Source organism: Callithrix jacchus, chromosome 3 (assembly GCF_049354715.1).
Source record: "Callithrix jacchus isolate 240 chromosome 3, calJac240_pri, whole genome shotgun sequence".
Lineage (NCBI taxonomy): Eukaryota > Metazoa > Chordata > Mammalia > Primates > Cebidae > Callithrix > Callithrix jacchus.
The window spans coordinates 7,029,903-7,101,991 of NC_133504.1; the positions used below are offsets into that span (position 1 = coordinate 7,029,903).

The 72,089-nt window shown below is 43.8% G+C and overlaps 1 long non-coding RNA gene across 11 annotated transcripts; it reads left to right on the top strand.

Moving 5' to 3' along the window:
• Positions 1–12,550: 12,550 nt before the first annotated feature.
• On the top strand, positions 12,551–47,646 carry LOC144581700 (uncharacterized). 11 transcript variants are annotated; one of them, XR_013532773.1, is made up of 8 exons: positions 12,551–12,678; positions 14,236–14,459; positions 27,124–27,232; positions 31,402–31,549; positions 34,440–34,564; positions 34,754–34,912; positions 36,258–36,409; positions 36,618–47,646. It is a non-coding gene; the product is annotated as an uncharacterized LOC144581700 (long non-coding RNA). The 11 variants fall into 11 exon arrangements; XR_013532770.1 differs by having other exon boundaries at positions 36,258–47,646; XR_013532768.1 differs by lacking the exon at positions 34,754–34,912 and adding an exon at positions 30,688–30,787 and having other exon boundaries at positions 14,236–14,457; positions 36,258–47,646.
• The last annotated feature ends 24,443 nt before the right edge of the window (positions 47,647–72,089 follow it).

The following is a 72,089-nucleotide window of genomic DNA, read 5'->3' on the forward strand; positions in this document are numbered from 1 at the left end:
ACTTCCAGTCACCAGGAAGTCCTGTCCACTGTCAGTTGTGCAGAGTGTGTGTGTGTGTGTGTGTGTGTGTGTGTGTGTATGTGTCCGTATATGTGTGTATGTGTGTCTATGCGTGTGTGTATGTGTGCCTATGTGTGTATATGCGTGCATGTGTATATGCGTGCATGTGTATATGTGTGTGTATGTATGTATGTGTGTCCATATGTGTGTATGTGTGTGTGTCCATATGTGTGTATGTGTGTGTGTGTGTATGTGTGCGCATGTGTGTGTGTATGCTTTACCCACATGTAGCATGAACCAGACTTATATAAAAAACAACAGAAAGGCCTTTTTGCAGCACTACTTGGAAACCCAGATCCTTCTTGATAAGCCTTCTTTGCTGTTTTGCCCCTTCAGAGGCCACTGCTGCCTAAGCTGGGTGGCGGGAGTCCCCCACTGCACCTGGGGGCAGCTCACCCTGGAGGACACAGCACGGGGTGGGGGGTCCCTATTCTCAGTTATCTCCAGGCACAAATATGCAGCTACCTTTCTTTTTTAGAGAAGTGATTCCCTTTCAAATATATTTTTTTCTTCCTTCAAATATGATAACCTTTTTTTTTTTTTTTTTTTGAGACAGGGTCTCACTCTGTGACCCAGGCTGGAGTGTAGTGGCAGGATCATGGCTCACTGTGGCCTTGGCCTCCCAGGCTCGAGTGATCCTCCCATCTCAGCCCCCTGAGTAGCTGGGGCTGTAAGTGAGCACAATTACTCTCAGTTCATTTTTGTATTTTTTTGTAGAGATGGGGTTTTGCCATGTTGTCCAGGCTGGTCTTGAACTCCTGAACTCAGGCGATCTACCCACCTCGACCTCACAAAATGAGGGGTTACAGGTTTGAGCCCGGCTGGCACTCTCAGAATTGACCCTTGTGTTCCTTTCACCCATCACTGTAGCTGATACCCTGGAGAAGCCACTGACTATCCTCTAATTGTCCTCAGAGTTGGTTTCTCTGTTTTTTGTTTTTGTTTTAGTTTTTTCTTTTTTTTGAGATGAAGTCTCACTCTGTCACCCAGGCTGGAGTGCAGTAGCCTGATCTCAGCTCACTGCAACCTACGCCTCCCAGGTTCAAGGGATTCTCCTGCCTCAGCCTCCCGAGTGGCTGGGATTACAGGAACACGCCACCATGCCAGCTAATTTTTTGTATTTTTAGTAGAGATGGGGTTTCACCATGATAGCCAGGATGGTCTTGATCTCCTGACCTCGTGATCTGCCCTCCTCGGCCTCCCAAAGTGCTGGGGTTACAGGCGTGAGCCACCGCGCCCGGCTCTAATCAGAGCTCTTATCCAGGGAAACTTCCCAAACAACAAATTTAATGACAATATGTGTCCTGCTCATTCCCGCTTCCCTTGTTACTGTTACTGCATAAGAAGTCACCGCTTAATGGTGGCTTAAAATGGTCACCTTATTTATGCTCTCAGAGTCTTTGGGTTTGGAATTCAGACAGCAGGAGTGGCTTGTCTTAGCTGGATGATATCTGGGGCCTTGACAGCTGGGTTGGCACAGCAGTTGGGGTGTGTTATCATCTAAAGACTCCTTCCCTCATGTGTCTGGCCCTGGCCTGGAGCACTGGAGGATGAGGTCGGCTGACTGCGGCGTCCATCCGGGTCCTCCCCGGCACTGTGGTTTCCTTCCCAGCCTGGCAGCCTCGGGTGCTGGGACTTCTCATGGAAGCCCGGGGCTCTGAGAGCAAACACCCCAGCAAGACAGAAGCTCAGCCACCTTTGATGAGCTGGAGGCTGGGCAGCATCCAGTCTACTGCCTTCCACTGGTGTGAGTGGGTCCCACACCTGCCTTGACTCCCAGTCTACTCCCTTCCACTGGTGTGAGTGGGTCCCACACCTGCCTTGACTCCCAGTCTACTCCCTTCCACTGGTGTGAGTGGGTCCTACACCTGCCTTGACTCCCAGTCTACTGCCTTCCACTGGTGTGAGTGGATCCCACACCTGCCTTGACTCCCAGTCTATTCCCTTCCACCGGTTGTGAATGGGTCCCACACCTGCCTTGACTCAGGGAGGAAAAGGAAGAGAATTAGACTCTACATCTTGACGGGATAGTGGCAAAGTTCTAGAAGCACATGAGTAGGAGATAGTGTGACATTTTCATCTTTGGAAAATGCCGTCTGCCGCACCTGAATTTATTTTCAGGGGCATAGGGGATTTCCACGGCAAAATTTGAAGTCACATATGGTCAGCGCTTTGTACTGTGTAAACAAAGTGCTCCCGGCACCCGGAGAGGGGTGCAGTCTTTTCTCACTGGGATTAAATCTGGCTGCATTTTAGGTAATCCTGGAAAACTGAGCAACAAAAGCAAAAGACCGAGAAAGCTGCTTTTATCAGTGTCTCCTCCCACCCCAGCCTCCAGAAGCGTCCCTGCGTTTCTGTTTTCTTTGTGTCACTCTAAATAAGGTAAGCTCTCCTTTGCTCTTCTGGGGTGTTTCGGCATAAACGCAGTTTGCTATCTTGGGTTCTCGTGAATGTACTCTTACATCTGTCTTTACACACTTCATCTTGACCGCTTCTTGCTGCGTTGATTTTCCCATGTCTTTATGCAAAATGTGGACAGAATAAACCCACTTTGGCTCCCTTTCTCCCTGGTTGCATCCTCCACTCATTCGACCTATCTCTTTGCTCCATAAAATGATGCTCAATCAAGTGTCACGCTTTTATCTTTAGGTGTATGTGTCATTCCTGTGTCAAAGAGCCTACCCTGTGGGTGCTGTCCAGCCATCTTGAACATTTTGCGAGGCAAATTTATTTATTTATTTATTTATTTATTTTGAGACAGGGTCTCACTCTGTCGCCCAGGCTGGAGTGCAGTGGCATGATCGTGGCTCACTGCAGCCTCGAACTTCTGGGCTCAAGTGATCTTCCCACTTCAGCCTCCCAAGTGGCTGGGACTTCAGGCGGGCACCACCATGCCCAGCTAAATTTTTACATTTTTTTCTAGAGATCAGGTCTCACTGTGCTGCCCAGGGTGGCCTTGGACTTCTGGGCTCAAGTAATCCTCTTGCTTTGGCCTCTTAAAGTGCTGGGCTTATAATTGTGGGCCACCGTGCCCGACCTGGCAAATTTATTGAAAATTGGGGCAATATTGAATCATGTTTGTATCCTACTGACTACCAAGAAGGCAAGATACCATGGTCGGCTCAACACAACTCCTACCTAGAAATACAGTTGTGTGTTATTCAAACCGGGAGTTGGGAAGGAAAGCTGATTGCAAAATACCTTCTGAGAATGTGAATTGGGCAGTTGCTCTGGGGAATAGAAAGACAAAGAAGCAGTGCCCCCCTCCCCAGAGGAGCTTCCCATCAGCTGGGGCTGCCAAAGCATGAACACATAGGAAGGGAAATAACCACAGCGCAGCAGGCAGGATGACACCCCCAAAATGTCCACATCCTGACCCCCGAACCTGTGGATGTCGCCTTACATGACAAGAGGGATTTTGCAGATGAGATTAAGTTAAGGATCCGAGATGGGAAGATGATCCTAGATTACCCAGCTGGGCCCAGTGTCGCCGAGAGGGTCCTGATAAGTGGAAAAGGAAGTCGAGACAGTTGGAGCTGCGTGATGTGAAAAAGACTTGACCGGACATGGCTGTCTTTGAAAGATGAGAGGGGCCTTGAGCCAAAGAATGAGAGCATCTCTAGAAGTGGGCCAAGGTGGGGGGGAGCACAGCCCTGCCAACACCCTGATTTTAGGCCAGTGAGACCTAACTTGGACTTCTGACCTTCAGACTGTAGGGTGACACCATTGGGTTGTTTTAAGCCATTAAGTTCATGGACATTTGCGATAGTGGCATTTGGAAACTAACACAAACAGCAAAGTTAAATGAGACAAGAATCCAGAAAAAAGTGTCAGGGGTCAGTAAGCCAGAAATTGCCACATACAAGAGTTTCTACTGCAAGCCCATATGTGCATCCGCCTCCTCTCCCACAAAAACTCTCATTTCTGGAAAATGAACGCTGAAAAATAATTAGCTCATGGGAAAAGTAGAGGTGGGCAGATCATTCAAAACTTATGGAACTTATAACCAGAGCTTTGTGATCCACCCGCCTCGGCCTCCCAAAGTGCTGGGATTACAGGCTTGAGCCACCGCGCCCGGCCCCTCTTTCAACTTTTATTTTAGAACTAGCGGGTACATGGGCAAGTTTATTACAAAGCTGTAATTGCATGATGCTGAGGTTTGAAGTAGGAATGAATCTGTCACCCAGGTAGTGAGCATAGTATCCAATAGACAGTTGTTTTTAACCCTTCACCCTCTCTCCTTCTCCCACCTCTTACATTCCCCAGTGACTAATGTTCCCATTTTTTGACCATGAGTACCCAATATTTAGCTCCTACTTAGAAGCGAAAACATGCAGTATCTGGTTTTCTGTTTCTGAGTTAATTTGCTTAGAATAATGGCCTCCAGGTGCATCCATGTTGCTGCGAAGGTTGTGATAGCATTCTTTTTTATGGCTGTGTAGTATTCCATGGTGTACATGTGCTACATTTTCTTTATAACATTTCTTTCTGAGAGTGACCTGTTTTACTGAAATAAAAAATACGTTCTGAAGATAGCCTGTTTGCCAAGCATTTCTTTTTAAACACGAGGGGATATGTCTTTGCAGATTCTTTATCTTCCCTTAAAACTTCCCCAAATTGAAAAAAAAAGCACAACTTAAAGTTATAAAGCCAGGTCCCACTTGCACTAATGGAAAGCACTTCTGCCAGTAGTCCAAAATTTTTCTTAAAGTTTTCACACAGTGCTCTGCAGACCTGGAACCAACCCAAATGCCCATCGATAATAGACTAGACAGGGAAAATGTGGCACATATACACCATGGAATATTATGCAGCCATCAAAAATGATGAGTTTGTGTCCTTTTTAGGGACATGGATGAACCTGGAAACCATCATTCTCAGCAAACTGACACAAGAACAGAAAATCAAACACCACATGTTCTCACTCATAGGTGGGTGTTGAACAATAAAAACACATGGACACAGGGAGGGGAGCATCACACACTGGGGCCTGTTGGGGGGACTAAGGGAGGGATAGTGGAAGGCAGGGAGGTTAGGAAGGGATAACATTGTGAGAAATGCCAGATATAGGTGACCGGGGGATGGAGGCAGCAAACCACATTGCCATGTGTGTACCTATGCAACAATCCTGCATGATCTGCACATGTACCCCAGAACCTAAAGTATAAATAAAATATATATATATATAAAAGTTTTCATACAGTGCTAAAGTTTTCTATTTAATTCTGAAAGCCCTACTGCTCATGGCATCACAATATTAATGTGCTTGGAAAAGTTGATGAACAGCAAACTGTAATTGGTAGACACCACTACAGGGCTGTGAGCTCAAATGAGGGTGGGAGCAGGTCGAGGAGGCCTCTTGCTGGAGGTGGGCTTGAGCTGAGCCTGGAAAATAAGTCTGACTGGAGCTCATAGCATCACTTTCCAGGTGGAAGGAAGATAGTATGGCAGCCTGGTCCGACATGGGGTGTCCCTGGCGGGCTATGTTTGGCCCAGACACCCCAGTTGGGGTGGTCCTACTGGCCAGAGTAGCCGTCCTTCACACCCGCAGTGGCTGTTCTCATGGTCCTGGGCTTGGGCCTTGAGAAGCCCCTCTCCAGAAGGCTGGGCCAGCCTTAGGCTCACACCTAGAGACACTGCAGCTTCCTCTCCTGGCCTTTAAGCCACTTGGCCCCTACGCCCCCCTTCAAAACAGCCTCCTGAGCTATTGAGGGACTGTCGCTCGTGGAGGAAATAAAAATATAGGAACTACAGCAGAGCACTCCAGAGAATCTGTGCTTTCTCAAGTTTTCTAGCCACTGTGCTTTAAGTGATTACAATGCTTCTGGCTATTACAGGACATTGAGAGGGAAAGGCCTCATCGACATACCAGCTGCAGGTTAGGTGGGCCTTCGGTGTACACACACCCTGGCACACAGAGATCCGGGCCTCCCGTGGATGAATGCGTGCCATGAATTTAGGCCTGTTTCTCACCTTCAGGGCTCTCTATTCCTCCTCCTGCATCCAACTGGCCGTCTTGTGTAGGTAACTCTTTGCTCTCACCTCACCCTTTCCCCCTGCTTCTTCCTCCTGTGCTTCCCTGTTTCTCTCTGAGTCTTTCCCCCTTCTGCTTCCAGCGCCTCCTCCGCATTCGAGGAGATCCCTTTCTCCAGCTGCCGCTGCAGATCCCCAAGTGTGGTCCCCACACTCCCTCGCTGTACACGCTGGCAGAAAGTGCTTCTGTGTCCCCCGTCCTCATCCTCCACCGCAACTGTCCTGCTTCGTGTTTTCCTCCTGGACTCAGGTTGGCCTGGGGCCCTGATCCAAAAGGAGCATGTTCTTCACAGCATCAGACTTCCTGCCGCGGCTGCTGCTCCTCGAAAGCAAGCCCGGTGACTGCTGGTGTCCAGGTCTAGCCCCTGCCCGGTAGAGCAGCCTTGGGGTGGAGAAGCAAGTCCTCAAGAGGGCTGCAAGGAGAGCTACAGAGACGGTCAGGGAAACTGAGGTCACACAACTGGGAATAAGAAGGTGGGATGCTGGGGGCTTGTCAATGTGGCTTTTCCACAGAGGATGGGAAGCCCCTGCATTTCTGCTTAAGAAAGTGTCTTCAGCATTCACAGAAATCTCCCTAAAAGGAAAGCGCAGCTGGAAGGGGAACTAGGAAGGAAATCCAGGCTGGTGCTTACTCCATCCCCATCACAAAGAGGCTCCGAGAGAGACTTGGGAACGATACGCAGAGGCAACTTTTTCACTCACTCATTCAGGAAATAATGAAAAATGAGTTACAGGCAATGGATTAGTAAGTGATCAGATTGACTATGTAAGTGAATTACATTCCAGTTACACAGGAAGGAGCTCCATCAAGGGCAATCATGTGTCCTTCGGGAGGTTTTAGAAAGAGGAGGGGGCTTGTTAAAGGCCTGGGGAGAAATGCCAAATGTGGGTGAAGGGGAGAAGAAAAGCAAAGCACACTGCCATGTGTGTACCTATGCAACTGTCTTGCATGCTCTGCTCATGTACCCCAAAACCTATAATCCAATAAAAAATTAAAAAATAAAATAAAATAAAAAAAAAAAGGCAAGAGGAGTACAGAATGGTTGAGGTGACTTTCTCTGTGTCCCACTTTCAGCTCTGCTCTTCCAAGCAGGCTTGTGGGAGTGAATATTTGCTTACGCTGGGTTCAGCAAGTCCTGCGCTACCACGCCCAACCTGCTTCCAGGGTATCAGGTTTTAAGCTGGTGTGGCAAGAATGATATTGGCCTTTGTGTTCTAAAGGAGAGGCATGAAGCGTAGTGGACCTTGATCTTCACCTAATGCCACCATCTCCCTAATCCCCTGAACTCCAGTCATCCCACTGGATCAGCCACCCTATCAGGCAGTGTTTTTCCATGGACCATGTGCTCAAGGACAAAGCTCTAAAAGCAAACTTGAAAGCTTTTACGGTGCAGGACAGTGTTGGGGGGTGGGCAGGGGAGAGAAAAGAAAAGGACTTAACATTTGTTTTAGGAACTGCTGCCAAAAGATAAGATTGTCTGTGCAACCATATGACTTCTGACACAGAGGCAGGGAGGATTGTGAAACTTGGAAAGAATTTCAGCCAGCAAATAAACACACATTCCCTTTAGCCAGGAGGTGGGATGGGGAGACAGCTGGGAAGGGACTGAGTCGATGAAGAGGCCTAGAGTCATAGTTTTTGAAGCGTTACTTATCTAGGGCTGGGCGTCAGAGTTCATTTAGTCTGTATGCAGTGATTACTTGCAGTCTACATGCGGAAAACCAGTTTATCAAATGAGGCGCAGGACCACCAAGGGAGGGTTCTTAATAGACCCAGACAACTGCCCTGGCCTCACCCTGCCTGCTGGGACACAGAGCCTTGCCATCCGGGACTGGGCTTTGGGAGGCACTGAGGCCAGTTGGAGAATTAGAAAGGGAGTCAGCCGTGAGTACGTGTCCTAGCTGTTACCAAGAAATGATCTAAAAAGATGAAAATAAAGCTGCACGTCGGGAGTCGGAAGCGATTTTACTGAAGGGCAGTCTGGAGACGCATCGGTTTCCAGGTGCTCACATGTACTTCCTCTCCCTGGGGGGGGCCCTGGAGCCTCCCACTGTCTGCCCTGGGTCCCAGCTGCGTCTAGACCTTGCCAGGCACACCTCTGCCAGGTGAGGCAGACTCCAGGGGAGGAGGCCTTTGCTTTGTTAATTTTGCAGAAGAGCGGGGACTTTGATGACAATTTCTTTGATCTAATGACAAGCTCTTTCCTCTACCATGAGTGTCCCAAAGGGCAAATTCTAAAACCAAGGCCATTTGATAAAGCCTGGGGAGTTTACCGCGAGGCAGATGGACACAGCAGCAGAACACAGGAGCATGTGTGTGGGGCTCCAGTCCGGCACGGGTGGCACTTTTCTCAGCAGAGAGCAGCAACACTGGCTTTGCTGGGGCAGCTCTCCCAGGAAGATCCTATAAGAGATGGTCTGAGGTGTCTGAACACTGTGAATGTCATGGACAAAGCTCAGCGTAGGACGCCGTGGGACTTCAGGTTATTAAGATGTAAATGTTGGCCAAAAGCTTGTGTGTGAATTTTATTTTTAAGTTGTGACTTCCTTCCTCTCTGCCTGGGCCAAGCACAAGCTGGAGGAGGGAGAGTCCCTATCACTCAGGTTTCTGGGTGTGTTCTTGAGTTAAGAGAAATCTGACACCACTGAGAAGCAACTGACACAGGCTTTCCCCCAGAGGCAGGGTGTCAGGCACTGGCCCGACCAATCCCACTGGGAGCTTAAGACTCCAGAACACGGGAGAAGGTCATTTCTGAAGGTCATTTCTGCAACAGCGTTAGCTGTTCCGCAGCTGAAAGGGGAACTAAAGTGGAAGACAGGGAAGCAACATTGTGAAAATGCCTGTGGCAGCCATGAGAGTTACACAACAGCGTCCACGATCTCCTAAGAAATTACCACTGGGGGCCGGGCGCAGTGGCTCACGCCTGTAATCCCAGCACTTTGGGAGGCCCAGGTGGGTGGATCATCTTCAGCTCAGGAGTTTGAGACCAGCCTGACCAACATGGAGAAAACTTGTCTCTACTAAAAATACACAATTAGCCAGGTGTGGTGGCCCATGCCTATATTCCCAGCTACTCAGGAGGCTGAGGCAGGAGAATCACTTGAACCCGGGAGGCGGAGATTGCAGTGAGCTGAGATTGCGCCATTGCACTCCAGCCTGGGAAACAAGAGCAAAACTCTGTTTAAAAAAAAAAAAACCCTATAAAATTATCACTGGGGATGCATGTTTTCAAACTCTTGTTGGATGCCCTGTATGTACCTGTTGTGAAGTGGAGAAATCACACCAGCACGAGAACTGCTTTCCTGACCACCTGCTGAAAATGTAATGGACATGAAATACCAAAATCAGCATTAAATTCCCCACCAAGAGGACCTCTCTTGGTGTCAGCGGCTTCCCAATAGCGGGTTTTCACAAAATCGTGTTTAAAAACATTTTTTCTGTAGGCGTTATTCACCTAGAATGAAAAACTTGGCTAGAATAGCTTATTTTACTATCTTAGATACTCTCTGTGTTGGTAATCTCTCTCCCCTCCATTTCTGAGCTCTGTTTGGCGTAAATGTGTACTGATCTGATCACTGAGCTTTTTCGCAGAACTAGGCTAAGAGGACAAAATGTTGTGTTAGAAAAAGTTTTCAGCCAGCAATTTCCCAATAGTACATGATTTCCCTTTTTTGTCTTCCTTTTCTTCTTCAGAGGAAAGCAGGGTGCGTTCTGGAGTGAGAACATGAATGTAAGTTGTAGGCAGGAAATACTGTTTCATGACACCAAGTTTATTTAAAAGAAAGAGACTTTAGAAAATGGTCATCTATTGACTGGGCACAGTGGCTTATGCTTGTAATCTCAGCACTCTGGGAAGACAAGGCAGGTGGATCACGAGGTCAGGAGTTTGAGACCAGCCTGGCCAACGTGGTGAAACCTTGTCTCTACTAAAAATACAAAAAATTAGTCGGGTGTGGTGGTGGGCACCTGTAATCCCAGCCACTCCGGAGGCTGAGGCAGGAGAATCACTCGAACCTGGAAGGTGGAGGTTGCAGTGAGTCAAGACTGCACCACTGCACTCCAGCCTGGGTGACACAGCCAGACTGTGTCTCAGAAAAAAATAAAATAAAAAAGAAAATGGTCAGGTATTTATAGTCTACCTCTTACGTTTTGTTCAATGTCACTAACTTCTTAATGCTTTCTGGTTACTTAAAATGTTGCTCACAAATCCTAATGTAAGTCCATGAAATTGACCTCAGTGGTTACGCTTTTTCTAAAACCCTGGGGATTTTGTTTTAAAAGGTTAATGTGTTTTTTCAATTAGTCGGAAGATAATTATAGACCCTCCCCTGGGTGCAAGTGATGTAAAGGGTCTTCGGGGAAACCAGTTAAAGACCAGGCTCTGGCCCTGACCTCTGTATTGACAACCTCCTGAGGAGGTTGGCTTTGCCTATGCTGAAAGCAGCTTACTACATGGGGTCCCACAGGTTTGGGTGGGGACAGTAAGAGGGCCCACTGTGGGCCCAGAAACATTCGGCTAGGACCTCACATTCAAACTTATACTGAGTTCTGGGGAAAAAAATGAAAGTGGCTCAAGCCTCTCTTAACCCCTGGGAGACACTGGCAGGGAAGAGGCCACAAAGAGCAAGACAGCTGTGACGAGTGCACAGTCACCCCAGTCCCCAGGGCTCTCCTGTTTCCACACACTGTGTCCAAACCAATCATCTGGCTCCTGGCCCGTTCTGCCCAGCCCTCTTCCTGATCTTTGATGCTTACATCTCAACTCCCAAAATAGACCAGGAAGCTGCTGATGCCACAGAAAGATCTGGCTTTGGAATAAGTAAGCCCCGGTTCAAACCCCCTACTGTACACATTTATAACATTAGACTTTATGTTCCTATCCTGTAAAATGGGAACACCAGGACCTATGATTCAGGGTGCTGGGAAGGTCTAAAGTAGGTGACATATGTCAGACACATAATGCAATGCCTGGCACATGACAGCTGATCAGTGAAGGCTACTTGTCCCTCCTGCTTGCCCTAGGAGGAGCTAGTGCCGGGATTAGCCTTAGGGGCATGTGGGTGTTGGAGACAGGGCATTGCATCCTGGCTAAGTGGCTTGCCAGATGCAAGATCATCTGTTTTCCTGTTTCTAAACAGGAGATAAGGTTATAAAGTTACTGTCCAGATTAAAATGAAAAGTGATAGAGCATACCTGTTCCATCACAGGAACTTGATAAATGTTGGTTTCCGTGTTTAAACTTCTTTGAAATATGCCATCCCCATCCCTGTGATGGCCTCACAGGCAGCCACATCTCTTGAACCCTCTCCTGGACCAGTGACCACCCCTGCCTCTTTCCCTACCTCTGCCTCATGCATCTGTCACTGCCATGGGAGGGGCCTATGAGTCACTGGGTGACTTGGCCAGGTGCAGAAGCAGACAGGAGGCTCCATGGCAAGGCTGCGGGACTGTCCCTTGCAAAACAAGCCTCCCTACACCTTCTGTCTTTATGCCTACCCTCGTTGTTTTGTCACCTGATTTTACCTGAGAAATCAATTCTGGGATAGGAACAAAGGTTTCTCCTGAGCTCTGACCATGCCTCATTTGTCAGAGTGGTTCTGAGCTATCACATCCTCCCAAATACCCCTTCCCCAGGGCTGTTCTTGGAGACAGCAGCATGATTTGAGCCCATGAAGGAACAATCATGCTCAATAAACCTAAGAGAAAATCTAAGAATAATCTAATGTTCTCAGTGCTCAGGTCTAAAGAGGAAGTGACCTCATTTCATAAGGGACAGTCATTGCTGGTTTAATAGAATAGCCTTTTGCATTATCACAGATGTAGCAGACTACGTGTGTAATCATAGATAAAATATAAAATTGTGGACAATTTTGAAGAAAAAACCAGGAGCATCTTTTGAGATTATTTCAGGGAATACAAGGGATTTATGTATCCCTTTGCATAAGATGCCCCATACAATGTATACAACCCATCAACCCATCAGGTATTTAATGAAGCACTTTCAAGTGGATAAGAGGCAGGAGACTAGAAAGATTCCAAGGGTATTCTGCACAGCGGAGTGTGAAACGCAAAGTTTTTTGTTGTTGTTGTTGTTGTTTTGCCAGAATGTACACATCTGATGCCAAACCCAAGGAGGAAAGGGGTAAATGGACAGAAGGAAGAGAGATTTGATTGTCAGATGGTTAAATGTGGCGTGACAGTACTCCCTTAAGAATTTTGAAACATTCAACATACATTCACTTTGCTTCTAAGGGACCCAAACGGAAAGCATCTGGAGATGCACACATGCAGCAGCGCTATGTGAAACGTCTGCATTTCACACGGTGCTGCCTATTTGCCTGTTGGCTCTCAACACCACCCCACTCTCTCTGCCCTTCTCTGTAGGAGCTGGAAGCCTGCAGACTACATTTCCCAGAATCCCCAGCCGGCTCATTTCCCAATAGCCTCTGCCAATGGGAGACACTGTGGGAGCTTGGAAGGAGGGTAGAAGGGAGAAGGAAGCTCATTTTATTTCTCCTTCTGTTGAGGTCTCTGGCAGTGGCAGCATAGCAGCGACAGTAGGTGACGAGTGAGTTTCTGTTCAGGTGAGTTTCAACAGCAGTGGGGGCAGGGGTGCTCTTGCAGGCTCTGCAGCAGGGCATTCCTGGGCCCGGGATCCCGCAGCGTCAGCGTCCGCGACACGCAGCCCTTGGTGGGAGTTTAGCTTCCCGGCTTCCTGAAAGATTTCCAGGAGCAGCGGGTATCACAGCAGCCTCAGCCACAGTCACCGACTCCGTGTGGGTCACACCATTTTTCCTTTTGCTCAGTCAGCCTTAGGACGGTAGTAGCTCCCTGCAGTTACCAATCTCCGTAGGATCCCAGCTTCCCGCTGTTATTCCCCAGCCCTTCAGCACATTTGCAGACCATTTCCTAGGTTAACTTTCTTCTACTTGAAATTCCTAGAGTAGTTTCTGGTCTGCTGACTGGACACTGGGCAGTATACACATTTATAAACACAAATTTTAAGGCAAATCAAATACAATCTCATTTTGTTTAATTCCTTACCCCAGTTGCATTTGGGGGCTTATAAGAGGAAAGAATAAGCAAGTCTTTCTCTCAAAAGTTTGACAACAAAGGTCAGTTCCTTGTCATATACCCTGCAGCCTCCACCAAAGAGGTCACCATGACAAATATTCTTGAACAAGAGACTTTCTTTTGAGATATCCCTGTTCATAACCATAATGACATTAATAGTAGGTGCCCTTTCAACAAATGTCTTTATATATTAGGCATTTCAAGTATGTTATTTCATTTAATTATCGGTTATAATAATTATCTACCTACCTATCTATCTATCTTTAGACAAGAGTCTTGCTCTGTCACTCAGGCTGCAGTGCAGTGGCAAGATCTCAGCTCATTGCAGACTTGAGTCCCCAGGCCCAAGTGATCCTCCCACCTCAACCTCCTGAGTAGCTGGGACTATAAGCATGTGCCACCACGCCCCGCTGAAATTTTTGTATTATTTTTTTCATAGAGATGGGGTTTCCCTATATTGCCCAGGCTGGTCTTGAACTCCTAGGCAGAAGCTAGCCACCTGTCTCAGCCTCCCAAAGTGTTGGGATTTCAGGTGTGAGTCACCACACCCAGCCTAATTGGCTTTTATTAGCAATTTGTAAACTGGGCAGCACTTAGTCAATAAAATAGACGAGCTCCATTGAGAGTGACAGAATGGTAGGATTTTGTAAGGTAGTTTGAGCAGGAACAAGGAAACAGCGGAGTATAAAAAGCATATTGGTTAATATCCACTTACCTGGTTACTTCAGGCTATCTTGGTTACTTTAGGTTACAGTCCTTGTGTACGTACATTCGGTTTATCACGCCGATTTAGGTTGACTGGACTCCTTTTGTTTTTTGGCAACCTGGCCTGTCTTGGGATTTTCCTGTTTTTTAAAGTTTCAGTTTGATTACCTGGCACTTAACATGAGTGACTCCATTTTGGGTTGGCCTGTTGGGACCCAGTGCAGGAATTCAGTCCAAAACAATGGCCTCCCCCAAATTGTATTTAACAGTGGCTATGCCCCCCGCCTCTTTAGCACACCTTTTGCCATGTGACTAAGCCATCCTTTTTATCCGGTGCCACAGTCTATTTCTTCACTCCCCAGAATTTAAGATGGTCTTGTGAATTACTCTGGCTTACAAAATGAGCCACAAGAGATATGTGAGAGGCCAGACTCAAGAGGTCTGGTGAATTCTGCCTTCAGCCATTTGGAACATTGTCTTTTAAAGTCCCTGAAGTGAGCAGGTCTGGCGCACATTGGAGGATGAGAAGCCAGAAGAAGAAGAAAGAAGATGCCCCAGCCAGCAGCCAGTACCACATTCCAGAGGTGTGAGTATGACCGTCTTTAGCCTTCTAGCCCAACTGCTTTCCCTGAGTGCAACTGCCTGAGCAAGGCAGGCAAAACTAGAAGGGGAAGCTGCCCAGTTAACACACAGAATTATGAGCGATAAGAAGTCATTGTCTTAAGCCACTAAATCTGTTATGCAGCAAGATACAGCATTCACTCAGCTTATGTCTGATGAGGACTCTCAGTTCTTTTTTGGTCGAGTTAGCTCAAATCAGTTTCTGATGCTTATGACCAAATGCCCCTATGTACTGGACTTTGAGGGCTTAAGAAGCTTGCTCAGATCACACAGCTGTAAGTAGCAGCACTTCGTCTTGAACTCACATCTGTCCCACTCACTTTCCACAGGTCCTTGTTGGCGCCCTCCCTCATCCCTTCTGGTCTAGTTTCCTTGCTCATTTTAGCATCTGGAGATGACTGACCTTTTGTAATAGGTGCTTAGAAGAGGTAATAATAGGCCGGGCGCGGTGGCTCAAGCCTGTAATCCCAGCACTTTGGGAGGCCGAGGCGGGTGGATCACGAGGTCAACAGATCGAGAACATCCTGGTCAACATGGTGAAACCCCGTCTCTACTAAAAATTACAAAAAAAATTAGCTGGACACGGTGGCGCGTGCCTGTAATCCCAGCTACTCAGGAGGCTGAGGCAGGAGAATTGCCTGAACCCAGGGGGCGGAGGTTGCGGTGAGCCGAGATTGCGCCATTGCACTCCAGCCTGGGTAACAAGAGCGAAACTCCGTCTCAAAAAAAAAAAAGAAGAGGTAATAATAATCAAGCTGTGAACTGGAATACTGAGTTTGTCATCCAATAACCAGGTTGGCAGGTCGGTAACCATAGGAGGGACTTTTCAAAGTGGAGAAACAGTGTGTTGAGCAGAAAGTGGTGAATATTTTGAGAATAATTGAAATATAATTGACATAACGATAAAAAAGTGCATGTATTTCAAGTGTATGATTTGATAAGCTTGGTTATATTATATACACCTGGGAAACCATCACCACAATTAAGATAGTGAGATAGTGAGCACAGCTATCACACACGAAAGTTTCCTTGTGCCCCTTGCTAATTCCTCCCTCTCTCCTGCCCACATCTGTCCTTTCCCAGGCAAGCCCTGATCTGATTTCTGCTACTATCATTCGTTTGCATTTCATAGGATTTTGTATAACTGACAACATATATTAAGAACTCTTTTTCTCTGGCCGAGTGCAGTGACTTATGCCTGTAATCCCAGCACTTTGTGTGGCTGAGGCGGGAGGATCACCTGAGATCAGAAGTTCGAGACCAGCCTGGCCAATATGGTGAAACCCTGTCTCTACTAAAAATAGGAAAATTTGCCCGGTGTTGTGGCAGGCACCTGTAATCCCAGCTAATCAGGAGGCTGAGAGGGGAGAATCACAGTGCACCCGGGAGACAGAGATTGCACTGAGCTGCGATCATGCCACTGTACTCCAGCCTGAGTGACAGAGCAAGACTCTGTCTCCAAGAAAAAAAATGAGAACTCTTTTTCTCTAGCTTCTCCCACTTAATGTAATTATTTTGAGATTCAGCTGTGTTGTCCTGTGTGCCAATAACTTATTTCTTTATACTGCCAAGGAGTATTCCATTGTATGTATGTAACATAGTTTGTCCATTCAACCACTGAAGGACATTAGGTCTGTTTTCTGTTTTGGGTTATTAAAAACAAAGCTTCTGTGAACATTTATGTACAAGTCTTTGTGTGGCTGTAAGCTTCCATTTCTCTTAGGTAAATATCTGGGATCATAAAATAAGTATATATCTAAATTTTGAAGAAACAATCAAACTTTTACAAAATGGTTGTATTATTTTACATTCTCACCAGGAATGTATGACGGTGTCAGTTCCCTCATATTCTTGTCAAAACTTGGTGTGTTCAGTCTTTTTAACTTTGACCATCCTAAAAACATGTAATGGATCCCATTGCGGTTTTAATTCACATTACTGTAAGAGGCATTGGAACCAGAGTGACTCCATCTTGAACAGGGGCTGGGTAAAATAAAGCTGAGACCTCTGGGCAGCATTCCCAGGAGGTTAAGGCATTCTTAGTCACAGGATGAGATAGGAGGTCAGCACAAGATACAAGTCACAAAGACCTTGCTTTTAAAACAGGAGGCTAAAACCACCAAAACCAAGATAATGATGAAAATCACTTCTGGTCCTCCTCGCTGCTCATTGTATGCTAATTATGCATTAGCATGCTAAAAGACACTCCCACCAGCACCATGACAGTTTACAAATGCCTTGGCAACATCAGGAAGTTACCCTATATGGTGTGGAAAGGGGAGGAACCTTCAGTTCCAGGAATTGCCCACCTCTTTCCTGGAAAACTCATGAATAATTCACTCATTGTTTATCATAAAATCAAGAAGTAACAATAAGCATAAGCAGCTGAGCATCCCATGCTGCTGCTCTGCCTATGGAGCAGCCATTCCTTTAGTCCTTTACTTTCTTTGTTTTTTGTTTTGATTTTTGTTTGTTTTGAGACAGTCTTGTTGTGACAACCAGGTTGGACTGCAATGGTGCAATCTTGGCTCACTGCAACCTCCGCTTCCTGTGTTCGAACGATTCTCCTGCCTCAGCCTTCTGAGTAGCTGGGACTACAGGCACATGCCACCATGCCTGGCTGATTTTATATTTTTAGTAGAGATGGGATTTCACCATATTGCCCAGGCTGGTCTTGAACTCCTGACCTCAAGTGATCTGACTGCTTTGGCTTCCCAAACTGCTAGGATTACAGGCGTGAGCCACCGCACCTTGACTACTGCTTTGCTATCTTAATAAACTTGGTTTTACTCTATGGACTTGTCCTAAATTCTTTCTTGTGCAAGGTCTAAGAACCTTCTCTTAGGGTCTTGATCAGGACCCCTTTGTGATAACAGTACCATAATGACAAATACTGTTGAGCAGATTTTCATCTAATTATTTGCAACTTGTATATCTTCTTTGGTAGAGTGTCTGTTAGAATATTTTGCCTATCTAAAAATTGTGTTTGTTTTCTTATTATTGAATTTTGAGAGTGTGTAATATGTTCTGGACACAAGCCTTTTATCAGAGATGTGGTTTGCAAATATTTTCTTTTAGTCTATGACTTTTCTCTCTTAATGTCTTTTGAAGAGCAGATGTTTTAAATTTTGATGAACTCAAATGTATCAATTTATGATTTTAATAAGTCACGCTTTTAGCATAGTATTTAGGATAACTAACTCAAGGTCACAAGAGTTTTCTTCTGCAACTTTTAGTTTTAGGTTTTGCATTTAGGTATATGATCCATTTTGAGTTATTGCAAAAGGTAAGGACTGAGTTTTTTTCTTTTGGCATATAGATTACCAATTGTGCCAACATCACTGTTGTGATGATAGGAGGATAGAAATCACTATCTTCTCCACTGACTTGCTTTTGCATCTTTGTAAAAAGTCAGTCATGCAAATGAAACTAGCCAAATTTTCCCATAGAACTGATGGAAAAAACTGTTTACAGTTTTATTTGTTTCTCTTTTTTAAATAAAGGAACACTGAAATGGACTCTCCTGGTCTTAAGGCTTGAGAAACTTACATTTGTCTTATCTGAGTTCCTTTCTCAGGAAACCAACTGTCAGGCCTCCCAGATAATATCAGGAGACTGAAGCTTTCTAGATCACTGCATCCAAACAGCATGGTGCCAGAAACCTTATCCAACTACCTGCTGCCTGTTGAGCAGCTCCTACATAAACTAACTTTATCTGGTTACAGAGACAGATTTTAGCATTGTCTCCCATATCCTGGCTGGCATCACCAGCAATAAAGTCTTTCTTCCTGGCAGTATTTCTTGTCCCAGTAACTGGCTTTCTGTGTGGTGAGCAGTCAGACCTAGGCTTAATTCCTGGCATTCACCAGCACGCAAATGTGCAGTTTTGTTTCTGAACTCTCTCTTCTGCTTCACTGATCTATTTTTCTAAATTTATGCCAAAATTTCACTGGTTTAATTACTGCTTCTTTATAATAAGTTTTGAAATAACACCATATTAGGCCTCAAATTTTGTTCTTTTTTTCTGAAAACTGTTTTGGCTACTTTAGGTCCTTGCATTTCCACAAAGTTTTAGAATCAGCTTATAAATTTCTTCAAAAACAAAAATAAAATCAAAAAACCCTACTGAGATTTTGATTGAGATTGCACTGGATATGAAGACCAATTTGGGGAGAACTGACATCTTAACAATACTGAGTCTTCCTTCCATGAACATGGTATATTTCTTTATTCATTTAGGTCTTCTTTAATTTTTCTCAAAAATGTTTTATGATTTTTAGTATATAGATCTTTAAGAGTCAGATTAATTCTCAGGTATTTAATTTTTTGATCTAATTGGAGAAGGTATTATTTCTTTCCGTTTCAATTGCCAATGGGTTATTGCTAGTATATAGAAATGCAGCTGATTTTGTCTGTAACTTTGCTAAATTTATTTATTAGTTCTACTAGCTTTTTCATGGGAATTCCACTGGCTAGTCTACATAGACAATCATGTTTTCTACAAATAAAGATAACAAACATCCTTGTCTTACTCTGGATCTCTGGGGGAAAAAAATCCAGTTTTTTATCATTATGTATGGTGTTAATTTTAGCTACTTATAGAATACCTTTTATAAGATTGAGAAAGTTTCCTTCTATTCTTTCTGTAAGGAGAGTCTTTTTTTTTCTTAACAGAAATGGATATTGCATTTTGTAAAATGTTTTTTTCTATATTCGTAAGGATGATCACATATTTTCTCTTTTTCAGTTTGTTAATATGGTGAATTACATGGATTGAATGTTAAATGTTAAACCAACTTTGAATTCCTGGCATAAACCCTACTTAGTCATGATATATTATCTTTTTTATATATTGTTGGATGTGATTTGCTAAAATTTTTGTTTAAAACAATTTGCAGCTATGTTTATGATGCATACAGGTTGGTTGCTTTCTTTCCGTGTAATGTCTTTGTTTGGTTTTGATGTCAAGGGAATATTAATCTAATAAAATAATTCGGAAACTGTTCCCTCTGCTTCAATTTTTTTGGGTAAGTTCATGTAGAATTGGTATTATTTACTCCTTAAATATTTAATAGGAATCATCATTGAAGCCATTTTGGCCCTATGTTTTATTTAGGGGAAATTAACTATAATATGTTTAATAGTTATTTCTGAATGGTATTTTCTTTTGGATTAAAGGACTGTCTTTAACATTTCTTATACTGTGAGTCCTCTGATGAAAACTTCCAGTTTTTATATGTCCCAAAATGTGATTACTTGAGTTTTGTTTTTGGAAGGTGTTCTCACTGGATATAGAATTCTGGATTGATAGGCTTGTGTTTTTTTTCTGCACCGTCTTTTCTCTTGCATATCTCTGATTTTAAAATTCTGGTGTCATCCTCATTTTCATCCCTTTGTTCATAATATCTCTTTTTAAGATGCTTTTTGGTCTTCAGAAATTGGATTATGATGTATGTTGCTAAAAGTTTTATTTGTGTTTTCTATGCTGTTTTTTTAGTTTGTTGGACGTACGATTTTAGAGTTTTTATTAAATTTAGAAAAAATGTTGGCCATTATTTGTTGGAATATTTTTCCATGGCACCCTCTCTCTCTTCTTTTTCAGCAACTCCAATTGCATATCTATTAGGTCACTTGAAATTGCCATAGCTCACTGATGCTCTGTTCATTAAAAAAAAATTTTCCCTCTGCGATTCCTTTTAGGTAGCGTCTTTTGCTATGATTTCAATTTCACTCTTTTTTCCTTCACTAATCTGCTACTAATCATATACAGTGTATTTTTATCTCAATAGTGTAGTTTCCATCCGTAGATGATTTGAGTCTTTTCTAAGTCTTCCATGTCTCTATCTGACCTTTCAAACATGTAGAATACAGCTAGAGTAACTGTTTTAATGTCTTTTTCTGTTTATTCTATTGTCTGTGTCAGTTTTGGTTTGATTTCACTTTATTGATGATTCTCTTCATTATGGCTAATGTTGGCCTCCTTTTTTTCATGATGAGTAGTTTTTAATTTGATGCCAGCCACTGTAATTTTATCTTGTTGGGTCTTGGGTATCTTTGGAATCTCATAAACATTCTTCAGTTTTGTTCTGTGATACAGTTAAGATTCTTGGCAACACTTGAATACTTAAAGTCTTGCTTTCAAGGTTTTTTAGGTGATACTACAGCAGTGCTCAGCTTAGGCATAATTATTCCCCACTACTAAGTTGAGACCCTTCTGTGTACTCTATCCGTTGCTTCATGAATCCTGGGCTTAAATGTGGCTGGTAAGAATAGGTACCATTTCTAGCTGTGTCTGAGTATCATTGTTTCTTTCATCCATTCAGGTGGTTCTTTTGGCCTTGGTGGTTTTCTGTCATGCATGCTCAAGTCCATACGTAAGGAGGTCCCTCTGCAGAACCCTGGAACTCTGTGTGCAAATCTCTCCTCTCTGGGAACCTGCTTGTGAGTTCTCACTGCTCTGGTTTTTCCAACCCTTAGCTCTGTCTCCCCAACTCAGGGAGGCCTTGGGGCTCCACCTGGGTCCCCCCCTCCCTCTATCTTAGCCTCAGGATTCTTTCACAGTAGAACATTTGGGCTACTGTATGGGTGATATTCTTGAGGCTATAAAGCCAAGTTAAGCACCACCAGACCTTATCTGCAATGCCTATAGATTTGGGCAAGTTCCTCTCTTTTTGAAATCCTAAACATATCCTGAGGTTCTTGGGCCTGCCAGAAAGTCACCTTCCTTACTCACCTGTAAGACTGGGGACTCTGTAAGCCAGGTGCCAGGCAGGTTTTCCTAGAAGGGCTTCATACACATTGGCTCCATAAAGTCAACCTTAGTTCCTCTAAAACCATCTTTTCGTATGTGATTTTATGTCTTATTCTCAAATAAGGCATTTTAGTCAAAGCCTTGATTAACCACCTTTTACAATTATGTTCTGTTACAAAAAGGACAGATTCTTATTGAACCCATATCAAATATTATATCGTCATTGATATGGTTTGGATCTGTGTCCCCCCTCAAATCTCATGTTCAGTTGTAATCTCCCAGTGTTGGAGGCGAGGCTTGGGGGAGGCGATTGGATTGTGGGGACAGCTTCTCATGAATGGTTTGGCACCGTCCCCTTGATGCTGCTCTTGTGGGTGGTCAGTGAGTTGCGGTGAGATCTGGTTGTTTAAACTGTGTAGCCCCTCTCCACTCAGTCTCTCTCTTCCTTCTGCTCTGGATATATGACGCACCTCACTCCCCTTTTGCCTTTCACCGTGACCTGAAGTTTCCTGAGGTCTCCCGAGAAGCAGAAGCTGCCGGGCTTCCTGTACAGCCTGCAGAACCGTGAGCCAGTTAAACTTCTTTTCTTTATAAATTACCCAGTCTCAGGAGTTTCTTTATGGTAATCTGAGAACACACTAATACAACCACGAGCATAAAAATACTCAGTAATAGTTTCTGAATTATGGAAGGACTAGTCAGGAAAGAAAATAAATGTTCCATTTTTGTTATAGGAATATGTCTACTAAATTGTTACATATTATAGCTAACTTAGGAGAAAAAGGGGTTCATTATGTCCAGAAAATAGAACATTAAAGAACAAACAATGTTCCAAACAAAAAGCCATACAGTTATAATCCTTCTTTAGTTGATTCAGTCCTATGTAATTAATTCTCGTTTTGCTTGATCATGGGTTAGCAGCTTCATGAAATCTGTCAGCTTCTCAACTAGAGTTCTGAAAATCCTCACTCAGTCCAGCAGCATGATATTAAAGTTATTTAGACCATATCAAGGATTGGATGGGGCCAGGGAGGTTGAAGGGTAGAAAATTACTAAGAGAAGTAATTACCAAGAAAATATCAAGGGGAGGGGAATTCTTGCTGAAGGCAGACCAGAGTGATTAGAGGTCAAGGTTGGGGGATTCTCACTAAATTGGCTTAGCAGGATTCTTGCTAAAACTGGACTAGGCAGGCTGGAGTCCAAGGATGAGTCCTGTTAAAAAGAGGGCTGAGAGGGCCCTTCTGAAGTGTGGGCACTGAGGCTGTCGTGTCAAGGACCCTCCATAGGTAGTGTTTCTGATGGCGTTTTCGCTGGCATAAATAGAGTTAATATTTTCTGCCTTTCATAGCAAATCAAAGAAGAGCAGAGCATTTAAGAGCTATCAAGATATCATGCTGGCCTTGGAACTGACAGCTTGAAACAAAAAAGTAAACAATGTTCTGCTTAATTCCCCTGATAAGCCCTTGAAAGAACTGAGCTCTAACCCTGGTAACTTTCACCTACTTCATAAGGTTGATGGAAGCACAGGCAAGAAGAGAAGGCCGTAACTGTTTGAAGATGGGCAGATTCTGACAAAGACTCCAGTCCAGAAGGGCAGGAAAGAGAGAGGACTTTCCTAAGCCTTGAGCCCAGGCACAGGCTTGGGTCCCCAGTCAGGACTCTGGCAAAACAGTCAAAGATCCTAACAAAAATGTTATACTGTCACAATTCATGTTTTAAAATGTTGGCATAGGTAGTGGTATCTATCTCTGGGTTTGTTTGTTTTTTTTTTTGAGACAGAGTCTCGCTCTATTGCCAGGCTGGAGTGCAGTGGCGCGATCCTGGCTCACTGCAACTTCCGTTTTCCAGTCTCAAGCAATTCTCCTGCCTCAGCCTTCCGAGTAGCTAGGATTACAGGCATGCACCACCATGCCCGGCTAATTTTATATTTTTAGTGGAGACAGGGTTTCTGCATGTTGGTTGGGCTGGTCTCAAACTCCTGACCTCAGGTGATCCTCCTGCCTCAGCCTCCCAAAGTGCTCAGATTACAGGTATGAGCCACTGTGCCTGGCCTGAAAGACTATTAAGAAGCTCCTAACACCATAAAAACCCTAGAAAAAAATCTAGGCAAAATCATTCAGGACATAGGCGTAATAGGCAAGGACTTTGTGACCAAAACACCAAAAGCATTGGCAACAAAAGCCAAAATAGACAAATGGGACCCAATCAAATTCCACAGCTTCTGCACGGCAAAAGAAACAGTCATTAAGGTGAATTGGCAACCAAAAAATTTTTGCAGTTTACCCATCTGACAAAGGGCTGATATCCAGAATTTACAAAGAACTCAAACAGATTTACAAGGAAAAACAAGCCCATTCAAAAATGGGTAAAGGATATGAACAGACACTTTACAAAAGAAGACATACATGAGGCCAACAAACATATGAAAAAATGCTCATCATCACTGGTCATTAGAGAAATGCAAATCAAAACCTCATTGAGATACCATCTCACGCCAGTTAGAATGGCGATCATTAAAAAATCTGGAGACAACAGATGCTGGAGAGGATGTGGAGAAATAGGAACACTTTTACACTGCTGGTGGGAGTGTAAATTAGTTCAACCATTGTGGAAGACAGTGTGGTGATTCCTCAAGGACCTAGAAATAGAAATTCCATTTGACCCAGCAATCCCATTACTGGGTATATATCCAAAGGACTATAAATCGTTCTACTATAAGGACACATGCACATGAATGTTCATTGCAGCACTGTTTACAATAGCAAAGACCTGGAATCAACCCAAATGCCCATCAACGATAGACTGGACAGGGAAAATGTGGCACATATACACCATGGAATATTTTGCAGCCATCAAAAACGATGAGTTCGTGTCCTTTGTAGGGACATGGATGAACCTGGAAACCATCATTCTCAGCAAACTGACACAAGAACAGAAAATCAAACACCACATGTTCTCACTCATAGGTGGGTGTTTAACAATGAGAACACATGGACACAGGGAGGGGAGCATCACACACTGGGGTCTGTTGGGGGAAATAGGGGAGGGACAGCAGGGCGTGGGAAGTTGGGGAGAGATAGCATGGGGAGAAATGCCAGATATAGGTGAAGGGGAGGAAGGCAGCAAATCACACTGCCACGTGTGTACCTATGCAACAATCTTGCATGTTCTTCACATGTACCCCAAAACCTAAAATGCAATAAAAAAAAAAGAAGCTCCTGCTCTAGAGTCAGCTATAAGAACTTCCACTGTTCTCAAAGGGCACCAACAGCTCTGCTATCTGGCATAATGGACTTTAGAAGTACTTTTCCCTGGTGAAGTAGGAGCTGTTCCAAATGTTACCGGCTGACTGGAAGCACTGTATCAGATTGTATCTCCTTGCGTGCACGGGGTATTGCTACCTAGAAAGCCTAGTGGGTAACATATGCCCTTTCAGATGTTGTCTGTGATTCAGGACTTGTATCTGCAGCTCATACGAAGGTTCCTGCACCTGACCCTGACTAGACTTGAAGCTAAATTGTGCTGTTCCAATACTGTCGCATCTGCCTTAAGTGACTTGTTATGCAAGGCTCCTGTCAGTGTGCCAGCAGAGCAAAGCCCCAGTACTTGGTTGAGTTTACAAAACTGGTTGTACCACGTTTCTGAGCCTGCTGGCTTCTAAATGTTTATTTTATGGCTGCATTCAGCTTGAGACTTGCTTTCATTGTAACACAGCACCTGGTAATGAAGCTAAGGAGACCTGTGGCCCTCACCTACCTCTGTTATGGGCCCACATACAAGTGTTTGTGTTTCTCAGTTTAGGGAGGTTCAGAAGCCCTGAGGCTGGAGTAAAGCATGGTTAAGGACTCTTGTTGTAGTAGAAATGTTCTTTACTCCCTTGTATGACCCTTTGTATTTCTGCATACTGGTTCTTCACCATTAATGATAAACCGCCTCCGTTCTTTTCTTAGAGGGATATTGAACACTAACTGTATGGCACTGAGCTAGGGGTGGATGAAAATGGAGCTCCCTGCAACTCCAGGAACCATTTTAAAAATGTGTCTGTCTGTGTTTATATGGTAACATTCGCCTTTTGAGTAACACTTAAGGCAAGGCTGAAATTCTTGCGGTCAACAAGACCCCCAAGGCAACAATTTCTACCTGGCCTGAGTGCAAGCTGTTTTTCTTTAGTTTCAAAAAGCATAGAAAACCTCCTCCATTCCAGCTGATTTTTGCATTGAGGCTGGTTTTTCAATTGTTTTTTCACTTTCTTTAAGCGCCACTGCCCAGTGTGGCATGAGTACTGCTTTCTTTCTGCTCCAAGTCTCACTTTTCTTTTTTTTTTTGAGATGGAGTTTTGCTCTCCTCGTCTTGTCACCCAGGCTGGAGTGCAATGGCACAATCTTGGGTCACTGCAACCTCTGCCCCATGGGTTCGAGTGATTCTCTTGCCTCAGCTTCCTGAGTAGCTGGGATTACAGGTGTGCACCACCATGCCAGCTCATTTTTGCATTTTTAGTAGAGACAGAGTTTCAGCATGTTGGTCTTGAATAGTCAGGCTGGTCTGAACTCCTGGCTTCAGGTGATCCGCCTGCCTCAGCCTCCCAAAGTGCTGGGATTACAGGTGTGAGCCACCACGCCCGGCCCCTGCCTCACATCTTTGTCCCACACATATAACTTTGGTTTTGTAAGTAAGAAAATGCTTACTCCTTGCTGTTAATTACACTGTGAGATTCCTTTTGAGAACCGCACAAATAAAGTCGATAAAACCGTAAGGAATCCTTAGACCCATTCAAATTCCAGACCCTGTGAAAACAGTATTTCCCATTGAAACTTGACATGAGCAAAGTGACGAGTGGAGAGTGAAACCTGAGGGTGGGAGGAGCGAGTTTGGATGTTAACGGCACAATGTGTAGAGGAGGCGTATCTCTCGCTGACACTCACTTGTCCATGTGACACTTCCGCCTTCCTGACGTGCACTAGTGAATACCACGAGTGTATGTCGTGGCGAGCCTACACCACGGAGTAGGTGCAGGGGCTGACCGTGCCGGGTCAGTGCAGTGAAAAGTCATGTGAAAAAAAGCTGCCATCCATTTCATCTTTTTCACTTCTCACCTTGAACTCAGCTTTGTGACCGCTCCGTGAAAACAAAACCAACACAGATACCCTGCCACAGAATTGCCATGTGTTAAAAGATTCCACAGAGGCGTTACCGGACAGCAAACAGTGTTTTCAGAAAGGGCCTTTGCTCCCTGTTGGTGGCAAAATGAACATTCCCTTAGGAGGGCAGATCCCTTTTTTCATAAGGCCAGAGGATGGGGATGGGGAAGGGGCTGATGGTCTGCTTGGGATTTATGCCAGCGGAGTGCAGTCAAGTTGTGCTTATATGGGCCTTATGCTTCCTCAGGCCGGAGCAGTACTACTGGGCGAGCCAGGCGGTTCCGTGGATCTGCTAAACCACAGGGACCCTTCTTTTATACAGGATTGAATATTTATCATTAGGTTTGATGCAGTGGAAAGACTCCTGGATTTGGAATGAGAAACTCTGGACGAGAAGACCTTATTTAGTCACTGTAGGGGAGGACTATCCCAGGTTCAGGGCTGAGGCCCGTACAAGAAAAGACAGATTAAGAAGAGAAAAGCATACATGTTCAGTTATTCTAATCTAAGTTTTATGTGACACGGGAGCCTTTGTAAGGAAATGAAGACCCCAAGAAACAGCTCAGCCTGGCTTCTTTTGTATAGCGGGTTTGATGAAGGGTGGCCAGGTGCGCGGAAAGGTGATTGGGGAAAGAGTGTGATCTGACGGTAATAAACTGGGGGAAACTGAGCAAGGCCTGTTTGTTCAGCTTCTTCTCTGTGGTCCTGTCTTCAGAAATAAGGATGTTTCCTTTCTCCAGGTCTAGGAGGGCACCGCTCACAGGAGGGTCTTATGATGACCTGCTTCATGAGAAGGTCAGAAGATCCTAGGGTTTATGACCTGATTCAGGAGGAAAGGCAATGGGAAAGGTGAGAAAGAGCTTCCTGCATGTGCCATCTCAGATTCTTCCAGCTTAAGATGTTCATTGTGTCAAGTTACCACGTTTTGGGGTAGCATATCCTGAACCCTGTCATTACTTAACCATTCTGAGCATAAAGCTGTCCTTTGTAAAGTGCAGGTAATCCCTCACACCTTTCAGGACGTTTCATCAGAGGCCTATGTAAAAGTGCCTGTGTAGGTACCTGGAGCATAGTGCACGCCCCATACATGTTTCTGCTCTCAACCTAATTTTAAAATGAATTATATAGCGGCAAGCCTTGCATGGCTCTTATTTTTTAAGTTTGACTCCACAAGGAGGTTGTAAATGCATCCTTGACGGTAAGGACCCCAGATTGCCGTTTGTTGAAAAGTCAACAGCAGCAAGTGAAAGGAATCACCGTACCTTAAATTTTTTGTCAAATGAATGTCACTGGTTTCTGAAAGTACTTAAAAAACGCTGATATTACACAACTTCCTCCTAGCTCCGGAGACGTCCTGGAGTTTGCCCTTATGACTCAACTACAAAGACCCCTCAGGATGGAGGGTGGGGCAGCTGGGCTGCAGTTGGGAACTGAGAGTGAGAGAGAAATCCCCTCTCCATTCTGTGCTCTAGGCCAGGGGCCAGGGCACACATGCTGCTCTTGTTCATTGCCTCGTCGGCCAGCAGCTGCCCCTTGCTCTTGCTTTCAATACCCTGGCACCTGGGCAGGAAAACAGAGGAAAAGAACGCACATTCTTCGGGCTTTTGTGATCCCTTCTGTGTTCATTCGCATGAACTAGAGAACTAGAGCTGGGAAAATCCCCGTGGCTGTGCATGCAAAGTCCTGCACACAGGTGACTCCTCCCTGGATACTAGCTGGAACAATAATAAACACTGTTATTTGTTCTCTGAGGTCCGCGTGGTTGAACTTGTGTCTGAGAAAGCATCTTGTCTGATGGGTTCACCCAGAAGCATCTCAGGTCACCCCAGAAAAATCCTGACATCAGGACCATCCGTGCGGCATTGCCTTGACCAACCGGTCACCCTGAGTGTGGTGGACACTGGGTTTACTCTGGTTATCGAGGCACGGTTTTCCTGTTGCTCTCGTTAGTGTAACTTCCTTCCTTCACTAAAAACGAGGTTGAGAAAGTATGTTGAGGCTTAAATATTTCAACAAGATCAAGTGCCCAAAGCCAGGAGCTTCCCAGTGTTTCTGAAGCTCTTTCCACTTTTCCAGAGTCAATCCCCTTTTCTGTTGACTGTCATCCATTAAAACATAAAACTCTGTCAATGTCACCGCGTCTGTTTTGAATCTTCCAAGCCTGGGTTTGGTAAACTATTTTCAATTCATTGACCGTTAATCGTTCATTTGTCTGCATGTTCAGTGACACCAAAGCATTTGCTGCGTTCCTTTTATGTGTAGTCACCGAATTTTACAGACGAACAAAATGAAGCTGGGAAGATGATAACTTCTCCAACGGCAGCTGCTGGGAAACAGCGCTGGGGTTTGAAAGAAGCTATGCAGGCTTTCAGTCTCATGCATTTTATTCAATACACCTAATTTCAACATCTAGCAAACTGGAAAACTGATGATAATCTACCTATAATTAGGGTTCTTTCACCTTTTTTTCTTTTTGAGTCAGAGTCTTGCTCTGTTGCCCAGGCTGGAGTGCAGTGGTGTGATCTTGGCTCACCACAACCTCCCCCTCCTGGGTTCAAGCAATTCTCCTGCCTCAGCCTCCCTAGTACTGGGACTACAGGCATGTGCTACCATGCCCAGCTACTTTTTGTATTTTTAGTAGAGACGAGGTTTTGCCATGTTGGCCAGGCTGGTCTCGAACTCCTGACCTTAGGTGATCTGCCTGCCTTGGTCTCCCAAAGTGCTGTGATTACAGGAGTGAGCCACCGCACCCGACCTGTCCTTTCACTCTTAAAAGAACCTTTCCAGCTATTCCACCCAATGGGCTGCCAGCATTACCTTCCTAAATAACTTTGTCTCTAGGTCAACATGCCATCAGTTCAGGAGGAAAAAGATAGGTTTGAGATTAGAGATTGGAACTATTGGTTCAGAGGCCAAACCTTAACTGCAGTATCGCCTATATTTTTATTCATACTTGTAGCGGAGGAAACACATTTTTTCTCTATTCTCTTACGTTCAGTGGTTGGGGGCCCTGTGAATTAAATTGACACAAAAAAGACTAACAAGAGAGAAAAGCAGAAATAATCATACACAGCACAGGAGTTCACAATGAAATGTGACTGAAGGAGGCGTTAGAATTTGGAGCTTCTATACTATCTTAGGCTGGACAAAGGAAAGTGGAATTTGGGCTTCTGAGATGGGAGGTAAGTTACGGGAAGGAGAAGGGAGAAAGTGTGTAATAAACGAGTGTTGTTTAATAACATTTGTTAGGCAGATAAGAGTCGCCTCAGGTGCTAAAAGTTGTCTCTGGAATATTTGTCTTCCTGGTATGGGAAAGGGAGACACCCTTACAAATGGAAATTTATGTCCTGTTTTTAGATGGAATAGGGGATGGCAGACAGCTAATTGCCTTCAGCTCAAAACAATTCTTATGCCAAAGCGGTGTATTTTGGAGGGCATGTTCTGGGTCTTAGTACACATTGCTTTCATTGTTATTTAGCTCTTTCCCAAGGCTATAAGCTATTTAAGGGGAGGAGAAGCGGTTTCTTTAGTTTTGTGTCTGTGGCATTCCCTCTTAAAAGCTACGGTTTATTTAGCACCCATGATATATCATGTACTTTACATACATTATCCCAGAACACTTCCAGATCATATAAAAATCTCCATTTCACAGATGAAGACATTTAGCCTCAGAGAGATTCATTGGTTTACTCAAATCATTCTGCAAATAAGCAGCGGAGGACTTAGGATTTGTTCCTAGATCTTTGTATTAGCCAGGGTTTTCCAGGGAAACAGAACCAATAGAATGTGCATTTAGGTATATAGAGAGATTTATTTTAGGGAATTGGCTCATGTGATCACGGATGCTGGCAGGTCCACTGTCTGTAGGGTGAGCCAGCAGGCTGAAGCCTCAGGGAGGAGCCGATCCTGCAGTCCAGGTCTGAAGGCTGTCTTGCTCCGAGGAGGTCAGTCTTTTGTTCTACACAGGCCTTTGTGAACCCCGAACATTTGAGACAGATCTAAGTTAATTTAGAAAGTTTATTTTGCTATAAAAATTAGCCAGGCATGATGGTGGGCGCCTGTAATCCCAGCTACTTGGGAGGCTGAGACAGGAGCATCACTTGAACCTGGGAGGCAGAGGTTGCAGTGAGCCAAGATCATGCCATTGCACTCCAGCCTGGGTGACAGAGCGAGACTCCATCTAAAAAAAAAAAAAGAAAGTTTATTTTGCAAGGTTGAGAACGCATGCCTGTGACACAGCCTCAGGAGGTCCTGGTGGCACGTGCCAGGGTGCTTAGAACGCAGCTTGGTTTTACACATTTTAGGGAGACCTGAGACATCAATCAACATATGTAAAACGAACACTGATTTGGCCTGGAAATGCAGGACACCTCGGAGCAGGGAGGGGGCTTCCAGGTCACACAGGTAGGTGAGAGACAAATGGTACATTCTTCTGAGTTTCTGATTAGCCTTTCCAAAGGAAGCAATCAGATACGCATTTATCTCAGTGAGCAGAGGGGTGACTTTGAATAGAATGGGAGGCAGGTTTGCCCTAAGCAGTTCCCAGCTTGACTTCTGTTAGCTTAGTGATTTTTGGTGTCCTTGATAGTTTCCTTTCACACCTTCAACTGATTAGATGGGGCCCACCACATAGGGGAGGGCAATCTGCTTTACTCCAAGTTCCTCAAGTTAAAGATTAATCTCACCCAAAAGACCCTCACAGAAACAGCCAGATTCATGTTAAGCCACATATCTGCACACTGAGGCCCAGCCAAGTTGACAGAAAATTAACCATCAGCATTTTCTGGCAGCAGATTTCACACTCACTTCTTTGTCACATCAAAGTTCTTCTCAACATAGGTTAGTTGGTCACCTTGAGTCAAGTTCAAGCCAGGTATGTTAACCTGAAGGAAAAGCCCCCCCACCCCCACATTTTATGTGAAATGTGTAGTCACCAATTTAAGGCCTTTGTTTACAAATACAATTTCTAAGGGATTTTCTGTCTCTGAAAACTTTCTTTTTTTTCTTTTTTTTTTGAGATGGAGTCCGCACTGTTGCCTGGCCAGCGTCTTTGGAAACTTCAAGGCCAACCTGATGTGAGTGGTTTTAAAAAGTAGAGACATTCTCAGAGGATCCTGTCCCTCAGGGACCCCTTGCTAGTTCTGGAAGACAATCTAATACCAGGAGGTAGGTGAGATGAGAAGAGAGATTCGTTTTTTTGTATTTACGTAAAGCCACTTCCTTCTTACTTTCTGAAATAAAAGGAAAATAGAAATTGATTGACTACGGGCCAGTAACTGATAGCACAGGTAATTAGGTTTTCCTAAAGTCGCAGTTATATTTTAGCCTGCTTTAAATAGCAGTTTTGCTTTCAAGGTATTTAATTTGTTTGATTAAAACCAAAAGCAAAGGCTTTAAGAAAGCTCATTTCCCAGAATGTGTTTCTGTGATTCTGGAAGCTTTTCTTGGTGGGGCTGAGATTAGAAGCAGAGTTGTAAGATCAGCGGAATGGTGGGGAGGAGCGTGGAGCTAGAGGAGACGGACTTACAAGTGGTCTGGGATGAAAAGTCTTGGGAACATGTATGTCTGGTCCGTCTTGGCGGAACTCTCTGCCCCGAGGTGTTCCGAGTTTTTATTTATTTTAATATTTGTACTTTTTTCTTGTGAAGAAATAGTCATAAAATTTGCCATTTTAACCATTTTTGGGGTACCCTACACGGGCACTAATTATATTCACAACGTTTCATAACCACTGCCACCATGTTTCAAAAATGTTTTCAATATTTTCATGATTCCAAACAGAAACTCTGTATCCACTGAACAGAAACTCTCTCTCCCCTCAGACCCTGGTGACCTCTCTTCTACTTTCTGCCTCTATGAAGTTGCCAGTTCTGGGTGCCTTGTGTGGGCAGAATCACACGGTGTTTGTCTTTTTGGATCTGGCTTCTTTCACTTAGCAGCATGTTTCCAGGGTTCGTCTGTGTTGTAGCCTGTGTCAGGACTTCATTCATTTTTATGGCTGAATCATACCCCATTGCCGGGATACAATTTATTTATGCATTTCTTTCTTCCTTTTCTTTTTTTTTTAGACAGAGTCTCGCTCTATTGCCCAGGCTGGAGTGCAGTGGTGCGATCTCAGCTCACTGCAAATTCCATCTCCCAGGTTCAAGCAATTCTCCTGCCTCTGCCTCCTGAATAGCTGGGATTATAGGCATGTGCCACCACACCCAGATAATCTTTCAATTTTTAGTAGAGATGGGGTTTCACCATGTTGGTCAGGCTAGTCTCGAACTCCTGACCTCGTGATCCACCTGCCTTAGTCTCCCAAAGTGCTGGGATTACAGTCGTCAGCCACCAAGCCTGGCCTGCATTTATTTCTTGATCTGACTTTTTATTTAAGAAAGTTGTCACTGATTTATTTTAAAAAGAGCATTTTTTTTCTGACTGGTGTTAAGTGGATATTTCTTTCTGCTGAGCAGGATGTGGAATATAGGTATTAGTGTAAGGCTGTTAACTAAAAGCACACAACATTCCTGTGAGCAGAACAAGAGCCTAATAAAAATCAGAATCTACCCTGAATTTCTAGATGAATTTACCTTGTGCGGAGGGCTTTAACTTTTCCCAAGACCCTGAGAAAAGCACACTCTCTGCGGCCTAAAGTTTGTGGGGTGAGAAAGCTTTCACCTGGTGAAATGTTTGCAGCTGATTACATTTTTGGGGCATTGGATTTTTTAAAAATAAAAAATCTAAAATGTGGCACATATACACCATGAAACACTATACAGCCATGAAAAAGAAAGAGACTGTGTCTTTGCGGCAACATGGATGAAGCTGGAGACCATTGTCCTAAGTGAAGGACCTCGCATAGAAACAGAAATCCAAACACCACATGTTCTTACATAGAGGTGGGAGCTAAACATGGAGCACACAAGGACACAAGGAAGAGAAGAGCAGACACCAGGACCTCTTTGAGGGTGGAAGGAGGGAGGAGGGTGAGGATCGAAAAACCACCTGTTAGGTACTATTTTTATTACCTGGGCAGCAGAGTAATCGGTACACCAAACTCCTGTGACATGCAAGTCACCTAAATAACCGACCTGCACATACACCCCTGAACCTAAAATAAAAGTTAAAAGAAAGAAAAAAGATCTAAAAACCTTGGTGACATATTAAATGTTATACCTATTTTGTTTTTTCTGAGATGGAGTCTTGCTCTGTTGCCCAGGCTGGAGTGTGGTGGCGCGATCTCGGCTCACTGCAACCTCTGCCTCCCAGGTTCAAGTGATTCTCCTGCCTCAGCCTCCCAAGTAGCTGGGATTGCAGGTGCTCGCCACCATGCCCAGCTAATTTTTGTGTTTTTAGTAGAGATGAGGTTTCACTGTGTTGGCCAGGATAGTCTCGATCTCTTGACCTCATGATCCCCTGGCTTGGCCTCCCAAAGTGCTGGGATTACAGGCACGAGCCACTGTGCCTGGCCAAATGTTATACTTTTTTTTTTTTTTTTTAACAAAAGAAAAAACTAAAATCTACACAAATGATTATTTACTCCTTAAAAAACATGTAGGACAGCTGGGCCTGGCGGTTCACGCCTGTAATCCCAGCACTTTGAGAGGCCAACGTGGATGGATCACCCACCTCAGAAATTAGAGACCAGTCTGGCCAACATGGCTAAATGCTGTCTCTATTAAAAATACAAAAATCAGCTGGGCGTGGTGGCGGACGCCTGTAATCCCAGCACTTTGGGAGGCTGAGGCAGGCGGATCACAAGGTCGGGAGTTCGAGACAAGCCTGGTCAATAGAGTGAAACACAGTTTCTACTAAAAATACAAAAATTAGCCGGCGTGATGGCGGATGGCTGTAGTCCCAGCTACTCCGGAGGCTGAGGCAGGAGAATCGCTTGCACCCGGGAGGTGGAGGTTGCAGTGAGCTGAGATCACACCACTGCATTCCAGCCTGGGCAAAAGAGCAAGACTCTGTATCAAAAAAAAAAAAAAAAAAAAAATAGGGTGATCTGAAGTTTTAAAACATTTGTGCAGAGAACCTACTACAGGAGAGAACATGCCTTTTCCAATTGCAGAATGTTTTAGTCCGATTTTCTGGAAGCCCCACGACAAGCCGAGATCTTTCGCTGCTTATCCTTCTGGTTTTGTTCCATCGTTTGCCCTCAACCACTTCAGCATTATGCACTACTTAATCTATATAGTAAGTCAATTAATAATTACTAATTATCACTAATAGATTAATAAGTATAACAAAAGAATTAATTCATAATAAAATAAACTTAGTTCCTGGTATTCGTTAATAATTAACAATGATGCTACAGGAAATGATTCAGTAATAAAAATGAAAATGGATTTCTTTCTGTCATATTTACTCATGGTTCTCTGAAAGGCCTCCCCCTGGATATTCCTGCTTCATCGCCGATAGGCCTTACTCTCTTGACACCCTAAGGAACCAGCCTTTTAATCCTGGAAGCATTTCTTAGAGTTGACAGTCATGCTGCAGAGACACAGACTGAATGCTCCTGAGGGACGTTTATGCTCAGCTCAGGTGGAAGTCATCACCCTCAGTCATCACGCGGTAACCCCCATGCGTCTAGGTGCTGGTTAATGACTAACTTTGTGTGCAAATTTACAGGACTATTTATAGGACGAGGTATTAATGGATCAGACAGGAGAGGGAAGTGAGCTGTAGAGAATTTAAGTTGCAGAGAAGAACTTGAACCCAAATCCTCACCCCATAAATGCTGCTGTTCCCTTCTCCTCTGAATAGTCCATTGACACTGGGGAGTGTGGCTTTGAGGAGTAGGAGGGAACAGGGCTGAATTCGCTGATGAAAGTCCTTCAGGTGTTAGGAAGCCAGAGCCTTGTCAGACCTCCATTGACGGGAAAGCTTAGACTAGTCTATCCACATGTCCAGAATGAGCACTTCCCGGTTCACAGGGCAGGCCTGACGTTGCTGGAGGTGTGTGTTCCTGATGCCAATAGCTGGGCTCTGTTGCTAGAGGTGATCATCTTGTCGTGAGCTGAATATTAAGGCCTAGGTCCATATGCGCAGGTGCGAGCCTCCTCCTTGGGTCTAAAATTTGAGGAATTAAAAAATGCTTAAAAGGAGGGTTCTAGGTGGTAGGAGCTAAGTATGGGCCCAGGGTCTTGGAGGCAATGTGGGGAACCTACACCGAAGATGAGAAAGCTGTTTTGTTTCTTTTTTTTTTTTTTGAGACAGAGACTTGCTCTGTCGCCAGGCTGGAGTGCAGTGGTGCAATCTCACCTCACTGCAACCTCTGCCCTCTGGGTTCAAGTGATTCTCCTACCTCAGTCTCCCGAGTAGATGGGACTACAGTACACTCCACTGTCACAGGCTAATTTTTGCATTTTTAGTTAGAGACAGGGTTTCACCATGTTACCCAGGCTGGTCTCAAACTTCTGACCTCAGGTGATCCGCGTGCCTGGGTCTCCCAAAGTGCTGGGATTATAGGCGTGAGGCACTGCACCTAGCTGAAAGCTGTGTCTTCTAAGGCAGAAAATTTGGAATTCTCCCTTTGCTGTCCCATAACATTAGCGACATTTCGGTTAAATGGGTCAAGGCTGATTGGCTGTGCAGCTGGGAAGGTGGGCTGGGTGAGGCAGCAAGGAGGGGAGGATATTAGAGACAGAACGAGGGAGAGGCACCTCTCCCTACAACCATGCTGAGGTCAACAGGCCTAAAGGGACAGAGCTCTGTGACAGAGTCCACCTCCCCTTCTCAGCACTGGGGCACGAGGGATCTCCCAAAGCAGATACCTTTTTGTGGTTCCCTTAATATTTCAAGGTCAAACAAGAGAGTGCACCTGTGCCTCTACGCAAAGAGAAGTTCAAGAGTGCTGCCTCTTTCATGCTCTCTCTTCTGCCCACAGAGTGTCGGAGGTTCTAGTGCTGTGGAAATTCCCCTGGCCTCCCACCATCATTTAGCCTCTGAAGTTTTCATCTCTGTTACCACGCTCTGCCTTGGAGTCTATCGAAACACCAGAACATGCGACCTGATGTGAATAGGTGCCCAAATCATAAGGTTAAAAAATAATTTTATGGAGAAATTTCTAGAAAATTGACTCCTTAAAAATTGCAAGTACGGGCTTCCTAAAAGAGATTAAACTGAAATTTACCTGTGGGGCAGACTGTTCCCGCTTGACTGGGTCCTCATCACTAACTAGACGTCAGTTGTACGTGCTTGTTGTGTAAGGAATCAGTCTCCATCACTTTTTTTATGGTACCCACAGGAGGTGGCACAAAGCGGGAAGGAATGATCCCTGGCCCCACATGGATTGAGAGTGAATTCTACTGCAACCTGCGGGCACCCAGCACCTGCCGGTTCCTGCTGCTGTGAGGCTGTATTCTTCTCTGTGCAGGTGTTTCTGAGAGTTGGAACGCTCCCGGCGGCATTGTGCAGGAAGGACAAACAGAATCACCCCCCACGCTGGAGGAGAGAATGGCGCCAGGGCGAGCTCTGGGGCCCTCGGCAGACGCATGTCCCCACTAATTCAGACGGCTGCAGAGGCCAGGAAGGCGACACACAGGACTAAAGGAGACCGTGGGCATTGGCGAATTGGAGAACGTGAGCTCCAGTTAGAGGAAGGAGCTGTGTTAAGCCATTCTGTGTTACTATGAAGGAATACCTGAGGCTCGTGTATGTACACACAAGGTGGTTTATTTTGGCTCACGATTCCGATGGTTGGAAAGTTCATGGTCAGGCGTCTGCTTCTAGTGAGGGCCTTGAGCTGCTCCCACTCAGAGTGGAAAGTGGAGGGGAGCCGTGTGAGCAGATCGCGTGGCAAGAGGAAGCAAGCGTGCTGGGAGGCGCCAGGGCGTTTTTAACAACCAGCCTCTCTTGGGAACTAATAGAGCGAGAACTCATTCATTTCCTTGAGGAGGGCAGCACGACCTGCATGAAGGATCCGCCCCCATGACCCCAACACCTCCCACCAGGCCCCACCTCCAACAACAGGGATCTCATTTCAACAGGGGATTTGGAGGGACACGCATCCCAGCTACCGCGGCTGCTGCACAGCTCCAGTGACGGCTGACGTGCAGATCCAGAGGCTGAATGTCGTTTTCAAAAGAAGACAGAAATTTTGATTTTTTCAATGTAAAGTATCTCAATGGGAATATTGCTAACAACTCAAATATGTTTTTTAAACTGGGTGACCCAAATGAAACAGATCTACATGCCCGATTTGCGACCTCTGGACTATGATGTGCAGGAGGAATTGTATGACCGGGGTCAGGAGGCAATGCTGCAGGCCCGTGGGGTGAGGGACGGGATGGGGACTTCCCTGAATGGAGTGGGAATTCTGACAGTCCTTCTAGAAAGTGGCCTGTCCCAGGACAGGAACTGAGGAATAGGGAGGCAGAGTTTGCTTCCCATGGGTGGGAGGAGCTCCTTCTTTCACTGAATCTCTGGAGGGCTGCTGGCCTGCACGGTGGGCGGGGGCGGGTGTGCTCACAGCATCCTGGTGGGGCAGGCCCCGCCCCAGGGAGGCAAGCCCAGGGGCCTGACTGGACAGCGGCACAAACAGCCCCAAGGTTCCCTGTTTTGAGCGCCCCTCCTGAAACTTCAACCCAGGCCTGGTTAAAGGTGATAGCGCAGCTTAAGCCGGGTGTGGAGGGGAATGAGGAGAGCAGAGGAGAAGGTGGGGAGCGTGCGCCCCTTTTGCAAGGCCTGAGCTGGGGGGCCCAATGGCAGCAGAACAGTGGTGATCTTGAGAGTTCCAACAGCTGGGAAGGCAGTCCTGGTCTCAGGAGCGGGGAAGAGGAGCAGACGCTGGGGAACATACCAGAAGGCGTGTGACATAGCCCAGGGGAACCCCCAGAAATAACAGAAAGGTGCTTTGAGGGGTTTAACTTCCTGTGTGGGCAGATGGGGAATGCATGCAATTGGCTGGAATTAGAGCATTGACGTCAACTTGCCCCCTTTTTTTGTAGCCACAGATGGTTGAAGCTGGCCCTCTATTTGAAGAAATGACAATAGATGTTTGTGTGGAGGTTTAGTGTTTACGAAGCGATCCACTAACACCATCTCTTGGAATCCTCACAACAGCAGTGGGGAGAAGGCCTTGCAGGCACAATCCCTGTTACAGATGTGGAATCTGGGGCTCACAGTTTGGACAACTTGCTGGAGGTCATCAGCTAGTCAGACAGAGCTGAGACACAAACGCAGGTCTCAGAACTCTACACCTGGGGTTTTCCTCTCTGCCTGGCACTTGGGGACAAGGTGAGGGGATGGGCTACCCTAGCCACTGTTATGGGTTGAATTTTGTCCTCCTAAAAGATGTGTTGAACTATCTGGATGTGACCTATGGATGTGGCCTATTTGCAAATTGAGTCTTTACAGATGTAACCGTATTAAGGTGAGAGCCCTAAGGTGGGCCTTAATCCAAAAGACTGGTGTCCTCATAAGAACAGGGAAATTTGCTAGGCATGGTGGCTCATGCCTGTAATCTTAGAATTTTGGGAGGCCAAGACAGGAGGTTTGCTTGAGGCCAGGAGTTTGAGACCAGCCTAGCAACGTAGTGAGACTGCATCTCTACAATTAGAAAAAAAATTTCTTAATTACCAGGGTGTGGTGGCTGGCATATGCCTGCGATTTCAGCTACTTAGGAGGCTGAGGCAGGAGGATTGCTGGAGCCCAGGGGTTTGGGGCTGCAGTGAGCTATGATTGTGCCATTATACTTCAGCCTGGGCCACAGAGCGAGAACCTTACTCTAAAAGAAGATGAACAAGAAGAAAGAAGGAGAAGGAAGAGGAGGAGGTGGAGGAGGAGGAGGTGGAGTAGGTGGAGGAGGAGGAGGAGGACGAGGAGGAGGAGGAGGAGGAGGAGGAGGAGGAAATTTGGACACAGGTGCACACAGGGAGGAGAAGGCCACGTGGAGACAGACACAGAGGGAATGAGACCACGTGAGACGAATCACGGTGATGCTGCTTACAGCCAAGGATCTCTGGGGCTACCGGACGCAGGAGAAGCGGAGGAAGGACCCTCCGTTCAGGGCTTTGAAGGGAGCACGGCCAGCTCACACCCTGAGTTTAGACTTCCAGCCTCCAGAACGGTGAGGGAATGCGCTGGTGTTGTTGAACCCCCCTGTGTTTGTATTTATGTCGGTGGCACAGGTAGAAATACGTATGCAAGTGCAGGTTCAGGGCAAGGCTGGGGGTACACTCAGGGCCTGGCCTTGGCATCTCCCTGGCTGGCTTCTTGCCCAGGATGACTGACAGAGAGGGGGACGGTGTGAGCAGGCAGCGCTTCTCCTCACAACCTAACCCCAGTTCTTACTCTACGGGTTCATGACAACCCATTCTTCTAGACCCTCTTGAATCTTCCTCTGCCAGTTTCCCTCACATGCACCTCATGAGCTGTGATTTCACTGGGAACTCTTACACCATTGTCTTTGTGCTTTTCAACCAAAGCTCTCAAGTCAACTCAGTTAAACCACGTCTATAGCGGTTTTCCATTTTCCTTTTCTTTCTTTTTCAATGGTTGTAATTTTATCCAATGGGTTTATGTATTTTTACGTTTTAAAATTTTTGAATTTACTTTTTTTTAAAGAGCCACTTTTTGGCTTAGAGCAAAATTGAGCAGAAAGTCCAGGAAGATCCCCCCTGCTCCCACACACAGCCCCCCACTATGGACGTCTGGCACCGAGGGGTCCAATCCGTACAAGTGAGGAGTGTGTGTTGATACGTCATCACCCAGAGCTCACGCTTTACATGAGGGCTCACTCTTCTGTGGAACCGCGTTTCTTTTCTCAGCGTGTTTTTGTATCCCTTTTCCCTCTTTAACCTTCCCAAACCCTGTACAGATGAGGACGCTGAAGGAAACAGCTGAAAAGTAGAACCAGGACTCGAAGCCAGATCTCGTAACTCTAGACCCAGTGCTGCTGGCTTCCTCTCCATAATGCAATGATGCCACACCCTTCCGAACTTGTGTTGTACACCTGCCACTAACACACACACACACACACACACACACACACACCTTTGCCAAGGTTAAGGACATGCTCATGACACAGCCTCAGGAGGTCCTGACCACATGTGCCCAAGATGGTGGACCTACAACTTGGTTTTATACATTTTAGGGAGACATAAGACATCAATCAATACATGTGAAATGTACGTTGTTTGAGTTATTATCTAAAGACCTGGAATCAATAGAAAGGGATGTCTGGTTTACAGTAAGGGGTTGTCGAGACCACGGTTTAATCATACGGATGAAGCCTCCACATAGCAGGCTTCAGAGAGGATCGGTTGCAAATGTTTCTTCTCAGACTCAAAGAGGCTGTTCTATCAGTAATTCCAAAAGGGAGGAGGGTATCATGAGGCATGTCTGGCTCCCCTTCCCCTCATGGCCTGAACTGGTTTCACAGGTTAACTTTGGAATGCCTTGGCTGAGAGGCCATCCATTCAGATGGTTGGGAGGGCTTAGAACTTTCTGTTTGGTTTACAGGGACGTGCACTCACAGTGGCCTGACTGTCCGTGTGTCTAACCTGGCATGATACACACTTGGAGTTATCTCATTCCTGCTCTGTGCACTCATTGCATGAGAGCCTCACGTGCAGGATCATATCTCCTCCTTGTTCTCCAGAGTACAATGGTTTCTTTCAATAAATATGCACAGAGCTCCAATTTTGTTCCAATTGCTGTGGCAAGCTCTGTAGATGAAGTGGAAAGAAGTAAAGAAGTAAAGACACGATTGCTGCCTGTATTAGTTTTCTAGGGTGGCAAAGCTTCACCGATGGGGCAGCTGAAATCACAGCAGTTGATTGTCTCAGTTCTGTAGGCTGGAGATCCCAGATGGGGTGGCCGGCAGGTTGCTTCCTTCTCCCAGCCATGCGTTTCTCCCAGCTGCGGTTTGCTGGTGATGTCTGGGGTTCTCGGCTTGTAGAAGCTCACCTTGGTCTCTGCCTTCATTCTCACCCAGCCTTCTCCCTGTCTTTCTCCACATTCACCCCTTTTAGAAGGACACCAAGTTTTTGGGTAAGAGGCCACTCTAATGACCTAATTTTAGCCTGATTTGCTCTATAATGACTCTGTGTCCAAAGAAGTCCACATCCTGGGAGAGAGGACTTCAAAATATGAGTTTTTAGGGGACACATTGTCCCAAGGCTTGTGGTGTAGCCAGGGGGGGTTGTGCTGCACAAGGACACGCAGGTGCACACTGCATGTGCTCACCTGGGCAGTGCACCTTGTCTGTGGCTGGTGAGCCAGAAAGGCTTCCTATGAACCGTGAGGGACTTCCGACACCAGAGGGACAAGTCAGAATTACCCAAGGGGTGGGAAAGAAGCAGGGGAAAGCATATTTGGGGCTGAAGAAAAGGCATGGGGAAAAGTCCTGAGGAAGAGAGAGTGTGGTTCCTTTCGGAAACCTCAACAACATGGCTGGACACAGCACAGAGCAAGAACGGGGACTGGCAGGGCTGAAGCTGCCAGGAGAGGAAAGCCTCCGTGTCAAAGGGAGCGCCTTTGCTGCCATAACGAGGAAAGCTGGACTTTGTCCTGAGGGCCGGGGAGAACCAAAGCACTGGAAGAACGTGATTCGTGGCAGTTTTGCAGAAGCTCACAGGCTCCTAGGAAAAACCGGCCCTGAAGGAAATCAGTAATCCCAGTCAGTGAGGCCGAATAGAAACTGGGCCCGGGGAGCACAGATGCCAGGGCGATGCCTGTCCGCAGGAGGGTTCAGCCCACGCTGGGTAGTCTGGTTCAGGCCCTTCTTCCCGCAGCAGAGAGGCCTGGCCCACTGCCCCTGGGGGTCTTCGCTGGAGGGAGCTGGGAAGCCGGTGCACGCCTAGGCTGCGTGCATTCTTGATGTCTGTGGCTTAAACATGGAGTTCATGTTCTCACTCCTTGTTGCTGCCACTGCTGCTGTTATTCTTGAGGGGAGATGAACTGAGCCACGCCGCATGCTGGGATGACCCTAAAAGCCTGCCACGAGTCTCTCTGGAATCTCCCCAGTGTGGGAGTCGGGGAAGGGCATTCAGGTAAATGTCGTGCAGCCCGTGTGTGCAGTGTTGGTGAAGTCTGCAGTGGTGCACAGTAGTGCCCTGGCCTTCGCGGTCACTCACCACTCACTCACTGAGTCACCAGAGCCACTTCCAGTCTGCAAGCCCCACTCATGGTAAGTGTCATCCACTTTGCCCAAAGCAACTGAGAACTGTTCACTTCTAAACAATAATAGCTATCCCACCCCCCTCTTTTTTTTTTTTCAGTACTAATGTTCTAACCCACACTGGGCTAGAACGTTGTCTCATGAGTAGAAATGGTGGCAGGGGTTTATGAGGAAGGGACAGGGCGACACTGGCAAAGATCCAGGGGAAGCTGGAGTGGGTTTTGTGTCTGAGGGGATGGTGTACCTCCCTACAGCTGCCAGGAGGGTCACAGCCCCTGAATGGGGAGCAGGGCAGTGTGACTAGGGAAGCAGAGGTGTACCCAGGATGTAACAATTCATTGTATGACCCTCAGAGTGAGTGCCTCCTTGCAGCTAGGGTGGGTGCAGGGCAGCTGGGGAGGGGGCTGGGGCAGGCTGCTGACCCACGGGTGGCCATGCCCATCATTCACAGCCATTTCCTCTCCTGTCATTTCCTGGAAGCATCATATCAGCCCTGAGGTTGGGGGGCAGGGATTGTTGACTCTGCTGCAAGTGAGAAAGCAGAGCTGGGCTGAGCCGCTGCCCAAGGGGGCTAGTGGTCACAGAGTTGGCCTGGCTGGGCTGACCTCTCCTTGACCTTTCCCTTTCCTCCCAGGGCTCAGGGCTATGGAGATGCAGTACCTCCTCTTTTTCCAATCCCTGGAAACAGGATTTGTTAACTAGGCAAGTGACTGTCAGTTGTACCTTAAAAATTCAAAATGGGGAGAACAGATAGGTGCAGGTGTGGCTGCACCAAAGAAGGGCTTAGAAACCACGGGCCTCCTGTGCACACAGCAGCGTGGGTGGATCTGAGCATTTCTGTGCTGAATGAAAAGGGTAAGAAACAGCAAGAGATGCGTGGTGCAACACTGGTTAGGTAAATTAAAAATACATACATAAAGCCACTGTATTTTTAAGGAATTGGCACAAATAAAAGTACATAAACACCTTCCACTGGTTACCTATGAGGAGGCGAGGGGAGTAAAAGTCCATAAAAAATAAACCACAGGAAGGGCCTTGCCCAGCCTTCAATAGAGGGCTATATGTCTTCCACCCCTGCAACCAGAGGTACCACAACTCCAAACAAATGAACAGATAAAAACCAAGACAACACCCTGAAAATACCACAGCAGCATATTGTGTGGATTGTGTACCAGCTTGGATTCATTCTCTCCGTCACATTCAGGTATACACCTATCAAATGTAGATTAGGTCTTTTCACAGAATCCCACATTTCTTGGAGGCTTTGTTCATTTCTTTTCACTCTTTTTTCTCTAATCTTGCCTTCCCGTTTTATTTCATTGAGTTGATGTTCTTTCTTCTCCTTGGTCGATTTGGCTACTGAAACTCGTGTATGCTTCGTGAAGTTCTCGTATTGTTTTCCAGCTCCATTAAGTCATTTATATTCTTCTCTAAGCTGTTTATTCTTGTTAGCATTTCGTCAAACCTTTTTTCAAGGTTTTTAGTTTCTTTGCATTGGGTTAGAACATGTTCTTTTAGCTCAGAGAAGTTTGTTATTATCCACTTTCTGAAGCCTGTTTCTGTCAATTCATCAGACTCTTTCTCCATCCAGCTTTGTTCCCTTGCTGGTGAGGAGTTGTGATCCCTTGGAGGAGGAGAGGCATTCTGGTTTTGGGTGTTTTCCTCCTTTTTGCCCTGGCTTCTTCCCATCTTTGTGGATTTATCTGCCTGTGTTCTTTGTAGTTGGTGACTTTTAGATGGGGTCCCTGAGTGAATGTCCTTTTTGTTGATGATGAAGTTATTTCCTTTCTGTTTCTTAGTTTTCCTTCTAACAGTCTGGCCCCTCTGCTGTAGGACTGCTGGAGGTCCACTCCAGGCCCTGCTTGCCTAGGGATCACTTGCAGCAGCTGCAGAACAGTCAGGGTTGCTACCAGTTTCTTCTTCTGCTGTCTTTGTCCTAGAAGGATACCCACAGATGTCAGCCTGAGTTCTCCTTTATGAGGTGACTCTTTGGATATACAGGGGTCGGGGAGCTGCTTAAGGAGACAGTCTGTCCCCTATAGGAGCTCAAGCGCTGAGCTATGAGCTCCATTGTTCTGTTCAGAGCTGCTGGGCAGATACGTTTAAGTCTGCTGCAGTGGAACTCATAATCGCCTTTTTTCCCGGGTGCTCTATCCTGGGAAGATGGGGCTTTATTTATAAGTTCCTTTCCATGGAACATATAAATGTGCTGCTGCCCTTTTTCAGAGCTGCCCTGCCCAGCAAGGAGGTAGCTTAGTCTTAGTCTGCCAGCAGAGGCATTGCTGAGCTGCCGTGGGCTCTGCCCTGCTGCTGCATGAACGTCCTTGCAGTTCTGTTTATAGGGGTATAGTTAGAACTGCTTCAGTAATGGCAGTCTGCCTCAGTAATGATGGACTGCCTCAGTAATGGTGGATTGCCTCAGTAGTGACGGATTGCCTCAGTAATGGCGGACGCCCTTCCCCCAACAGAACTGGACCGTCTCAGGTCCAGCTGAGCTTGCTGTGAAACTCTCAATCCAGAGCGTTTCAGATTGCCGGTCTTTGTAGGGGTGGGACCTGCCGAGCCAGATCACCTGACTCCCTGTTTCAGCCCCAGTTTTTTCAGTTGAATGGGCAGCTCTGTCTCCCAGGCATTCCAGGCGCCAGTTGAAATGGCCGCCTAGATTTCTGTGAGTTTTTGTGTGGAGACCCACTGCTCTGGCTGCTGTGCTGGAGACTCATGGCACTTTTCAGCCCAGGAATCTCCTGGTCTGTGGATAGTAATAACTCGTTTGGAAATGCAGTTATCACTCACCCTCTGCATTGTTCTCACTGGGAACTGCACTCCAGAGATGTTCCTATTTGCCCATCTTCCCTTATGATTTTCTTAATAACATTTTCTTTTCTCTAAGTTACTTTATTGGGAGAATACCGCAGCTAATAGTCACATTCTGCATGAGGGCATTTTGGTGAGTGACACACTGCATATATGACAGTGGTCCCATAAGATTTTTATTTTTATTTTTTGAGATAGTCTTGCTCTGTTGCCCAGGCTGAAGTGCAGTGACATGACCTCTGCTCACTACCACCTCTGCCTCCCGGGTTCAAGTGATTCTCCCACTTCAGCCTCTCAAGTAGCTGGGATTACAGGCATATGACACCATGCCTGGCTAATTTTTGTATTTTTAGTAGAGACAGAATGTCACCATGTTGGCCAGGCTGGTCTCAACAATACATTGAGGTCCTGACCTCAAGTGATCCACCTGCCTCAGCCTCCCAAAGTGCTGGGATGACAGGCATGAGCCACCACGCCAGGCCCCATAAGATTTTAATGGAGCTTAAAAATTCTTATTGCCTAGTGATGTTGGGGCTATTGTAATGTCATAGTGCAACACGTTATTCATGTGTTTGCGGTGATGTTTGTGTAAACAAACCCACTGAGCTGCAGTCATCTGAAAGTATAGCACATACAATTCTGTATAGCATATGATAGTTGATAATGATAGTGGATAATGATATACCTGGATTATGTACATAATATACTTTTTATCATTATTTTAGAGTGTGCTCCTTGTACTTATATTTTTAAAAGTTTGCTATAAAGCAGCCTCAGGCAGGTTCTTCAGGAGGTATCTAGAAGGAGGCATTGCTGTCATAGGAGATGACAGCTCCATGGGTATTACTGCTCTGAAGATCTTCCAGCTGGAAGAGACATGGAGGTGGAAGACAGAGATATTGATGATCCTGACCCTGACCCTGTGTTGTGTCTGAGTTTTTACAAAAAAGTTCAAAAAGTAAAAAATAAGAAAAAAAGAAAAATTTTAAAAGCTTATAAGATAAGAATACAAAGAAAAAACATTGTATAACATGGTTGTGTTTCAAGCTAAGTGTTATTACCAGAGAGGCAAGAAAGTTTTTAAAAATTTAAAGTATTATAAAGTAAAAAAGTCACAGTAAGGTAAGGTTAATGTATTTTTAAGAAAGAACGTTTAAAGTAGATTTACTGTAGCCCAAGTGTGCAGTGTTTATAAAGTCTGCAGTGGTGCAGAGTAATGTCCTGGCCTTCACAGTCACTCACTTCTCACTCATTCACTCACCCACCCGTAGCGACATCCAGTCCTGCAAGCTCCATTCGTAAGTGTCATGGACTTTCCCCAAAGCAACTCAGAAATGTTCGCTTCTAAATAATAATAGCTATCCCAACCCACTTTTTCTTTAGTACTTCCTATATTGCCAGTTAAATTTCAGGGCATTTTCAGTGTTTTACTTCATTTAACCTTCCGTATGAACATATGAAGGTGGGTGTTTTGCTCTTGTTGCCCAAGCTGGAGTGCAGTGGCGCAATCTCGGCTCACTGCAACCTCCACCTCCCAGGTTCAAGCGATTCTCCTGCCTCAGCCTCCTGAGTAGCTGGGACTACAGGTGCGAGCCACCATGCCCAGCTAATTTTGTATATTTTTAGAGATGGGGTTTCTCCACATTGGTCAGGCTAGTCTCGAACTCCCGACCTTAGGTGATCCACCCGCCTTGGTCTCCCAAAGTGCTGGGATTACGGGTGTGAGCCACTGTGCCCAGCCTTAATTTTTGTATTTTTAGTAGAGACAGGGTTTCACCCTCTTGGCCAAGCTGGTCTTGAACTTCTGACCTCTATTAGCTCCATTTTTATAGATTAAAAAAACTGAAGCTTAGGTTAAATAATTTATCCAAGGTCACATGGTAATGAAGAAGGGATTTGAACCAGCTATTTCAATTCAAAAGTATTCTTCTTTTAATTTACTAGATTAGGGGTCAGCAACCTTTTTCTGTGAAGAGCCAGAGAGTAGGTAAACATTTGAGGCTTCATGGGCCACACAGTCTCTGTCTTAACTACTCAGCTCCGTCTTGTACTGTGAAAGCAACCGTAGGCAATAGGTAACCAAATAGGCATGACTTTGTTCCGATAAAACTATATTTACAAAACAAGTGGTAAGCCAGGTTTTGGCTGGAGGGCTGTAGTTTGCCAGTCTTTGCCCTAGACAATGAAAATTGCTTTATTGTTTTATCCATGGTTCTATATTTGCCCTCTTCTAAAGGAAATAAGCATATGAGGTAGTATACAATTTAATGTTATATAGTCACCTGCAAAAAGAAAAATCATCACAATCGAGAAAATAAACATATCCATCCACCCCAAAGTTTCCTAGTGCTCCTTTGCGATGTCCTCCCTTGCCACTATCCACTCCCCATCCCCGAGCAACCACTGATCTGCTTTTTGTGCTATTGTTTTTCACTTTTATAGAGTTTTACTTAACAGAAACACGCAGTTGTACTCTTTTTCTGTCTGCCTTTTTCATTCAACGTGATTATTTTGAGATTTATCCATGTTGTGTGTAGGGGACTTTGATGAATTCTAACTGATTGCTTTTCTGTTCTTTTATGGTCTATGCTTTTTGTATTGTAGTTAAGAGATTTTTATAAACCTAAACTCACTAAGATTTTCTACTGTCTTCTAGAAGTGTTGTAATTTTAGTTTTCTCATCCCATAGTTTCACTGTGATCCAATTCAAGTTAATTTGCTGTGTATGGAATGAGTGAAAATCACGATTCTTTTTTTTTTTTTGCATGTGGCTGATTTGCCCACTACCATTCACTAAAAACATTTCCCTCTCCTCATTCAGTTGCCTTGGCACCCTTGTTAAAGATCAGCTGACCATATGTGAGTCTGTTTATGGACTTTCTATTTTATTCCATGGATCTATTTTTCTATCTTTATGCCAATACCACATGTTCTTCATGATGGTAGATTTTTAAACAAATCTCAATATTAAGTAAAGTAGTCCACCAACTTGGTACTTTTTCAAAGTAGCTATTATATTTGAAGTCCTTTGTATTTCCATGTAAATTTTAGCATCAGCTTGTCAATTTTGTATAAAACAAGCCTGCGGCAATTCTAATTGAAATTGTACTGATGTATAGATCAGTATGGAGAAACATGTAATCAGGACGTTGATCTAAAAACATGATATAGCCTTTCATTTGTTTACATGTTTTTAAATTTCCTTCAGAAATGTTCTGTAGTTTTCAGGTACAGGCTTTGCATGTCCTTTGTCAGATTTCCCCCCTCAGTATTTCATATTTTTGGATGCTGTTTAATGGTGTTTTATTTATTTATTTAATTAATTTATTTTTTTGAGATGGAGTTTCGCTCTTGTTACCCAGGCTGGAGTGCAATGGCGCGATCTCGGCTCACCGCAACCTCCGCCTCCTGGGTTCAAGCAATTCTCCTGCCTCGGCCTCCTGAGTAGCTGGGATTACAGGCACGCACCACCATGCCCAGCTAATTTTTTGTATCGTGAGTAGAGACGGGTTTCACCATGTTGATCAGGATGGTCTCGATCTCTTGACCTCATGATCCACCCGCCTTGCCTCCCAAAGTGCTAGGATTACAGGCTTGAGCCACCGTATGGTGTTTTAAAACCGCAATTACAGATAGTTCATTCCTAGTATATAACAATACAATTTGTTTTGTATATTGCTTTCTTATCCTGCAACTTTGTTAAATTTGCTTATTCACTATAGTGGGTTTTTTGGTAGCATCCTTAAGATTTTCAACATAGCTGATTATGTCATCTATGAGTAAAGACAATGTTATTTCTTCCATTCTAATCTATATGCCTTTCATTTGCTTTTCTTGCTTTATTGCACTGGCCACGACCTCTAGTACAATGTTGCATAAACATGGTGAGTGTGGTCACCTTTTCCTTTTCCTGATCTTAGATGGAAGACATTCAGTTGTTAATCATTAAGTAAATGTGAGCTGTAGGTTATTCAAAGATGTCTGCATTAAATTGACATCCATAACGTGGAGAAATTTCTCTTTTATTCCTAATTTGCTGAGAGTATTTTTTTAAACCAGGAATAGATGTTGGCTTTTGTCAAATGCTTTTTCTCTGCTTATTGAATAATCATATATATTTTCTTTTTAACTCTGTTTATAGGATGAATTACACTGATTGACTTTTGAAAGTTAAAACAACATTTTAAGTGTGTTAAACCAACTTACCCCAAGTTATTAAACCAATTTAGGATGAACCACACTTGGACAAAATGTATTATCATTTTCATAAATTGTTGTGTTAGATTTGCTAAAATTTATTAAGGATTTTAACACATCCTTATGGGAGATATCTATAGTGTTCTTGCAATATCCTTTTCTGGTTTTAGCATCAGAGTAATGCTGGCCTCAGAAATTAAGCTGGAAAGTATTTAATTCTCTGTAAATTTTTGGAAGAGCTTGGATAAAATTGGCATTCTTATTTTCCTAAATATTTAATAGAATTCACCACTAAAGCCATGAAACCTTATGGACCTGGATCTTTCTTTATGACAAACTTTTAAATTACAAATTCACTTACTAGAGAAGAGGCTATTAATGTTATCTATTACTTATTGAATGATCTCTGGTAATTTGTGTATTTCAAGAAATTTTAAAACTTTATATAAATTGTCTATATAAATATTGGCACAAAGTTGCTTATAATATTTCTGAATTGCCTTTTTAATATTGGTAGACTCTGTAGTGAACTAATTATCATCTTTAGTATCAATAATTTGTATTTTTTTCTTTTATTCCTGATCATTCTGGCTAGAGATTTATCAATTTCATCTTTTTAAAGAAGCAGATATTGGTTTTATTGATTTTCTCTATTGTTTTTCTTTTTCTATTTCATTAATTTCTACTCTGTCCTTTATTGTTTCTTTCTTCTGCTTTGGGTTTCATTTACTTTTTGTTTGTTTAGTTTTTAAGGTAGATAGTGAAGTTCTCAATTTGAGGTCCTTCTTCTATTCTGTAATAGGCATTAAGTGCTATACATTTCCCTCTAAGTACTGCTTTTACAGCATCCAGCACATTTTAATATATTATCTTTTCATTTTAATTCAGTTTGAAATACTGTTTAAAATATTCCTAATTTTCCTTCTGATTTCTTCCTTGAACCTAGGTTATTTAGTAGTATGTTATTTGGTTTCTGTTAAAGATTTTCTAGACATATTTCTAATAGTGACCTCTTATTCAATTACATTCCATTCAGTTCAATGAACATACTTGTATGACATTAATACTTTTAAATTTATTGAGATTTATTTTATGTTCCAGAATACGACCTATCTTGGTACAGTGTTTACTTGGAAAGGGTATGTATTCTGTTGTTGCTGGGTGAAGTATTCCAAAAATGTCAATTAGGTTCAATTGGTTGATATTGTCATTTTAATCTTCTGTATCTTTACGGATTTTATTTCTAGTTCTTCTATCAATTGTTGGCAGAGAATTGTAGACATCTCTGACAATACTTTTGAATTTGTTTCTCTTTGCTCTTTTCTCCATTTTGCTTAATGTATTTTGAAGTTCTGATGTTAGATGCATAAATGTCTAGGGTTGTTATTACCTCTTGATTAGTTGACCTCTTAAACATTGTAAAATAATTCTTTTTGTGTCTAGTAATGATCTTTGTTCTGACATTTGCCTTGTGTAATAATAAAATAGTCATTCCAATTTTCTTTTGATTAGTATTATTATGTTATATAATTTTCCACATATTTTCTTTTCACCTACTTGTTTTTTTGTATTTAAAGTCTTACAGGCAGCATAGTTGGGTCTTGCTCTTTTATTCATTCTGACAATCTCTGACTTTTAATGGTGGTATTTAGCTCTTGACATTCAATTTTATTGTTTATATTATTGGCTTTAAATCTACCACATATTCAGTTGTTTTCTATATATTTCAATTGCTTTTGTTACTTTTTTCTTTTTAGTCCTTTCAGTGTTTCTCTAAGGTTTATAATTTACATCTTTCACCAATCACAGTCTAACTTAAAATAATGTTATACTACTTCATAAATAATATAAAAATCTTATATCAGTATACTCCCATTTCCCACTTTTCTTTCGTTCTAATGTTGTCATACATTTTACTTCTATATATGGCTTAGACCCCACAATACATTGCTACTAGTTATTATAATAAATAATCATCTCTAAGGAGTCTTTAAAAATAAGAAACAATGTTATATTTAGCCACACAATTATTGTTTCTGGTTTATTTTATTTTTTTAATAGATCCAGATTTTCTTCTTTTTGTTTCTTCCTTAAAAAATCCTGTAACTTTCCTTATAGTACAGCTCTGCTGGTGATGATACTTTTAGCTTTTGTATATCTGAAAACATTTTTATTTCACCTTTGTTTTTTGTAGGATATTTTAGCTGACTATAAAATTGAAGGTTGACAGATTTCTTTTTCTAGTGCTTTTAAGATGTTGTCCCACTATCTTCTGCTTGCACTTTTTCTGACAAGGTGTCTGATTTATTCTTATATTTATTCCTCTGTATGTAAGGTGTCTTATTTTCCCCAGGATGCATTTAAGGTTTTCTGTTTATCATTGCTTTTAACAATTCTGAATATGAGGTGACTTGTAGTTTTCTTCACATTTCTTGTGCTTGGGGTTTATTGAGCTTCTTGGATCTGTAGTTTCATAGTTTTCATCAAGTTTGAAAGTTTTTGGCTATTAATTTTTCAACTATGTTATCTGTCCTTTTTTGATTCTTTATAGACATTAATTGAACATATATGAAACTACTTAAAGATGTCCCACAACTCACTGATGCTCTGTTCATTTTTATTGCCAGCCATTTTTCTGTCTGTGTTTATTTGCAGTTTATATCACTTTTCTCTAAGTTTACTAATCTTTTCTTCTTCAATGTCTAAACTGTGATTAATCCTATTCAATATATTTTTATTTTAGAAATTATAGATTCCAAAAAGTTTAAATTATATTAAAAAAAATATTTTTTCTCTCCTTAATATGTTCAATATTTCTTCTGTTTTCTTAAACATATGGAATATAGTTATAACTATAATCTCTCTCTGATTCTCTTAATTGGTTTTTCTCCTCAGTATGAGTGATATTTTCTTGTTTCTTTGGATATCTGGTGATTTTTTGTTGGGTGCCAGACATTGTGAATTTTTCTTGTTGGATCCTGGATAGATTCACATTCTTATAGATATTCTTACATTTTGTTCTTGGATGCAATTAAGTTGCTTAGAAACAGTTTGATTGTTTTGAGGCCTGATTTAAGCTTTTTTAGGGAGAACAGAACACCTTTAATCCAGGGCTAATTCTTCCCCAATATGAAAGCTAAACCTTTTAAATACTCTATGAATTATGAGGTTTTTCTAACATGGGCTAGTTGGAATGAATACAAACTGTTCTGGCCCCTGGATCCCTTTGTTCCTTTTAGGCAGTTCCTTTTCAGCCCTGGATAGTTCCTCATAGGCACGTTCTGATTGGTATTAGGCTGAAGTCTCTAGAGTGACCCTCTGCAGCTCTTTGGTGTTCTTTGTGTAACTGTCTCCTGTCTAGTACTCTACCCTGCCAACTCTGTCTTGGTCTCCTCCAACTCCCAAGCTGTCTGCTTAACTCATGGAGGCTGCTTATTCCCCTCCCTATGTTATGTCTTGGATACTCTCTCCTGGCACTAAACTGGGTCAATCATGTGACTCAACTCTCTCAGGGAGCAGTAGCCTGTGATGCTTGATATTAAATATCTGAAAACCATTTTCATATATATTTTGTCCAGTTTTTTTTTTTTTAGCAGTTTCAGGGAATGGGTAAATCTGGGTCCTGTTACTTTATCCTGTTCATAAGTGGATGTCTTGGTAGATTGATTTATTTAGCAAGAAGTTTTTTTTTTTTTTAAAGCTTGTCCTTGGAATTCAGAATTCATTCCAAGGGTGTGGTTTAGCATATGATCACTCCAGCATGAAATGTATTAAACTCTTTCAAATGAGCTTTTCTTCAAATGGATGTAACTTCCCTTAGTTCCTTCATCATTCCCTTTCCTCTGTGTGCATCCTTTTTCCTCTGCTGGAAACCCTAGTACAGGCTCGCAATCCACTATCTCAAGTATTCTTTTTTATTTTGTTGTTATTAAAAAAAATAAATTTCTTACAAACATATTTAATGGAAAAACATAACTGAACTGATGTGAAGCTATGTTTAGCCATGAAAAGTATTAGTGTAACTATATGTTTTGCTGCTGAAAAACGGAAATGTTTGATTTCAGAATATGTCCTATATCCTCCTTGGGATGTTATATAGTATACACAGTAGGTAATAGATATAACATGCAACATAATTTCTTTTTTGTTTTTTTGAGACAGAGTCCCACTCTGTCATCCAGGCTGGAGTGCAATGGTACCGTCTTGGCTCACTGCAACTTCTGCCTCCTGGGTTCAAGCAATTCTCTTGCCTCAGCCTCCCTAGTAGCTGGGAAGACAGGAGCATGTCACCATGCCTGGCTAATTTTTGTATTTTTAGTAGAGACAGAGTTTCACCATGTTAGCCAGGATGGTCTCAATCTCCTGACCTCATGCTCTGCCTACCTCGGCCTCCCAAAGTGCTGGGATTACAGGCGTGAGCCACCACACCTGGACTACATGTAATATAATTTCTAAAAATTGGAAAAAAAATCCAAATTCCAAAACTCTTCTGGCTTTGGTGGTTTCACAGGAGACAGTGTAGGTCTGTAATCACGTATTTCTCTCCCGGATCTATCCCCAAGGCGTTTTCTCAGTGCTCCTCAGTCTGAAGTTTTCCTCTAGGTTATGCATTCTTATCCACTTGAATTTTCCAGCTACTAATATAGGTCTCATTTTTGTAATCATTGACTTTAAATTATGTATCCTCATCTTAACATTTGAAAATCATGCTTTTATTTATGATACACTTAAATTTCTTTTATGCTCTTTCTCTCTTTTTGATAGAGATGTTATATATTTTCTCCGGGAGTTCTATTTTATTAGAGACCTGTAATAGTAATTATCCTGCATGGGATCTCCTGTACTAAGTCTTGGAATAGTGAGAGTTCGATTTAATTGCAAATGACCGGTTCTTTCTCACCACCAAATGAGTAAAAACAGCTACTCAGGCGAGACAGGTGTTTATTTTCACATAACCATGGACAGGTCAGAACTGTTGGTAGGTGGACTCCACAATTTTCAGGAACCAAATCCTTCTATTCTGCTGCTTTGCCGTCTTTGACATTTGAATTCCAAGTTGTGGGTGGAGTCAACTATCCCATCAGCAATCCCGCCAGCGGGAATTAAGAACTGGGGCAGGGCACAGCATTTCCCTTTAAGGACATTTCCTTGAAGTTGCATTTGTCCATTCTCTTTCCATTTTATAGGCCAGAACTGGAAGGCAGTCTGAGAAATGTAATCCACATTTGAGTGGTATGTGCCCAGGTAACAACCTCTGTAGCCTATGGGGAAAGTAGATATTAGGAGACTCCTTGCCATCTCTGCCACTGGCTGTTTGGTACCTAGTTTTCCTTTTTCTTCTTATTACTCTATTCATTCTTCAATCAAGAGTCAAGATCAAGTAGTTGGGGTCTCTTATGTGATGCCATCTCTGCCACTGGCTGTTTGGTACCTAGTTTTCCTTTTTCTTCTTATTACTCTATTCATTCTTCAATCAAGAGTCAAGATCAAGTAGTTGGGGTCTCTTATGTGATGCCATCTCTGCCACTGGCTGTTTGGTACCTAGTTTTCCTTTTTCTTCTTATTACTCTATTCATTCTTCAATCAAGAGTCAAGATCAAGTAGTTGGGGTCTCTTATGTGATGCCATCTCTGCCACTGGCTGTTTGGTACCTAGTTTTCCTTTTTCTTCTTATTACTCTATTCATTCTTCAATCAAGAGTCAAGATCAAGTAGTTGGGGTCTCTTATGTGATGCCATCTCTGCCACTGGCTGTTTGGTACCTAGTTTTCCTTTTTCTTCTTATTACTCTATTCATTCTTCAATCAAGAGTCAAGATCAAGTAGTTGGGGTCTCTTATGTGATGCCATCTCTGCCACTGGCTGTTTGGTACCTAGTTTTCCTTTTTCTTCTTATTACTCTATTCATTCTTCAACCAAGAGTCAAGATCAAGTAGTTGGGGTCTCTTATGTGATGCCATCTCTGCCACTGGCTGTTTGGTACCTAGTTTTCCTTTTTCTTCTTATTACTCTATTCATTCTTCAATCAAGAGTCAAGATCAAGTAGTTGGGGTCTCTTATGTGATGCCATCTCTGCCACTGGCTGTTTGGTACCTAGTTTTCCTTTTTCTTCTTATTACTCTATTCATTCTTCAATCAAGAGTCAAGATCAAGTAGTTGGGGTCACTTATGTGATGCCATCTCTGCCACTGGCTGTTTGGTACCTAGTTTTCCTTTTTCTTCTTATTACTCTATTCATTCTTCAACCAAGAGTCAAGATCAAGTAGTTGGGGTCTCTTATGTGATGCCATCTCTGCCACTGGCTGTTTGGTACCTAGTTTTCCTTTTTCTTCTTATTACTCTATTCATTCTTCAATCAAGAGTCAAGATCAAGTAGTTGGGGTCTCTTATGTGATGCCATCTCTGCCACTGGCTGTTTGGTACCTAGTTTTCCTTTTTCTTCTTATTACTCTATTCATTCTTCAATCAAGAGTCAAGATCAAGTAGTTGGGGTCTCTTATGTGATGCCATCTCTGCCACTGGCTGTTTGGTACCTAGTTTTCCTTTTTCTTCTTATTACTCTATTCATTCTTCAACCAAGAGTCAAGATCAAGTAGTTGGGGTCTCTTATGTGATGCCATCTCTGCCACTGGCTGTTTGGTACCTAGTTTTCCTTTTTCTTCTTATTACTCTATTCATTCTTCAATCAAGAGTCAAGATCAAGTAGTTGGGGTCTCTTATGTGATGCCATCTCTGCCACTGGCTGTTTGGTACCTAGTTTTCCTTTTTCTTCTTATTACTCTATTCATTCTTCAATCAAGAGTCAAGATCAAGTAGTTGGGGTCTCTTATGTGATGCCATCTCTGCCACTGGCTGTTTGGTACCTAGTTTTCCTTTTTCTTCTTATTACTCTATTCATTCTTCAACCAAGAGTCAAGATCAAGTAGTTGGGGTCTCTTATGTGATGCCATCTCTGCCACTGGCTGTTTGGTACCTAGTTTTCCTTTTTCTTCTTATTACTCTATTCATTCTTCAATCAAGAGTCAAGATCAAGTAGTTGGGGTCTCTTATGTGATGCCATCTCTGCCACTGGCTGTTTGGTACCTAGTTTTCCTTTTTCTTCTTATTACTCTATTCATTCTTCAATCAAGAGTCAAGATCAAGTAGTTGGGGTCTCTTATGTGATGCCATCTCTGCCACTGGCTGTTTGGTACCTAGTTTTCCTTTTTCTTCTTATTACTCTATTCATTCTTCAACCAAGAGTCAAGATCAAGTAGTTGGGGTCTCTTATGTGATGCCATCTCTGCCACTGGCTGTTTGGTACCTAGTTTTCCTTTTTCTTCTTATTACTCTATTCATTCTTCAACCAAGAGTCAAGATCAAGTAGTTGGGGTCTCTTATGTGATGCCATCTCTGCCACTGGCTGTTTGGTACCTAGTTTTCCTTTTTCTTCTTATTACTCTATTCATTCTTCAATCAAGAGTCAAGATCAAGTAGTTGGGGTCTCTTATGTGATGCCATCTCTGCCACTGGCTGTTTGGTACCTAGTTTTCCTTTTTCTTCTTATTACTCTATTCATTCTTCAATCAAGAGTCAAGATCAAGTAGTTGGGGTCTCTTATGTGATGCCATCTCTGCCACTGGCTGTTTGGTACCTAGTTTTCCTTTTTCTTCTTATTACTCTATTCATTCTTCAACCAAGAGTCAAGATCAAGTAGTTGGGGTCTCTTATGTGATGCCATCTCTGCCACTGGCTGTTTGGTACCTAGTTTTCCTTTTTCTTCTTATTACTCTATTCATTCTTCAACCAAGAGTCAAGATCAAGTAGTTGGGGTCTCTTATGTGATGCCATCTCTGCCACTGGCTGTTTGGTACCTAGTTTTCCTTTTTCTTCTTATTACTCTATTCATTCTTCAATCAAGAGTCAAGATCAAGTAGTTGGGGTCTCTTATGTGATGCCATCTCTGCCACTGGCTGTTTGGTACCTAGTTTTCCTTTTTCTTCTTATTACTCTATTCATTCTTCAATCAAGAGTCAAGATCAAGTAGTTGGGGTCTCTTATGTGATGCCATCTCTGCCACTGGCTGTTTGGTACCTAGTTTTCCTTTTTCTTCTTATTACTCTATTCATTCTTCAATCAAGAGTCAAGATCAAGTAGTTGGGGTCTCTTATGTGATGCCATCTCTGCCACTGGCTGTTTGGTACCTAGTTTTCCTTTTTCTTCTTATTACTCTATTCATTCTTCAATCAAGAGTCAAGATCAAGTAGTTGGGGTCTCTTATGTGATGCCATCTCTGCCACTGGCTGTTTGGTACCTAGTTTTCCTTTTTCTTCTTATTACTCTATTCATTCTTCAACCAAGAGTCAAGATCAAGTAGTTGGGGTCTCTTATGTGATGCCATCTCTGCCACTGGCTGTTTGGTACCTAGTTTTCCTTTTTCTTCTTATTACTCTATTCATTCTTCAACCAAGAGTCAAGATCAAGTAGTTGGGGTCTCTTATGTGATGCCATCTCTGCCACTGGCTGTTTGGTACCTAGTTTTCCTTTTTCTTCTTATTACTCTATTCATTCTTCAATCAAGAGTCAAGATCAAGTAGTTGGGGTCTCTTATGTGATGCCATCTCTGCCACTGGCTGTTTGGTACCTAGTTTTCCTTTTTCTTCTTATTACTCTATTCATTCTTCAATCAAGAGTCAAGATCAAGTAGTTGGGGTCTCTTATGTGATGCCATCTCTGCCACTGGCTGTTTGGTACCTAGTTTTCCTTTTTCTTCTTATTACTCTATTCATTCTTCAATCAAGAGTCAAGATCAAGTAGTTGGGGTCTCTTATGTGATGCCATCTCTGCCACTGGCTGTTTGGTACCTAGTTTTCCTTTTTCTTCTTATTACTCTATTCATTCTTCAATCAAGAGTCAAGATCAAGTAGTTGGGGTCTCTTATGTGATGCCATCTCTGCCACTGGCTGTTTGGTACCTAGTTTTCCTTTTTCTTCTTATTACTCTATTCATTCTTCAACCAAGAGTCAAGATCAAGTAGTTGGGGTCTCTTATGTGATGCCATCTCTGCCACTGGCTGTTTGGTACCTAGTTTTCCTTTTTCTTCTTATTACTCTATTCATTCTTCAACCAAGAGTCAAGATCAAGTAGTTGGGGTCTCTTATGTGATGCCATCTCTGCCACTGGCTGTTTGGTACCTAGTTTTCCTTTTTCTTCTTATTACTCTATTCATTCTTCAATCAAGAGTCAAGATCAAGTAGTTGGGGTCTCTTATGTGATGCCATCTCTGCCACTGGCTGTTTGGTACCTAGTTTTCCTTTTTCTTCTTATTACTCTATTCATTCTTCAATCAAGAGTCAAGATCAAGTAGTTGGGGTCTCTTATGTGATGCCATCTCTGCCACTGGCTGTTTGGTACCTAGTTTTCCTTTTTCTTCTTATTACTCTATTCATTCTTCAATCAAGAGTCAAGATCAAGTAGTTGGGGTCTCTTATGTGATGCCATCTCTGCCACTGGCTGTTTGGTACCTAGTTTTCCTTTTTCTTCTTATTACTCTATTCATTCTTCAATCAAGAGTCAAGATCAAGTAGTTGGGGTCTCTTATGTGATGCCATCTCTGCCACTGGCTGTTTGGTACCTAGTTTTCCTTTTTCTTCTTATTACTCTATTCATTCTCCAATCAAGAGTCAAGATCAAGTAGTTGGGGTCTCTTATGTGATGCCATCTCTGCCACTGGCTGTTTGGTACCTAGTTTTCCTTTTTCTTCTTATTACTCTATTCATTCTTCAATCAAGAGTCAAGATCAAGTAGTTGGGGTCTCTTATGTGATGCCATCTCTGCCACTGGCTGTTTGGTACCTAGTTTTCCTTTTTCTTCTTATTACTCTATTCATTCTTCAATCAAGAGTCAAGATCAAGTAGTTGGGGTCTCTTATGTGATGCCATCTCTGCCACTGGCTGTTTGGTACCTAGTTTTCCTTTTTCTTCTTATTACTCTATTCATTCTTCAATCAAGAGTCAAGATCAAGTAGTTGGGGTCTCTTATGTGATGCCATCTCTGCCACTGGCTGTTTGGTACCTAGTTTTCCTTTTTCTTCTTATTACTCTATTCATTCTTCAATCAAGAGTCAAGATCAAGTAGTTGGGGTCTCTTATGTGATGCCATCTCTGCCACTGGCTGTTTGGTACCTAGTTTTCCTTTTTCTTCTTATTACTCTATTCATTCTTCAATCAAGAGTCAAGATCAAGTAGTTGGGGTCTCTTATGTGATGCCATCTCTGCCACTGGCTGTTTGGTACCTAGTTTTCCTTTTTCTTCTTATTACTCTATTCATTCTTCAACCAAGAGTCAAGATCAAGTAGTTGGGGTCTCTTATGTGATGCCATCTCTGCCACTGGCTGTTTGGTACCTAGTTTTCCTTTTTCTTCTTATTACTCTATTCATTCTTCAATCAAGAGTCAAGATCAAGTAGTTGGGGTCTCTTATGTGATGCCATCTCTGCCACTGGCTGTTTGGTACCTAGTTTTCCTTTTTCTTCTTATTACTCTATTCATTCTTCAATCAAGAGTCAAGATCAAGTAGTTGGGGTCTCTTATGTGATGCCATCTCTGCCACTGGCTGTTTGGTACCTAGTTTTCCTTTTTCTTCTTATTACTCTATTCATTCTTCAATCAAGAGTCAAGATCAAGTAGTTGGGGTCTCTTATGTGATGCCATCTCTGCCACTGGCTGTTTGGTACCTAGTTTTCCTTTTTCTTCTTATTACTCTATTCATTCTTCAATCAAGAGTCAAGATCAAGTAGTTGGGGTCTCTTATGTGATGCCATCTCTGCCACTGGCTGTTTGGTACCTAGTTTTCCTTTTTCTTCTTATTACTCTATTCATTCTTCAATCAAGAGTCAAGATCAAGTAGTTGGGGTCTCTTATGTGATGCCATCTCTGCCACTGGCTGTTTGGTACCTAGTTTTCCTTTTTCTTCTTATTACTCTATTCATTCTTCAATCAAGAGTCAAGATCAAGTAGTTGGGGTCTCTTATGTGACACAGACCCATAAGTGATAGGAGGCCAGTGGTCGACATCCCTAGGGGGCAAGGACTCTTGTCAACTGTCCCTAAGACATATGTCTTCTTGGAAATGGTAAAAAGAATGCAAGTATAGCTTTGCTATTCACGGATACAATAAGAAAATATTGAAATACAAAGTTTGGAAGCAGTGGACTTGAATTAAATGCAAGCAGAACAGATAACAACTTCAGTGCTAATAACCTTCACATGACATTTTAACTTTTCAAAAGTATTGCCACCTTCTGAATATTATTGAACTTGATAGTAAAAAAATTATAATTTGTTGAAACTTCTATTAGTTTCCTATTGGTGCTGTAAGAAATGACCCTACATTTAGTGGCTCAAAACAACACATATTTATTACCTTAGAGTTCTGGAGGTCAGTGTTGGAAATAGGCCTTAGAAGGCTGCCGTTACGGTGGTGGCAGGTTGGATTCCTTCTGAAGGCTCCAGGGGAGAATTCATTCCTTACCTTTTCCAGCTTCTAGAAGCCATCAGCATTCCTCGGTCTGTGGCCTCACCCTCCTCTGCTACTCATGCTGATCTCCTCTTCCCCCTTCTAAAGATCCTTGTGCTCACACCAGGCCCGACTGGCTAACCCAGGATAATCTCCCATCTTAAGATTCATGTCTTCTTCATACCTGCAAAGTCCCTTTTGCCATACAAGGTAACATTCACAGGTTCCAGAGATTGGGGCATGTGTTTTTAAATCATGAGTGCTGTGGACTGAATGTATGTGTCATCTCTAAAGTGCAGGTATCCCAATCCTAACCCCCAGTGTGGAGGCGTTTGGAGGTGAGGCTATTCTTTGCAGCTCCACCTATGTCACAAGGGTGGAGGCCCCATGAATGAATTAGTGCCTTTATAAAAGAGACCCCAGAGAGTGCTTTGGCTTCTTTCAGCCACAGAGAAAAGCTGGCTGCCCATGAGCCAGGGAGCGGGCTCTCACCAGACACTGAGCCTTCCAGTGCCTTGACCTTGAACTCTCCCACCTCCAGAAGTGTGAAAACTAGATATTTACCGTTTAAGTCACTCAGTCTATAGTATTTTGGTATAGCAGCCCAATTAGGCAAAGACAGTAGGTTTTATTATTATTCAGGTATGGTGAGAGAAAAGGGGTCAGGAGATGACTGCCATTGCCTAGAGAGTGTGTTACTGACGGTTCGAGAGGAGAGGTCACACCATGCCGTGCAGGGCCACACCGGGAAGCACCAGGATCAGTCAGGAGGCAGCAGGAATGAGAAGAACACATGGGCAAGAGACTTTCTTATGGGTTGTGAGGAGGAAAGGTGGACAGGTAAGCAGGCGTGGTATTGTCTATTTTAAATAATTTCACTGGGCTCTAGGGCATCGTGGCTGTTTCTAGTTGTTTAATATCTGGCTCTGGGGCGATTAGGACAGGGGGATAATGGCTCTGCAAGTGAGAGCTAGATAAAGGGTGTCACTGGGAGCATGGGCTTTGGATTGGTGGCTTGCATACAAAAGGCACACTTGCAGGTGAGTCCCTTACTGCCACTAGGAACTGACCGTCCCTGGGAGGGAGAGTCTCTTCAAGATCAACAAGGCCCGAGAAGTCAAAACATCAGAAAGTACAGAAACTAAAAATGCATGATTAGAATAACATGGACATCTTGTAATATAAGTATGATATTCAGTATAAGTGTTATATTCAGTTTTCAGATGAGAAATTAGAGACTCAGATATTAAATCACAGCTGTCATACAATCTCTAAGAGCTAGAGACAGAATTCAAAGCCAAATCTGCCCAAATAAGGCTCATTTTCCTGAAGTAATTGTTGGTATCTGCATTTTACAGATCACAACCATTTATTAATGAAAACAACTCAACACAGGAGGCATCCTTCATGAATTCTTCCTCCCAATTCCACAATTCTTACAATTAATCTAACAATCTGAGCCAGTCTCCATGAGAAAAGCTGCCTCTAGAATGCTGAGAACATAGTGACCTTGTGGCAGAAAATCACCCACGATGTGGGCAAAAGGAGACCTTTGTCATATTTTCCTGTCGTGGATGGCTTCTCGGTGTGTTGAGATGTGCTGTGACTTCCATGTGGAAGGCCATGGCTGTGTCCTTCTATGCATTTTGCAGTCATTCCCGTCTGCAAATACCAATCCTGTCTGTAAATGACAGTCACTTGTTAGCTCCAGCAGCTACTGACTTCCCTTTCTTCAGTCAACACTGCTGGGGGCTTGCTGTCTGATTCCTCCTTGCAGCCATGGTGACCGTTGTTGGGTGATGCATGGTTGCCAGGCTCCTGAACAGCAGTGAGCTTTTTTTCAAACCTGATGTCACATCCAGAACAAACAAGAGAAGCCCTTTTAACCGTATAGGACTCCTATATAACAAGAGTCTTTTGGAAGAGATTCGTAGGACCTAAGGTGACTCCTCCAGCTACTTTGGGAAGGGTTCTCCACCCGTAGAGATCTGCCTCTATTCTGAGATGGAGAAATAATGATTAGAGACATCATGCATAAAGTGCCGGCTGTGCCAGCATCCGTAGGTGGACCAATTCAGTTCATCCTCGCCACTGCCTTAAACGTAGGGACTCATATAATTGCCATTTTACAGATGAGAAGAGCTAAGATTTGAAACATTGAACCTGATGTCCCGCAGGGAGGGTGGAGCTGGGATTTGGAGCCACTGTGAGTGATTCTAAGTTAGAGCATGTGCTGTAAAACACTCTTGCTGGTTCACCTGAAGTTCAGCGCACACAGCATTTTCATTACGTGCACTATGTTACCTAGCTTTCTTGTTCCTGAGGTTAAAGGGTAGGTTCTCTTCCTTCCCAAGGAGTAAGCTTATACCTAGAAAATACAGACTTCCAGGAAATTGGTAAAACCGGGGCAGACTTTCTCTAACAAGGAGAAAGGTATCAGGAGGGGGTCCAGTTTCTGTTTTCTGCACATGGCTAGAAAAAGAATGTATGACCAACGTACTTGAAAAGAGGCTTGTCCTCACTAGAAATTAAGGAAATGCGAATAAAACACAAGGTTCCATTTTTAATCAAAGTGGCAACAATCAAAAGTTTGATCATCTAAAGCATGGGTGAGGCTGTGGTGGCACACGTGCCCTCAGCTGCTCTCCGGTGAGAGTTATTTTGCAGCTACTTTGGTGAGTAGTTTGACAGTTTCTGTTAAAATAAGAAACGTTTCTCCTTTATGACCTAACAATTCCACATTCGGGATCTCCCCAGAGAGACATTTGCACATGAGCACAAGGTGAAGATCGAGTGCCACACTGTCTTAGCAAAAGCCAAACACAGCCCACGTACCCAGGGATAGGAAAATAGCTCAATAAATGTCAGCTTGTCCTTATTACAGAATTGCACGCACCCGTTGCAGATCTTCATGTTGTTGACGTCGAAATGTCTCCAAGACATACTGCCAAGTGAACGTACAGCATGTTAACATCTGTGCACCACTCAGCCTCACACATAAAAACGATGCAGCATATATATACGTATACACATACACACACACACAACATATACACACACACACACATATAACATATACACACACACACGTATATGCTGAATTGTTTATATATGCACTCTAACTGCTTGAGCAGGGGCTGGGTCAGGCCAAGGACAATGGCCTCCACCAGCTGGGAGATCTTTCCAGAGCAGAGAGGAGAACCTGCTGAGCGCAGAGGCCTTCTGGTGTGCTGGACGGCAGCGTGCATTCCCGGCTTGACTCTTCATTCCTCCATGGAGTAAAAAGCGCCCCTCTCACCTCCTGAGAGCACGGCTAGGTTGTGAATACCCTTTCCTTTTACCTACTGAGAAACAGGTCCGCGTTCATTCAGTCATGAGGAATGTCACTCAAAATGGAAGTTTCCTCTTTGAAAGTCAAGAATGAATGTCAGAAAATTAAGTGGCCGAATTAGTCAAAGAGCAACTGCTCAGTGGAATAGATTTGACATTAGAGAAAAGGAACAGAGAGAAAGGAGGGAGAACAGAAAAAGGGGGTGGGTGGGTAAAGGAGTGGGGAGAGAGAGCTTGATTTCTGCTTTTACAAGTGACGATGAGGTTTTTTTCTAACTGCCTGCAGCAGCAGTGCTGGGGCGCCAGGGCATCTGTGCCCTGCCATGCACAGGTGGAGGGCAGAAGGTCAGAATGGCGAGGGGCCGGGAAGAGGGCAAGATTTGTAAACCCAGTTGAAAACGAATCAGGCCTCTAAGCACAAGGCAGTTATGGTTTAAAAAAATTAAAATCAGCAATGAAACCAATCACCCGACACATTCAAATCCCTGCTTTTAGGACAGAGAAGTGGAAGATTTGAAGGAGAGAAACAAGGAAGACGTGTTTCTGCTGCAGGAGGCAAATGCCAAGTGTCAGAAATGAGTTCAATTCACTATTTCCATTTGTTCATTTTTTTTCTCCTGCGTTTCAATACCTTTTCCTCCTCCTGCTTTTCTACCTGCATGAAGTGCTTATCTGTGGTAAAGGGGAGGCAGAATTCAAAGCCTTTGTTTGTTTTAAGAGTGGACTCTAGCATGGAGCGGAAGCTCGGAACCGGGCGGCTGGGCAGGAGGGCCGCTGTGTGCCAGGATCCAGCAGACTTGCAGACCTGCCCCGGGCAAGCGGAAGAACTGGTGAAACCTGCACGTCTGCTCCGAAGATCTCAATAACAATTTGCTTTCCTTCTGTGGTTAGGTCTGCAAACACACATATTAAAAGCCTTTCTGGGTGATTTGTCGATGGATTTAGTTAAACAGGTCATAGCCTGACCCTGGGAATCAGTCTGTGCTTTTGAGCAACGCTGACACCACATGTTTGAACCTTTAGGACTGAAAGGAAAGCAAGATCATGAAGGGAGGAGCAAGGAGAGATCCCAAATAGAGCAGCTCTGGTGAGGAGGACACACTCATTCTACCCGCTGAGGCTCTGAGAGGGTCAGCGGTGATGAGCTGTCCTGGCCTCCGCCTTCTCTACCCAAAAGTGAATGCGGGTGTCTGTGATTCTTGGGGGAGTCCTTTTAGGTAGAAAAGATTATTCAGGGACTATTTTGATTTGAAAAATTAATATTCAACTTATTGAAGTTAATTCTTAAGTTTATAAAGTTCAACTTCTAAATCTTATGACTTTATCTATTAGGAAAGTGAATCTCAACAATCATGTTTGATATTTGGGAAAGTCTGTCAATCCGAAATGGAAATATTTAAAAAGAAACCTGAATACAAAAAAATGGAAAAAGTACACTTATGATATTTAAGGGGGCTAATTCAGTTTGCTGTGGAATCCCCTCAAATACTGACATTTCCTTTACAAATTTATTACATTTGGATTTTTTTTCCCAAGGGAATCTGACTGAGAAGCTCTTCCAAATAAATAACTTTTAAAATTCATATACAATAAATTTATAAATAAAGCAGTATGTTAAATTGTTGAGACGACCACATATTGTTTTCAAATTTTAAAAATGTATACTTTCAATTTAATATCACAAATGTAAATAACTGAAAAACACAACATTAGAATCATAAGACTCATTGATTATCGCCTTCAATGAGGGCAAGTTATCTTTAACACTGTGGATATATTAAATTCCAAATAAACACAGATCATGCTGAAATGTAACACCATAATAATAATACTATAGGTTTGATTTACATATTATTCCAAATCTATCTGGCATTACAAGACACTGACCCTAGAAAGAAACTGTTAGATCAACCCAACCCAAGTCCACCGTGTTTCCTGACTCAGTGCCTGGAGGTTGCTCATGGGTCTGTTGGGGCCCCAGCACCATCCTCCCCTGTGACACTGGTGGGACACAGGAGACTAATTATAGCCGCCTTTCCAGTAAAGTCCATGCCCTCCAAATGATCTAGTAGTCCACTCCTCTGGGTTTGAAGTATTGGATTATTATCATTTTCCTCAATCCTCACCAAGATTGTAGATAATTTCCCTTTCTGCTTCGATTGAATTTGCATTTCCTTGACTTGCTTGTGTTCTAGCACCAATGAAATTACAATACGATGGTTTCTTATTACTTAGAATTATTGTAAATTTCCTGAACATTCTCTTTTTGACTTAGTTATCTTTTTAATAATCATCTTTTTGCAAACCCGAAAATAAAGTGAATGTAAAATAAATCGGCTAAGGTACTCCTAAAATTCCTTAACATTCAGAGTGTAACTCCTTTGAATCCCTTTTCTACTTAGTTTTTGATACCTGTGCTTTTCAAAAAGTTATGAAACAAGACTGTCTTGAAAATCTTGAATGAACACATGTCAGAGATGAATGAGGGAGCCAGAAAGAGCCTGAAGTTGGTTCAGAGGAGGATTAGAGGAACCGGGTTACATGGGAAGGGAGAAAACATATTGGGCCAGGTGTGCTGTCATGTGCCTGTAGTCCTAACTACTCAGGAAGCTGAAGTGAGAGGATCGCTTGAGCTCAGGAGTGACTCAAGGTTGCAGTGAGCCGTGATCACACCACTGCACTCCAGCTGGTGACACAGCAAGACTTTGTCTCTCAAGAGAAATGTTGGAATAAGGTTGCTGCGTTAGAAACAAGACTCGTTAATGTCCTACAGGACAATCAAATGTATCTTTAGGGTTATCTTTTTCATGAGACAAAAGTCATTTGCATATAGCAGACAAATCTATAAGTGAACATGTAACTTCACAAAACAGGAACCTTCACCCAGTAGTAGGTAGCAAATCAAACAACAGTGCGTTCCTGGCTGAGTGTGGTGGCTCAACCTGCAATCCTGGCACTTTGGGAGGCTGAGGTGGACAGATTACCTGAAGTCAGGAGTTCGAGACCAGCCTGGCCAACATGGTGAAACCCCATCTCTACTAAAAATATAAAAATTAGCTGGGTGTGGTGGAGCGTGCCTGTAATCCCAGCTACTCAGGAGGCTGAGGCAGGAGAATAGCTTGAACCTGGGAGGTAGAGGTTGCAATGAACCAAGATGGCACCACTGCACTGCAGCCTGGGAGACAGAGCGAGACTCTGTCACAAACAACCACCAAAGAAACCCCAGCACATTCCATTAGACGATGAGTGGTCTGTCCGACGTTGAGAGGTGTGCTGCCCTCCCTCTGCCTCATTTCTAAGTTTCGGCTAGTTTTTCCTAAAATTGTTATCTACAACTTTGGTGATGAAGCACTTTAAAAATAACCCATTGAGAACCCAAAACTTCTGGTTCTGGCTCTTAAACTGGCTGAACAATGAAGGAAAATCAGCCAACTTCTGTCTCTTCCTTGAGAAATGCTGCTGAGCACATCTGGTTCATGGCTTCCCTTGCCTCCTCCTCACGGCCATTTGGTTCCTACGGCCTAAAAGTGTGTTGTGTGATTGCCGCGAGGAGTTCCTATCTAGTCGCTGTAAGTTTTGCTGCTGGCACTTTTACTTGGATTTTTAGTTTGGATTTGCATTTCTTTGACTTGCTTGAGGACCAGTGCCAACTAAATTATAATACGATGGTTTCTCATTACTTAGAAGTTTTAACTTTGCTCAAAGTTACTTGGCAAATATTGATTGTAGGCTACTGATTTCACAGACGTCAAGTTGTGGGTTGGGGGAACGTGTCTCAGATTTGATGAAACGTGGGACATCACAGAGTAGCTAAAAGGTTTAATTGAGAGTCTAACATGCAGAACACAAGTGGCATCTATTTTTGGTTCTTCATAAATGTTAATTCCCCTTTCCTTCTCCCAATACTAAACTTCAGGTGACTTGACACTGTACATCTTCCTCCTGCAAAAAGGAATTCAGAGCACTGGGGAAGAGACAGCCATTACAGGGGACCCCCAAATGGCAGCTTCTACAGACCCTGGGTCTTCCTTTCTTCTCACCTGTGTGGGCATCTATCTGATAGGGTGGGAGGAAGGGCCGGAGGTCTGCCTGCTGCCATGAAGTCACGAGCATGTGAATCAGAATGCCATTAGGTTTAGGGATAATTTTGCTTCTACTGACGCCCTAACCTACAGAGTAACACTTGACACAATGTCGTTTTTGGGGGGATGTATTTCTTTTTCTTTTTAAAGAAATGTGTATAAATGTATAGTGTACAAGTGCTATTTTGCTTCATGCATAGATTGCATAGTGGCCAAGCCAGGGTTTTCGGGTACCCACCACCCAGATCACATACATCGCACCCATTAGGCAACTTCTTGTTATCTACCCACCTCCTGCCCCCACACCCTTCTGAGGTTCCACGGTCTATCATTCCACTCTCTATATACATGTGGACACAGTTTTTAGACTCATTTATGAATGAAAACATAAGATATTTGACTTTCTGTGTCTGGCTTGTTTCACTTAATAACACCAGTTTCTCCCATGCTGCTGTAAAAGACATGATTTCATTTGTTTTGACGGTCAAATTGTATTCTATTGTGTAAATAACCCATTTTCTTTGTCTAGTGGGTTTTCTTCCATCGATGGACACTTAGGTTGATTCTGTATGTTTACTATTGTGACTAATGTTACAATAAATATATGAATGACTAGGCGGGTGTTGAACAGTGAGAACACATGGACTCAGGGAGGGGAGCGTCACACTCTGGGGTCTGTTGGGGGGGGCCAAGGGAGGGACAGCAGGGGGTGGGGAGGTCGGGGAGGGATAACATGGGGAGAGATGCCAGATGTAGGTGACAGGGAGATGGAGGCAGCAAACCACATTGCCATGTTTGTACCTATGCAACAATCTGCACATGTACCCCAGAACCTAAAGTACCATAAAAAAGAAAAAAATATATATATATATATATGAGTGAAGGTGTCTTTTTGATAAATTGATTTCTTTTGTTTCGTGTAGATACCGTAGTGAGTTGCTGGATCAAATGGTGGTTCTATTTTTAGCCTGAAAAATCTCCATACTGTTTTCCACGGAGGTTGCACGCATTTACATTCCCACCAATAGTGAATCAGTTCTTTTTTCTCCGCATCCTCGCCAGCGTGTCATTTTCTGTCTTTTTGATGATCGTCATTCCATCAGGGTAAGATGCTATCTCATTGTAGTTCGATTTGCGTTTCCCTGATGATTAGTGATGTTGAGCGTCCTTTCCTATACCTGTACCTGTATGTCTTCTTTTGAAAAAGGTCTGTTCCTTGTTTTGCGCACTTTTTAATGGGATTATTTGTCTTTTTGTTGTTTAGGTGTTTGAGCCCCTTGTACAGTCTGGATATTGGTTTCGTGGATGAATAGTTTGCAGATATTTTTCTCCTGTTCTCTTGGTCGTCTGCTCACTCTGCTGATTGTCTCTCTGGCTGTGCACAAATAGGCAGCAGTTGTCTGTTTTCGGTTTTGTTGCCTGTGCTTTTGAGCTTGCAGTCCATGGTGTCGTTTGGTGTGAAACGGCACTGGGGAGTGCTTCCCAACCTCCTCCACGTCACAGCACAGGCAACAGATGACACATTCATCCAGCCGCAGGGGTCCTCGGGGAGGCTCCTGCAGACCCATCCTCCTACCTAGGCCTCTCATGCTGCAATCTCCCTGTTCCTGCTTAGCGTGGACAAGAGACTCGTGGTGTTTTGGGAAGCACAGGAATTACTTGACCTAAGGAAGAGTGTCTGTCCTGAGAAGGGGAGGAGCAGGGGCGGGGGCATCCCTGGCGAGGGTGACGTTTGAGGAAAAGTGGCAGGCTGATCTGCCAAGCTCCTGGGCAGCTGTGGGGGTCTACGCGGCCCAGGGAGCATCAGGAGCCTGGCAGAGGCTCCTGGCATCAGGCGTCTGGACGGCAGAGGGAAGTGAAGAACAGTCTCGGGACCACGTTTTGAGAGCCTCCTCCCCGGCTTCCTGCCCCAGAAAGCACCATGCGGTCCTCAAAATGCCACTCACCGGCAAGCTTAGCATGCTGTAACCGGTCTGGGTCCGGTGATGCTCAGCCTGGGAGATGCCAGAAAACCCGAATGTGGGGCCTAGTACCCGCAGACGCCCATAGGGTCGGGGGTGCTGCCCACTCTCCAAGCCACCACCCAGGCTGTGCATGATGCCAGGACAACTCCACAGGATGGAGGCACGTGGCTTCCCCAGGCCCAGCACCTGAGCAGCATGTTCGGTGGGTATGCCCTGAAATCACACCAACGCAGGTAGCCGACCCTGAGATTCAAACCCAAGGTCAGGACATGGGGCCAGTGCCTGGACCAGCACAACGGGGTGCCCAGCTGTGACCCCGCCTATCCGGCAACCCTGAGTCTGGTGGCACTGGAGGCTTAGCGTCACAATGATCTTTTCTTGTGTTACCCCCCCCAAAAAAGTTTAACAAATAAAGGCCATTGTTCTTACTTTTTTTAAAAAAGGACTGATGGCTCATGGGCTGCAGCCGCTCAGCCTTACCTGAGCTCCAAGAGTGAAGGGACAGAGTCCCCACCTGTCACCATCTGCGAGACAGCCTCATGCCCCTGCACTCTCATTGGCTGGGAACCTCCAGCACTGGTTATAGGTCTCATTGTGGACCCAAAGTGAAACTCTGAAAATAGAAATGAAGCAGCTCATGCTTCAGCAAACAAATACTATGATTTCTGCCTCCTGGAGGAAATGAGCAACCAGCCTCTCACAAGTCAGAATTCAACCGCAGCATGTTCACAGAACCACTCACGCTGTCCCCAGATGGGCACAGATGTTGCCTCTGCATCTCCTTGGCTGTTCTGATTTTCCCCATCAGCCCATGCCCACTGGGTAATAGGAAAAACAAACCAAACTATGTTTAGCATGAGCTGGTAGACGTAGTCGGTTTGCAATAACAAAATCGGTTCCAGTTTAAAGCAAACACTCGGCCCTTAGCAGAAATGTGCAGGCATTCGGGTTTGATGGCCCTCCCTGGCTCCACTGCAAGGTGAGGCCGGCGCCGGATAGAGTGACCATTGTAAATCATCCTCCAAAACGAGTACTTTTCTCATTTTTAGGAACAAGTGCCTGGTTTGGCATGCAATGCACATAAAAATAACACAGCACTGCCCGTGTCCCCAGCCCATCTCCAGGTGACCACAGTTAGCAGTGTCCTTCCAAATATGCTTCCTGCGTAGAGGAACCTTACACGCAGAAGGGAGCTTTTTCTTGTTATGACTTGGAATCACAGCATCCATCTTATTTTATAATATTTATTTTTTTAACCACTCATGTCAGATCAGTCCGAGATGTGTTTGAGAGAGAAAGAGAGTGTTATCGATAATTATGCCAGGACAGCAGGCGATGTTTGTTCACCCTCGTTAGAGAGGAGAGGTGTGGCTTAGGCAAACTCACGGCAGAGTAGACAGTGAGGTCCATTTCGTGTCCTGTATTTACACGCCCGTCTGTGCAACAAAGCTGCTGGGTTGGGCTTCTTCCTGCACCACGGCCCTCTGAGGTGCGGCTGGCCTCCTCTGGCCTTTCAGTGTGATGCACTGCAGTCCCTCATGGAGCCTGAAGACCTGGCAACTGTTTTCTGATGTCTGATTTACTATGGCTCGTTTGAAGCTATCCAAGATCCCTGTGTGCCAAGGCATTCTGAGCATGGCTGTGTGCCCATCATGTGGTTTGGGGGAACTGTCAGGACTCCAGGGTGCCACAGGCATGCCCCTGCACCCTACAGTC